Below are 71,762 nucleotides of genomic sequence, written 5' to 3' on the forward strand. Positions count from 1 at the left end.
TTCTAGTTAGCCCCCTTACACCCTATGAGGACAGCCAGAAGGTGCCACCTATGAACCAGAGCAGACCCTCACAAGACATCACATCTGTTGGTATTTTGCTCTTGGACTTTCCAGCCTCCAGATCTGTAAGAAATACATATCTGTTGTTTATAAGCCCTTTAGTTTGCAGTATTTTGCTGTAGCAGCCTGAGAGGATTAAGACAGCACCAAGAACCAAAACCACACAATATTATAAAATGCTAACAATGCAATGGCTGCACATAAGATCTATTCAAAGTTTTTATACTGTGTTATACTCCACAAATTAAAACTGATTTTTTGCCCATTTTCTAATTAGATTGTTTGTTTGTTTTTTGACTGTTAAGTTTTGAGGGTTCATTATACATACTAGATACAAGTCCTTCATTGGATATGTGATCTGTAAATATTTTCTTTCAGTCTGTAGCTTGTCTCTTCATACTCTTAACAGGGTCTTTCACTGAGCAAAATTTTCCATTTTGGTGAAGTCCAGTTTATCAATCTTCTTTTAATATATTGTGTTTTGGTATCAAGTATATGGACTTTTTGCCTAGTCCAAGATTGCAAACATTTCTTCTGTTTTTTCTAAAATTTTATAGTTTTACATTTTAATTCAAGTCTATCATCCATTTTGAGTTAATTTTTGTATAAGATGTGAACCTTGGATTGACGTCCCCCTCTCTCCTTGTCTTCCTCCCTCTGTTTCTCCCTCTATCCCTCCTTCACCTCTTTCTTTCTCTCTTTCTTTCCTTTCTTCCCTCCCTCCTTCCTTCCTTCCTTCCTTCCTTCCTTCCTTCCTTCCTTCCTTCCTTCCTTCCTTCCTTCCTTCCTTCCTTCCTTCCTTCCTTCCTCTCTCTCTCTCTCTCTCTCTCTCTCTCTCTTTCTTTCTTTCTTTCTTTCTTTCTTTCTTTTTCTTTCTTTCTTTCTTTCTTTCTTTCTTTCTTTCTTTCTTTTCCTTTTTTTTTGGCAGAGTCTCACTCTGTTGCCCACACCCAGGTTGGAGTGCAGTGATGCAGTCTTAGCTCATTGCAACCTCTGCCTCCTGGGTTGAAGTCATTCTCATGCCTCAGCCTCCCAAGTAGCTGGGATTACAGGCACGCACCACCATGCCCGGCTAATTTTTGTATTTTGTAGTGTAGACAGGGTTTTCTTGGCCAGGCTAGCCTCAAACTTCTGGCCTCAAGTGATTTACCCACCTCGGCTTCCCAAAGTGCTAACATTACAGGCACTAGCCACCACACCGGGCCTCCTTCCTTCCTCCCTTCCTCCTTCCCTCCCTCCCTCCCTCCCTCCCTTCCTTCCCTCCCTCCCTCCCTCCCTCCCTTCCTTCCTTTCTTTTTATTCCTATGGATGTCCAATCACTTTAGTACCATTTGTTGAAAAGGTTGTCTTCCCTCCATTGTGTTGCTTTTGCTGTTTTGTTAAAAATGTTGGACATATTTTTGTGGGTCTGTTTCTGGGTTCTCCATTCTGTCATAGTGATATAAGTGTCCATCTTGCAGCCAATATCACACAGTCTTTTTTTTCCCATCTCTCTAATAAAAGATTACTGGAACCGTCTCTCAGTAAGGTGGAGAACTTGATTTCAGGGAAACTGGTGTTCTATTCAGAGTACAAGGAAATATGTTACAGTTCTTAGCACCCTTCCTTTGTTTAATCTATACTCCTCAATCTTTGTCCAGCGTACCTTCACACAGGGGATATGGAGGTTGAGGAGAGTTTGTTTTTTTCACTGAACATGGGACAGTTTTTGGTCTTTTTGTATTCTTTTGTATAATTTTGATACATTTTTGTGGTTGTATGATATCTGTAATGTATTTTTATTTGGTTTTTAACATTATTTTAATTGACAAAAATTGTATGTATTTATCTTGTACGACATGTTGTTTTGAAATATATCTACATTGTGGAATGGCTAAACAGAGTTAACTGCTACAGGTATTACCCACATACCCATCAGTCTTTTCTGGTGAGCATACTTACAATCTAGTCTCTTAGCAATTTTCAGGAATACAATACATTCTTATTCTTGTAGTCACCATGTTGTACAATACAACACACTCTGGATTGCTGTAGCTCTATAATAAATCTTAAAATTGGGTGGATTAATTCTCCTTACTTTATTAATCATTTTGAAGATTGCTTTAGTTATTGTAGTTCTCTTGCCTTTCCATATACTTTTTAGAATAATCTTGTCAATACCTACAATCATGTTTGGATTTTGATAGCAATTGTATTGAACTTGTATAACAACTTGAGGAAATTAACATATTTACTGTGTTTGTTTACAATCCATGAATACATTATGTCTCTCCATTTATTTCAATCTTTGATTTCCTGCATCAGCACTTTCTAGTTTTCAGCATACATGCCCCTGTTTTGTTGTTATGCCTAGATACTTCATTTTTTTTAAAATTATTTTTTATTATTATACTTTAAGTTCTAGGGTACATGTGCATAACGTGCAGGTTTGTTACATATGTATACTTGTGCCATGTTGGTGTGCTGCACCCATCAACTCGTCAGCACCCATCAACTCGTCATTTATATCAGGTATAACTCCCAATGCAATCCCTCCCCCCTACCCCCTCCCCATGATAGGCCCCGGTGTGTGATGTTCCCCTTCCCGACTCCAAGTGATCTCATTGTTCAGTTCCCACCTATGAGTGAGAACATGCGGTGTTTGGTTTTCTGTTCTTGTGATAGTTTGCTAAGAATGATGGTTTCCAGCTGCATCCATGTCCCTACAAAGGAAACAAACTCATCCTTTTTTATGGCTGCATAGTATTCCATGGTGTATATGTGCCACATTTTCTTAATCCAGTCTGTCACTGATGGACATTTGGGTTGATTCCAAGTCTTTGCTATTGTGAATAGTGCTGCAATAAACATACATGTGCATGTGTCTTTATAGCAGCATGATTTATAATCCTTTGGGTATATACCCAGTAATGGGATGGCTGGGTCATATGGTACATCTAGTTCTAGATCCTTGAGGAATCGCCATACTGTTTTCCATAATGGTTGAACTAGTTTACAATCCCACCAACAGTGTAAAAGTGTTCCTATTTCTCCACATCCTCTCCAGCACCTGTTGTTTCCTGACTTTTTAATGATCGCCATTCTAACCGGTGTGAGATGGTATCTCATTGTGGTTTTGATTTGCATTTCTCTGATGGCCAGTGATGACGAGCATTTTTTCATGTGTCTGTTGGCTGTATGAATGTCTTCTTTTGAGAAATGTCTGTTCATATCCTTTGCCCACTTTTTGATGGGGTTGTTTGTTTTTTTTCTTGTAAATTTGTTTGAGTTCTTTGTAGGTTCTGGATATTAGCCCTTTGTCAGATGAGTAGATTGCAAAAATTTTCTCCCATTCTGTAGGTTGCCTGTTCACTCTGATGGTAGTTTCTTTTGCTGTGCAGAAGCTCTTTAGTTTAATGAGATCCCATTTGTCAATTTTGGCTTTTGCTGCCATTGCTTTTGGTGTTTAGATACTTCATTTTTAAAGTGATTGTAAATGGTATCTTATTTTTATTTTGTTGTTCATATGTTCATTACTATTAAATAGAAATACAAGTCATATTATTTTATTTGTTATTTATTTATTTATTTATTTTTAAAAGACTTTACTTTTTAAAACAAGTACAGGTTCATGACAAAATTAAGTGAGAAGTGCAGAGATTTCCCATATATCCTCTGCCCTACATGTGCATAACCTCCCTCATTATGAACATCCCCCACCAGATTAGTACATTTGGTACAACTGATGAACTTGCATGAACACATCATTATCACTCAGCTTCCATAGTTTACATTAGTGTTCACTCTTGGTGTTGTACATTTCTATGTGTTTGACCATCGTATAATGACCAGTGTCCACCATTAGAGTATCACATGGAAGAGTTTCACTGCACTAAAAATCTTCTGTGCTCTGCCTCTTCCCCGCTCACTCTCCTGTAATGCCTGGCAATCACAGATCTTTTTTATTATCTTCACAGTTTTGCCTTTTCCTGACTGTCACAGTTGGAATCATACAGTGTGTAGTCTGTTCAGATTGGCTTCCTTCACTTGATAATAGGCATTTAAGTTTTCCTCCATTTATTTTTATGGCTGGATAGCTGATATCTCCTTAGCACTGAATAACCTCCCCTTGTCTGGATGTACTATGGTTTATTTATCCATTACCTACTGAAGGACATCTTGGTTGCTTCCAAGTTTTGGGAAGTATGAATAAAGCTGCTATAAAAATTTGTGTGCAGGTTTTTAGGTGGGCATAAGCTTTCAGCTCCTTTGGATAAATACCAAGGTGTGTGATTGCTGGATCATATGTCAGGAATGTGTTTAGTTTTATGAGAAACTACCAAATCATGTTCCAAAGTGGCTGTGCCACATTACATTCCCATGATCAATGAATGAGTTTCTGTTGCTCTACATCCTTGGCAGCATTTGGTATTGTCAATGTTCCAAATTTTGGCAATTCTAATAAGTATGTAGGGGTATCTCATTATTTCAGTTTGCGTTTTCTTGATGACATATGATATGGAGCATCTTTTCATATGCTTATATACCATCTGTATATCGTCTTTGGTAAGTTGTCTGTCAAGGACTTTGGTCCATATTTTAATCAAGTCATGTTCTTATTGTTGAGTTGTAAGAGTTATTTGTATACAACATTTCTTTGTCAGATATGTATTTTGCAAATATATTTTCTCCAAGTTTCGGTTTTGTTTTCTCATTCTCTTGAAATATATTTTGCAAAGCAGACATGTTTTCATTGTAATAAAGTCCAGCTTATCTATTCTTTCTTTCACAGATCATGCCTCAGGGTTGTTTCTTAAAAGTGACTGCCAAATCCAAGGTCATTTAGATCTTCTCTGTTATCTTCTAGGAGTTTTCCAGTTTTGTGTTTTACATTTAGGTCTATGATTCATTTTGAGTTCATTTTTGTGAAAGGTGTAAGTTCTGTGTCTAGACTGACTCTTTCTTTTTGGCATGTAGATGTGCAGTTGTTGTAGCAATATTTGTTGAAAAGACTATTGTTCTTTCTTCTGTTGCCTTTGCTTCTTTCTCAAAGGTCAGTTTACTATATTAATGCAGTTCTATTTCTAGGCTCTTTATCCTATTCTATTGATCTTTTTGTCACCAATACGCTATCTCGATTACTGTACCTGTGTAGCAAGTGTTGAAGTCAGGTAGTGTCAGTCCTCCAACTTTACTCTTCTTCAATATTGTGTTGGCTATTCTGTGTCTTTTGCCTCTCCACATACACTTTAGAATCAGCTTATCGACACCTAAAAAATAATTTTCTGTAATTTAACTTGAAATTTTATTAAATCTATAAGTCAATCTGGAAATAATCGGCATCTTAACAATATTAAGTCTTTCTATCTTTGAACACGGAATAGCTCTCCATTTATTGAGTTCTTTGATTCCTTTTATCAGAGTTTTGTGGTTTTCCTTATGTAGGTCTTATACATATTTTGTTAGATGTATGCCTTAGTATTTTATTTTGGGGGTAGTAATGTAAATGGTGTTGTGTTTTTATTTATTTATTTATTATTTATTTATTTATTTATTTATTTATTTATTTATTTATTTATTTTTTGAGATGGAGTCTCGCTCTGTCACCCAGGCTGGAGTGCTGTGGCCGGATCTCAGCTCACTGCAAGCTCCGCCTCCCGGGTTCCCACCATTCTCCTGCCTCAGCCTCCCGAGTAGCCGGGACTACAGGCGCCCGCCACCTCGCCCGGCTAGTTTTTTTTGGTATTTTTTAGTAGAGACGGGGTTTCACCGTGTTAGCCAGGATGGTCTCGATCTCCTGACCTCGTGATCCGCCCGTCTCGGCCTCCCAAAGTGCTGGGATTACAGGCTTGAGCCACCACGCCCGGCCTGGTATTGTGTTTTTAATTTCAAATTTTACTTGTTCATTGCTGGCATATAGAAAAGTGATTGATTTTTTTGCATTAAATTTGTATCCTGTAACCCTGCCATAACTGTTCAGTAATTCTAGTTTTTTCTTGGTTGTCTTAGATTTTTTTACACAACTCGTTATGTTATGTGTGAACAAAGACATTGTTTTTTCTTCCATCCCAATGTATATACCTCTTATTTCCATTTTTTTGTCTTATTGCATTAGCTAAGACTTTCAGTAACATGTTGAAAGCTACTTGTAAGTAGGGACAAACTTGCCTTTTTCATAATCTTAGTGGTAAAACTTTGGGTTTCTCACTATTAACTATTAGCTGAAGGTTTTTTAATAGACTTTTATATTAGTAGTAAACCCTATTCATAGTTTACTGAGATATTTGGGTTTTGTCAAATACTTGCTCTGTATCTACTGATATGATCATGTGATTTTCCTTCTTTCACATGTTGATGTGATGGGTTGCATTAATTGATTTTCCAATTTTGAAACAGCCTTACAGGCCTGAGACCAATATTAATGGAAGGCGGCTATATCAGTGGGAAACACTGAGCCTTCTGACCTCAAGCCTTTCTTGTTGCTTTCATCCTGTCTGGCCCCTGGAGGCTGTGTGCTACTGGATAAACAAGTATGCCACTCTGATGCTCTTTCCCTTATATAGAATTCTTAAGATTTACTCACTGTCTTTTGTTTTCAGCAAAAGTAAAAGATTTGAACAAAAGTTTGATTATGATATATCTAGGTGTGGATTTCTTTGAGTTTATCCTACTTGAAATTTGTTGAGTTTCTTGGATGTATAGATTAATGACTGATTACAGTTTAAAATATGGACAAGGGTTGGTGAGAGTATACAGCAACTGGAAATGTCAAATACTGCTGATAGAAGTAGAAATTGTTGGAGTTTGAAAAATGGTTTGACAGAATATACTTTATTTTATTTTATTTTTTCTTTTTTTTAAATTATACTTTAAGTTCTAGAGTACACGTGCACAACATGCAGGTTTGTTACATATGTATACATGTGCCGTGTTGGTTTGCTGCACCGATTAACTCATCATTTACATTAGGTATTTCTCCTAATGCTATCCCTCCCCCATCAACCCACCCCACGACAGGCCCTAGTGTGTGATGTTCCCCGCCCTGTGTCCATGTGTTCTCATTGTTCAGTTCCCACCTATGAGTGAGAACATGCGGTGTTCGGTTTTCTGTCCTTGCAATAGTTTGCTCAGAATGATGGTTTCCAGCTTCATCCATGTCACTACAAAGGACATGAACTCATCCTTATTTATGGCTGCATAGTATTCCATGGTGTATATGTGCCACATTTTCTTAATGTAGTCTATCATTGGTGGACATTTGGGTTGGTTCCAAGTCTTCGCTATTGTGAATAGCGCCGCAATAAACATACGTGTGCACAAGTCTTTATAGTAGCATGATTTATAATCTTTTGGGTATACACCCAGTAATGGGATTGCTGGGTCAAATGGTATTTCTAGTTCTAGATCCCTGAGGAATCACCGCACTGTCTTCCACAATGGTTGAACTAGTTTACACTCCCACCAACAGTGTAAAAGCATTCCTATTTCTCCACATCCTCTCCAGTACCTATTGTTTCCTGACTTTTTAATGATTGCCATTCAAACTGGTGTGAGATGGTATCTCATTGTGGTTTGACTTGCATTTCTCTGATGACCAGTGATAATGAGCATTTTTTCATATGTCTGTTGGCTGCATAAATGTCTTCTTTTGAAAAGTGTCTGTTCGTATCCTTTGCCCACTTTTTGATGGGGTTGTTTCATTTTTTTTTTCTTGTAAACTTGTTTAAGTTCTTTGTTGATTCTGGATACTAGCCCTTTGTCAGATGGGTAGATTGCAAAAGTTTTCTCCCATTCTGTAGGTTGCCTGTTCGCTCTGATGATAGTTTCTTTTGCCATGCAGAAGCTTTTTAGTTTAATTAGATTCCATTTGTCTATTTTGGTTTTTGTTGCCATTGCTTTTGGTGTTTTAGTCATGAAGTCTTTGTCCATGCCTATGTCCTGAATGGTATTGCCTAGGATTTCTTCTAGGGTTGTTATAGTGTTAAATCTTACATTAAGTCTTTAATCCATCTTGAGTTAATTTTTGTATATGGTGTAAGGAAGGGATCCAGTTTCAGCTTTCTACATATGGCTAGCCAGTTTTCCCAGCACCATGTATTAAATAGGGAATCCTTTCTCCATTGCTTGTTTTTGTCAGGTTTGTCAAAGATCAGATGGTTGTAGATGTGTGGTGTTTTTTCTGAGGTCGTTGTTCTGCTCCACTGGTCTATATCCCTTTTTTGGTACCAGTACCATGCTGTTTTGGTTACTGTAGCCTTCTTGTGTAGTTTGAAGTCAGGTAGCCTGATGCCTCCAGCTTTGTTCTTTTTGCTTAGGATTGTCTTGGCAATGTGGGCTCTTTTTTGATTCCATATGAACTTAAAGTAGTTTTCTCCAATTCTGTGAAGAAGGTCATTGGTAACTTGATGGGGATGGCATTGAATCTATAAATTACCTTGGGTAGTATGGACATTTTCACAATATAAATTCTTCCTATCCATGAGCATGGAATATTCTTCCATTTGTTTGTGTCCTCTTTTATTTCATTGAGTAGTGGTTTGTAGTTCTCCTTGAAGAGGTCCTTCACATCCCTTGTTAGTTGGATTCCTAGGTATTTTATTCTCTTTGTAGTAATTGTGAATGGGAATTCACTCATGATTTGGCTCTCTGTTTGTCTGTTATTGATGTCTAAGAATGGTTATGATTTTTGCACATCGATTTTGTATCCCGAGACTTTGCTGAAGTTGCTTAGCAGCTTAAGGAGATTTTGGGCTGAGACGATGGGGTTTTCTAAATATACAATCATGTCATGTGCAAACAGGGACGATTTGACTTCCTCTTTTCCTAATTGAATACCCTTTATTTCTTTCTCTTGCCTGAACTTCCAACACTATGTTGAATAGGAGTGGTGAGAGAGGGCATCCCTGTCTTGTGCCAGTTTTCAAAGGGAATGCTTCCAGTTTTTGCCCATTCAGTATGATATTGGCTGTGGGTTTGTCATAAACAGCTCTTATTATTTTGAGACACATTCCATCAATACCTAGTTTATTGAGAGTTTTTAACTTGAAGGCTGTTGAATTTTGTCAATGGCCTTTTCTGCATCTATTGAGACAATCATGTGGTTTTTGTCGTTAGTTCTGTTTATGTGATGGATTATGTTTATTGATTTGTGTATGTTAAGCCAGTCTTGCATCCCAGGTATGAAGTCGATTTGATCATGATGGATAAGCTTTTTTATGTGCTGCTGGATTTGGTTTGCCAGTATTTTATTGAGGATTTTCACATTGATGCTCATCACGGATATTGGTCTAAAATTCTCTTTTTTTGTTGTGTCTCTGCCAGGCTTTGGTATCAGGATGATGCTGGCCTCATAAAATGAGTTAGGGAGGATTCCCTCTTTTTCTATTGATTGGATAGTTTCAGAAGGAACGGTACCAGCTCCTCTTTGTACCTCTGGTAGAATTCGGCTGTGAATCTGTCTGGTCTTGGACTTTTTTTGGTTGGTAGGCTATTAATTATTGCCTCAATTTCAGAACTTGTTACTGGTCTATTCAGGGATTCAACTTCTTCCTGGTTTAGTCTTGGAAAGGGTGTGTGTGTCCAGGAATTTATCCATTTCTTCTAGATTTTCTAGCTTATTTGCGTAGAGGTGTTTATAGTATTTTCTGATGGTAGTTTGTATTTCTGTGGGATCGGTGGTGATATCTCCTTTATCATTTTTTTATTGCATCTATTTGATTCTTCTCTCTTTTCTTCTTTATTAGTCTTGCTAGCAGTCTATCTATTTTGTTGATCTTTTCAAAAAACAGCTCCTGGATTCATTGATTTTTTGAAGGGTTTTTGTGTCTCTATCTCCTTCAGTTCTGCTCTGATCTTAGCTATCTCTTGCCTTCTGCTAGCTTTTGAATTTGTTTGCTTTTGCTTCTCTGGTTCTTTTAATTGTGATGTTAGGGTGTCAATTTTAGATCTTTCCTGCTTTCTCTTGTGGGCATTTAGTGCTATAAATTTCCCTCCACACACTGCTTTAAATGTGTCCCAGAGATTCTGGTTCATTGTGTCTTTGTTCTCATTGGTTTCAAAGAATATCTTTATTTCTGCCCTCATTTCATTATTTACCCAGTAGTCATTCAGGAGCAGGTTGTTCAGTTTCCATGTAGTTGTGTGGTTTTGAGTGAGTTTATTAATCCTGAGTTCTAATTTGATTGCATTGTGGTCTGAGAGACAGTTTGTTGTGATTTCTGTTCTTTTACATTTGCTGAGGAGTGCTTTACTTCCAACTATGTGATCAATTTTGGAATAAGTGTGATGTGGTGCTGAGAACAATGTATACGCTGTTGATTTGGGGTGGAGAGTTCTGTAGATGTCTATTAGGTCTACTTGGTGTAGAGCTGAGTTCAAGTCCTGGATATCCTTGTGAACCTTCTGTCTCATTGATCTGTCTAACATTGACAGTGGAGTGTTAAAGGCTCCCATTATCATTTTTGGAAGTCTAAGTCTCTTTTTAGGTCTTTCAGCGCTTCCTTTATGAATCTGGGTGCTCCTTTATTGGGTGCATATATATTTAGGATAGTTAGCTCTTCTTGTTGAATTGATCCCTTTACCATTATGTAATGGCCTTCTTTGTCTCTTTTGATCTTTGTTGGTTTAAAGTCTGTTTTATCAGAGACTAGGTTTGCAACCCTTGCTTTTTTTTTTTTGCTTTCCATTGGCTTGGTAGATCTTCCTCCATCCCTTTGTTTTGAGTCTATGTGCATCTCTGCACATGAGATGGGTCTCCTGAATACAGCACACAGATGGGTCTTGACTCTTTATCCAAATTGACAGTCTGTGTCTTTTAATTGGGGCAGTTAGCCTATTTACATTTAAGATTAATATTGTTATTTGTGAATTTGATCCTGTCATTATGATATTAGCTGGCTATTTTGCCTGTTAGTTGATGCAGTTTCTTCCTAGCATCGATGGTCTTTACAATTTGGCATGTTTTTGCAGTGGCTGGTACTGGTTGTTCCTTTCCATTTTTAGTGCTTCCTTCAGGAGCTCTTGTAAGGCAGCCTGGTGGTGACAAAATCTCTCAGCATTTACTTGTCTGTAAAGGATTTTATTTCTCCTTCACTTATTAAGTTTGGCTGGATATGAAATTCTGGGTTGGAAATTCTTTTCTTTAAGAATGTTGAATATTGGCCCCCACTCTCTTCTGGCTTGTAGGGTTTCTGCTGAGCAATCCACTGTTAGTCTGATGGGTTTCCCTTTATGGTAAACCGACCTTTCTCTCTGGCTGCCCTTAACATTTTTTCCTTCATTTCAACCTTGGTGAATCCGACAATTATGTGTCTTGGGGTTGCTCTTCTCAAGGAGTATCTTTGTGGTGTTCTCTGTATTTCCTGAATTTGACTGTTGGCCTGCCTTGTTAGGTTAGGGAAGTTCTCACGGATAATATCCTGAAGAGTGTTTTCTAACTTGGTTCCATTCTCCTTGTCACTTTCTGGTATACTAATCAAATGTATATTTGGTCTTTTCACATAGTCCCATATTTCTTGGAGGCTTTGTTCGTTTCTTTTCACTCTTTTTTCTCTAATCTTGTCTTCTCACTTCATTTCATTAATTTGATCTTCAATCACTGATACCCGTTCTTCCACTTGATCAAATCGACTACTGAAGCTTGTGCATGAGTCATATAGTTCTCGTGCCATGGTTTTCAGCTCCATCAGGTCATTTAAGGTCTTCTCTATACTGTTTATTCTAGTTAGCCATTCGTCTACTCTTTTTTCAAGATTTTAGCTTCCTTGTGATGGGTTCGAACATCCTCCTTTAGCTCAGAGAAGTTTGCTATTACCGACTTTCTGAAGCCTACTTCTGTCAACTCATTAAAGTCATTCTTTGTCATGCTTTGTTCCATTGCTGGCGAGGAGCTGAGATCCTTTGGAGGAGAAGGGGTGCTCTGATTTTTAGAATTTTCAGCTTTTCTGCTCTGGTTTCTCCCCATCTTTGTGGTTTTATCTACCTTTGGTCTTTGATGATGGTGACCTACAGATGGCGTTTTGGTGTGGATGTCCTTTTTGTTGATGTTGATGCTGTTCCTTTCTGTTTGTTAGTTTTCCTTCTAACAGTCAGGTCCCTCAGCTGCAGGTCTGTTGGAATTTGCTGGAGGTCCACTCCAGACCCTGTTTGCCTGGGTTTCACCAGTGGAGGCTGCAGAACAGGAAATATTGCAGAACAGCAAATATTGCTGCCTGATCTTTCCTCTGGAAGCTTCATCTCAAAGGGGCACCCAGCTGTATGAGGTGTTGGTTGGCCCCTACTTGGAGGTGTCTCCAAGTTAGGCTACATGGTGGTCATGGACCCACTTGAGGAAGTGGTCTGTCCATTCTCAGAGCTCAAATACCATGCTGGGAGAACCACTGCTCTCTTCAGAGCTGTCAGGCAGGGACGTTTAAGTTTGCAGAAGTTTCTGCCGCCTGTTGTTCAGCTGTGTCCTGCACCCAGACAGAGGCAGGTGGTCCTCCTTGAACTGCGGTGGGCTCCACCCAGTTCAAGCTTCCTGGCTGCTTTCTTTACCTACTCAAGCCTCGGCAATGGCAGACACCCTCCTGCAGCCAGGCCTGCCTCCTCGCAGTTCAATCTGGGACTAGCAGTGAGCAAGGCTCCATGGGCGTGGGACCCGCTGAGCCAGGCATGGGATATAATCTCCTGGTGTGTCATTTGCTAAGACCATTGGAAAAGCACAGTGTTTAGGAGGCAGTTTCTCCATTTTCCCAGTACAGTCTGTCACAGCTTCCCTTGGCTAAGAAAGGGAAATCCCCCAACCCCTTGCACTTCCCGGGTGAGGCAACGCCCCGCTCTGCTTTGGCTCGCCCTCCATGGACTGCACTCACTTTCCAACCAGTCCCAATGAGATGAACCAGGTACTCAGTTGGAAATGCAGAAATCACCCATCTTCTGTGTCAGTTACGCTGGGAGCTGCAGACTGGAGCTGTTCCTATTCAGCCATTTTGGAACCCCATCCAGAATATACTTTAATACTTTAATATTTTAACATATGAAAACCTCATAACCTGACAGATTTATGTACAAGAATGTTCACACCAGCATTACACATACTAAGTTGAAACTGGAAATAATCACTGTCTGTCAACACGACAGTAAGGAATCAGTTGTCATATATTCAATCAGTAGAAGATTGGTCAGCAATGAACACACTATTGCTATGTGCAACAACATAGATCAATCTCACACATACAATGGCAATCCAAAGTAGCCAGACCCCAAAATTCCCTAGTGTATGAGTATGTCCTTTATATAAATTTCAAGAACTGGGAAACTAATCAATGGCAACAGTGGTTAGAATAATGAGTTCCTATAGGGAGGAGAGAGGGCATAGAAACTGACCACACAAGACCACACTACTCTGTGGTGCTGGCAAAGTTTTCTTTTTGACTGGTTGGTAGTTTTATCGGTTTTAATTTGTGACAACTCACTGTGATGTAAACTTCTCTCTTATCCTTTTTGTTTATTATGGTGCACAAGTTTTTCCAAAAAGTTAAAAAGATAGTGAAGAATACATTACCAAAATTAAAAACAAGTAACCCCCAAGAGAAGAGTATAGTTATAATTAGGTCTATATGTGTTCATCTGAAAAGATGCCTGAGGGATGTAAGGGAAATTACCAATTGCAGAATTTGAATAGATGTCTGGATGTCTGAGGTATGTAACACTAGTTGTAGAAAAGTATCTGCAGTATGATCTTATTTGTGCAAAGTAAGAGAGAGAGAGAATTTCTGAGCCTATTTCTTTGGAGCCAAACCCAAAATTAGTCGAAAGAAACTTTAAAAATCGGGCAGAAATAAACAAAAAACAGACTAGAGACCAATAAAATAAAAAGTTGGTGAGGTTTTGGTTTGTTTGTTTGTTTGTTTTTGTATTTTTCTAGGGAAAGCATCTTGCTCTGTCACCCAGGATGGAGTGCAGTGCCTCTGTCATGGCTCACTGCAGCCTCCAGCTCGTGAGCTCCAGAGATCCTCATTCTTCTGAGCATGCTGGGAATACAGGCATGCGCCACCACACCCAGTTAAGGTATTTTTTTCTTTCCTTTTTAAAAGATGTAGTATATTTTTGTTGCCCAGGATGGTCTCAAACTCCTGGCCTCAAGTGATCCTCCTGCCTTGGCCTCAGTGCTAGGATTACAGGCATGAGCCATTATACCTGGCTGAAACATTGGTATTGTGAACAAAACAAAATTGACAAACCATTAGCTAGACTAACTAAAAAAATAAGAGAGAAGACTGAGATAAGTAAAAATGAGAAACAAAAAAAGGAGACTTACAATTGATGCCACAAAAATACAAACAATCATTAAACATTATTATTAACAACTTATGTCAACAAATGGGAAAATCTAGGGGAAATGGATGAATTCCTGGACACATGCAACCTACCAAGACTGAACCAGGAAGAAATAGAAAGCCTGAACATACCGATCACTAGTAACAATATTGAATCAATAATAAAAAGTCCACCATCAAAGAAAAGTCCATGATTGGATGCCTTCACTGCTAAATTCTGCCAAAGTTTTAAAGAACGAAAAAGACCAATTCTTTTCAAGCTATTCCAAAAAATTGAAGAGGGGGAAATTCTTCCAATCGCATTTTATGGGGCCAGCATTATCCTGATATCCTGACAGCAAAACCAGACATAAACACAACAACAACAAGAACAGTACAGGCTAACATCTTTGATGAACAGAGAAACAAAAATCCTCAACAAAATACTAGCAAACAGAATCCAGCAGCACATCCAAAATATAATCACCATGATCAAATGGGATTCATCTCAGGGATGCGAGGATGGTTCAACATATATAAATCAATAAGTGTGATACATTACATCAATGGAACGAAGAAGAAAACATATGATCATCTCAATAGATGCAAAAAAAAATTTGACAAAATTTAACATCCCTTCATCATAAAAATGCTCAACAAATTAGGTGTACAAATCAAGTACCTCAACACAGTAAAGGTCATATACAAAAAATCCACAGCCACCATCATATTGAATGGAGAAAATTAGAAAGCTTTTCCACTAATAATTTGAGCATGACAAGGATGCCCAGTTTCACCAGTCTTTTTTTTTTTTTTTTTTTGAGATGGAGTCTCTCTCTGTATCCCAGGCATGATGTGTTTCTCTGGGGTTTGGAAGACTCAAAATGCTCAGGGTAGAGAGGTGAGAGAGCTGTGTTGATGAAAATTAAAATATGTCATTTCTAGGTAATAGAAAGATTTACTGTGTTATTCTTTTAAAGAATGCAGTGACAGATGTGCCAATGTAATATAGATATGTGTGTAAATATACAGCACACAATATATGTGTGTGTATATATATATATATAAAATACATACACACATATTTGCTTAGTTTGCTGGCTGCATCAAGGAAGAGAAGTGTCAACTTCCATTCCCTTAATGTGGCCGAGCTGCCCCTTAGATTCTGACAGTAGAAGTGATTTTGAAATATATCCATAATTAGTAAATCAATTTATGCATCTCTTTGTCTCCAGGTACAGGTAGAATAAGCACATCCCTCCGACTCTGGGAAGATTCTGGCACAGGACTGAGCTGGAAAGAGGATTTCTGGGTAATTTTGGCAATCCACACAATGCCTGTCAGCCTCAGTTGACTGAGGCATGGAATGGGGATTTACTCTCTGTATGCCTTATAGAGTGCTGCGATGACTCAAAATGACGGGAAAGCTCCAGCAGCCACAGGCAGCTTCTTCCCAATGCTAGCACGCAGTGCAGCTGGAGAAAGGGGAAGGAAAGGGTCCCTTGAGCAGAGGCCTCGAATCTGCAGAGACGCCTGTGGGCTGTCCTTAGGGCGGCGCATGGCTCCCACTCTGCGCCCCTCAGTCTTACTTTGCCCACTTGGGAAAGCGTCATCTTCCTTGTTTCAGTCACACTGGGTGAGGAGGGAGTCCTGCCACAGGGAGTGGGACTCAGAGTGCAGTGAGACTGTGGACTCTAAGGTGGCTTTGCGTGGGCACCCAGGGCCTGGCAGTGTGAAGAGGATGTCCCCGCAGAGGGAGGTGGCCCAGCATGGGGGATGAAGCCCGAGGAGAGTGAGAAGCGCACTGAAGGAGAGCGGACCGGCGGGGGCTGTGGGGCCTGAGCAGGAGCAGGAGGCTGTGGACGCGGCTGAGTGGCCTGGCATGGGCACTCGGAACTCAGCAGGGACTGGAGCAATTCTTAGGGCTAAGAGTGACAAGCTTGTGCTTCTTAACGACATTCTTTAGGGTTGCTGGTGCCATGTGCTGGTAAACTGTAGCTGTTTCTACATCAAACACGCATAGGGCCCCGCTGCAGCCCGCAGGCGAGTGCTCCGCACCCCCTGGCGGCCGGTGGTAGCCCTTACGTGCGAATCCATATTGCTACAAAGTAATCAATGGGCGACAAAGACAGCGTGATGAGGAATGGGATCTTTACAATAGTCCCAAAGTGTGTCCTCACAACATAGTCACTGATTAAAACCAGAAAAATAATGTAGTCATGGTAGCGAAGCGTGACACCCACCACTTTATTCAATGATCAACGTGAACATCATTATTCTCGGGGCAAACTAAAGTCCCATGCCCCTGGCAGAGTGGGAGAGGAGCGCAGCGGGTGTTTGTGGTATTTCTGCCGAAGTTACAGAACCTGAATCTAATCGTGAGACAATACTTCAGGAAAAAACGAAGTGAAGGGCATTCTACACAGTCAGTCTCCTGTGATCTTCACACTGTGTTCAGGTCATGAAGGTGAAGGGAAGACAGAGGGACTTCGTGGGTTTCAGGACACTGGAGAAGCGTGACAACCGAATAAGGCACATGACTCAGAAACGGATCCATTGCTATAGAGGACACTACTGGGGCGTTGGGTACATTTTGCATAGGGCCTGAAGGCTATGTGGAGTTATTGTATCAGTGTTAATTTCTTGATTATGGTTATAAGGTGAAAACGCCTTTGCATGAAAAACACACTAAAGTATTGGGGTGTTGGCGTTTCATGTTGACAACCTACTCTCAAAGGTTCAGGAAAAAAAGTCGTACTATGCTGGCAATTTTTCTGTAATTTTGATGTTGTTTCAGAATAATAAAATGAAAAATGAAACTGACCAAGTCCACCTGGTTAATAAATGACAGCTGTGGTTCAAAACTCAGGTGTGCCTTTCCCCTAAAGCCATGCCCTGCCCTGCCAACCACAAGGCCCTGCACATCCGAGTTGGCCTCTGTCCCTGCTCATCACCTACAAAACAGCCCTGCCCCCCCACAGCCGAGTTGCTGGAGCTGCGCCCCACCTGCCCCTGCCCTGCACAGGCCTGACTCCCCAATCCCACACCTGGCCCAGCACTTACCACATAGTGTGGCAGGCAACACTGGGGCAGCTGAAAGACCCTGTGCTACAAATTGCACTGGCCAGCTTCCTGCTCCTGGGAGCGGGGTCCATGGCTGAGCTTCTGCTCCCCGGAAGAGCTCCAGACTCCTCAAGGGTCTGAGATTTTTCAAACCAATTCCAAATAAGCCAGGGGAGGTTTTCCTGTCTTGGTTTCCATCATCACCACTTCCACAGTTGGAGATTCCCTCCTAATCCAGATGCTTGAACCAGGACTAGGACTTCATATATCACTGGGACACTTAGCATAATCACCATTGCAGATTGCCAGACATCACCCAAAGTGATGTTCTACCAAAGACAGAAACAGCAGCTCTCCCGTGACCTTCCAGGTGCTGCCCTGACTCCTCCAGCTGAACCTGCTAGGGCAGACGAAAGTGGAACATGCAGCATATTTCCCTGCCACTCTGTCCATGTGCCCACCAACTTGGCTGCAGGCTCCAGGGACACCAGCTGGGGGGGCCTGAGGCTCAGAGCTGAGCAAGGTTACAGGGCAGATAGGTTGGCCTGGATCAACCTGACCACCCTCAACTGGAGCGGTGACTTCTTCACCGTCTGACACTAAACCAGGAGCCAAGTGGATCTCCCTGAGTGCAGGGTGGGTGACCTTAACCAGTGGAGGCATTTCTCTTCTTACAGACCTCGTATTTTTCTTTACCAGGTTCTGTGCTCCTCTCAAGGGTCCTAAGTGTTCCTCCAACCTGAGTGTTCTGCAGGGAAACATGCTGTGTAAACACCATGCCTATTTCCTGCTTGGAGCACAGGTTTTGTAGTAGAGCTCTCAGGGGTGTGGAAGAAGCCTGGCAGCCCACACCCTATAAACGCTGTTGTCCACCTGTATGCTCTGACTTGGAGGCAGAGACCCAAGCAGCTGGAGGCTCTGTGTGTGGGTGAGTTTAGCCCCATCTTCTGGGTGTTCTCCAGCATGAGGATCGCAGACAGAGAGGACCAGCCCAGCAGCCATAGGCCTGACCAAGGCCCAGGCTGGGAAGGAGGGTGACTCCCTATTTTCCACTGAGATGTGTTTCACAGCACAGTCAACATGGATGACCTGCAAAGGCCCTCATGCTTTGATATCTTCCTTGGCCAGGTCCATCTCTACCAGGGGCTCAGCAGAACCTAAGCCGGGGAGTGGGAGAACAGACCCCAAGGAGAAGGAAGACCTAATTACTGACTGTGAGAGGGTCATCACCCCCCTGATCATCACCTTGAGGGGCCTAGGCTATGTTCATCTTTTTTTCATTCTCAGGTCGTTGATTTCTTAGAGCCTGAAAAGAAGGTAACTGCACATATGAGGGACAGATGGAGTGAGTCAGTGAGTGAGTGACCTCATCCTTGCTCCTAATAGACTGGGAGGGACAGGGCAGCTTTTCTGCAGAGCACGGAAGTCAGAGAGGTGAAGCCAGTTTCCCAGGGTAACAGTGAGGCACTGACAGAAAGGAGACTACAGTGGAGTCCAGGTCCCCGGGCTCCCCAGAGCTCCTTACTCTTCCTCCTCCTCAGCAGCCTGGAGACCCCACAACCTCCAGCCGGAGGCCTGAAGTGGGAGACCACGCCAGGTTCCAGATGATACTGGGAATTTTCCTGGGTGCTTCGGGTCTTCCCAGCACTCTGGTCTCGCCTGCCCTGCCTCTCGGGCTCTGCCCAGCTTCCTGAGTCCTGACAGAGCACAGTGGGGGAGATGTTGGCAGAGGCGGCAGATGGGCTCACGGCCATCCCTCCTGCAGGAGCAGCAGCTGGAGCCGGAGCCATGTGGCTGTGCCCTCTGGCCCTCACTCTCACCTTGATGGCAGCCTCTGGCGCTGCGTGCGAAGTGAAGGACGTTTGTGTTGGAAGCCCTGGTATCCCCGGCACTCCTGGATCCCATGGCCTGCCAGGCAGGGATGGGAGAGATGGTGTCAAAGGAGACCCTGGCCCTCCAGGTACTGTGCTGGAGACCCCACCCTCTGCGGAGGGACACAGACCCCTTTTCAGAAGGCCCGTCTGTCTAGGTCCCTAGGCTGTGGGCCATAGTGAGCTGGGTGGGACCTGGTGGGCTCCTGGGGCCCTTAGGATGGCGCATCTGGAGAGTCTGTCCTCATAGTGCCCATGGAGTGATAACTGGGACAGCCCCAGTGATAATGAGGGTCGAGTCTCACTAGCTCCAACCAGTTGTGGGTGATGGATCCCACACATCCATGTCCTGTTTCTCTGCAGGCCCCATGGGTCCGCCTGGAGATATGCCATGTCCTCCTGGGAATGATGGGCTGCCTGGAGCCCCTGGTATCCCTGGACAGCGTGGAGAAAAGGGGAAGCCTGGCGAGAGGGGCCCTCCAGGTGAGCAGGGTGGGGCAGGTGGGCAGTGGGAACACAGGCACAGCAACCCTGAAGTCCGTTACACAGGGCTGATGGGGATCAGACAAACCCTGCAGGTTCCCCAAGAGCATTTGGCTCAACCTAAGTAAGAGAATGTGAACTTGAGGGAAAAAGCCAAAGTGTCTGGGGAGTGTGGTCACAATTCAGGGAAGGGCAGGTGTGGGAGGTCCTCCATGCCTCGTGACCGCCGATGGGGAAACACGGAGTCAGGTGTGGGACACGGGACAGCGCTGGGAGGCGGGGGAGGCGCGTCCCGGGATGCAGCGCTGGGGGCGGTCTGAAGGGTGAATGTGGACCAGACATCCAGGCAGATGGTGTGATCAGGAGCCCACAGGCAGATGGGAATTTGAAGCTCAGAGCGGTAAGCAAGGCCATCAGGGCAGCGCAGAGAGCATCATGCTTGCCCTTGGTGGAGGGTGCGGGAGAGGGACTTGCCCCACAGAGGCGGGCAGACAGAGCCACTCGAGGGACAGAGCAGGAAAGAGGACAAGGGGTGGGGGTCTCAGCAGGGGCAAGGCTTCGCTAAAGAATAGGGGACCGGGGGTGTGGAGACACACTGGAGTCTTGTGGACCCTCTGAGCCTGGGGCCCGGGCGATGCCTAGCAGCAATGAAAGGGCAGAGTTCCAGGATTGCAGATGGCAAAATGCCTGCGTGGCAGCAAGTGGGGGTCTTCACTGGCCTGCCCCTCCTTCTGTGTGGGGCGCTCTCCGCAGGGCTTCCAGCTCATCTAGATGAGGAGCTCCAAGCCACACTCCACGACTTCAGACATCAAATCCTGCAGACAAGGGGAGGTAAGGGGACCCCCTGGGCCTCACAGGGTAGGAGTTTCCCACAAATTCTCCTCATTCTCGGCAGCAGCTTCTAGAACATAGAGATGACAAACAGGCACGCACATGTCAGGTCTTGGGGAAAGGAATGATGCTTGCTTTTCTGATGTCTTTGAATGGCCCAGAGGAGACAGAACCCGACACACTTCACTCCGCATTTCACAGGAAAGCAAGTTCTCCACCCATCTTACTTTCCACTGAATCCCTGGAAATGGCACCATTTCTGGCAATAAGTAATTGTTACTTAGGTGAATGAATAAATGGAGGAGAGTCTAAAAATGAATTTAGAAAACTGCAATTGGAAGAGGAAGAGAAGACACAGAGAGAGGCAGATGGAGAGGCTGGGGAAAGTCCGGTGGCCGAGAGCCCAGGTGAGGGAGGTGGCTTAGAGACAAAGCAGTCAATGGCCTGACCCAGTCTCCTCTGCTCCCAGCCCTCAGTCTACAGGAGTCCATACTGGCAGTAGGAGAGAAGATCTTCTCCACCAATGGGCAGTCTGCCACTTTTGATGCCATTCAGGAGGCATGCGCCAGAGCAGGAGGCCACATTGCTGTCCCGAGGAATCCAGAGGAAAACGAAGCCATTGCAAGCTTCGTGAAGAAGTACAACACGTATGCCTATGTGGGCCTGACTGAAGGACCAAGCCCTGGAGATTTCCGCTACTCAGATGAGACCCCTGTAAACTACACCAACTGGTACCCAGGGGAGCCCGCGGGTCGGGGAACCGAGCAGTGTGTGGAGATGTACACAGACGGGCGGTGGAATGACAGGAACTGCCTGTACAACCGACTGACCATCTGTGAGTTCTGAGAGGCATTTATGCCACGGGACAGGGAGGATCCTGTCTGGCCTTCAGCCTCCATCCCGAGGCTCCACTTGGTCTGTGAGATGCTGGAACTCGCTTTCAATAGAATTCACTTGTGGCTATTAAAGCTGAAGGCATCCTTAGCCACTTCATTCCCCTAATGGGCCCTGACTCTTCCCTGGCCAGCCTTGACACTTCCCTTGCAAACCCTCCCAGCACTGCACCCCAGGCAGCCACTCCTAGCCCTGGCCTTCAGCATGAGATGGAGCCCTCCTTATTCCCTATCTGGTCCAGTTCCTTCACTTACAGATGGCAGCAGTGAGGTTTTGGGGTAGAAGGACCCTCTGACGTCACAGAGTGCCTGCCTCCTGGTCCCTTTTGCTCTCCCTCTGCAGCCCACTGCCTGCCCAGTGCCATCAGGATGTGCAGTCCTGGCCAAGCATAATGGCAGAAAGAGGTGGACTTCAGGGAAACCCTATGTGGAGCTAAGGCCACAGTGGAGATTCTCTGGCACTCTGAGGTCTCCAGGGCAGGCCTGGTCAGGTTCTCCAGGTGGTCAGAGGGCCCAGTGGTGCCCCAGCACAGTGGTGTCCAAGCCAACCCCGTGACTGACATGTACGATTTACTCCTTTGAGTCTTTGGATGCCAACTCAGCCCCCTGACCTGAAGACAGCCGGCCTAGGCCTCTAGGGAAGAGCCCCCCAGTGCAGACGTGATCCAAGTAACTTTCTGCTGATGAACGACTCTGTACCCCACTTCAGACCTCGGTGGGCATTCACACCACCCCCTCCCCCCACACCACCGGCTCCACTTTCCCCTTCCATTAATCCATTCACCCAGATAATCATTAAAATTAACGTGTGCCAGGTCTTAGGATGTGTCTTGGGGTGGGCAGGGTACCCAGTGACTCTTGGGGATATTTATTCTCCCTGAGTCTATGTCTTCATCTGTGAAATGGGGATAAAATACTTGTTGCTGTCACAATTATTACCATCTCTCCAGCTAGCAAAATTACTACCAGAGCTGTTACTAGACACAGAGGCTATTGACCGAGCACATACCACGTGCCACACACCTTGATAAGCAATTCTAATACAGCTTATTATGTACTATTCAATCTTCACGCAATGTCACGGGACCAGTATTGTTTACTCCATTTTCTATAAGGACACTGAAGCTTGGAGGAGTTAAATGTTTTGAATATTATTCCAGAGAGCAAGTGGCAGAGGCTGGATCCAAACCCACCTTCCTGCACCTGAAGCTTATGCTTCCAGCCACCCCACTCCTGAGCTGAATAAAGATGATTTAAGCATAATAAATCGTGAATGTGTTCACATGAGTTTCCATAGCTTTGGTTCCAAGAAACATCACATTTCTGTATTTTTGTAAATCAAATGAACTCTGGTTCTGAGCCCCCACTTTCCTCAAGATTGGAAAATTCAATCTCAGGATGTGCTTTCTTTGTTTGATGGGAGGGGCGACCTGCTCTCCTCCCTGAGATGGTGCAGGGGGATGGGGAGCTACAGACACCATTTTGAAGAACACATGGGCATCATGAATCCACATGGTCCATTTGTGGGTGGGGATACCATGCCTTCCATCCTCCATGCAGCCACCTGAATAATTTCTGCAGCCCAGCAGTGATGGTGGCACTCAGGGCTCAGTCCCAGGCCTCAGTGAGCCATCCTAGTCTCATGTTGGCTTGGAATGGGACCACTCTCCCATGACCCAGGGCTGTGCAGGAATGAGACAACATCCCCAATTGCTTGAGGAGGCAGCCACATATGTGTCCCACCTCCAGAAAGGCTCCCACTCCTCCCACCCTCACACTGGAGAACGCTCTCTTTCATGGATTTACTGCTTTTCTTGGGCAGAGAGAAGCTCTGGGTCAAAACCCACAAAATCAAATGAGAAATAGGGGAACAATTTGTGATTGTTTTCTGAATGATAATTTTTAATCTGGTCACCATTCCACATGTGCTTGGGACCCAGCACAGAAATTATTGAGCCTTCCCCTAAATTAAGAGAAAACCAAGGAGAAGCATGTACAAATGTTCCTCGACTTATGAGGTGGTTAGGTCCTGATAAACACTTTGCAAAATGATATCTTAAATGGAAAATGCGTTTAATACATCTAACCTACCAAACATCATAGCTGAGCCTAGACTACTTTAACCATGTCCAGAACCCTATGTTAGCCGGCAGTTGGGCGAAATTATCTAACACAAGCTCTATTTTATAATAGGGTGCTGACTATCTCATGGAATTTATTGACTACTATACAGGAAGTGAATGAATGGTTGTATGTGTACTTGAAGTGTGGCTTCTCCTGAATTCACATCGCTTTTGGACCAAAGTAAAGTCCGTAAATTATAAGTCAAACCACCATAAATCCAGGACCATGTGTATTCCCAAGTTTATAAGTAAATACGCCAAGTCAATGAAAATTGATGTCTTCTTATTTCTTGTTAGGATTATTTTTACTTTCTTTATGCTTTTATTTGCTATTGTTACTATTTTATCATATTTTAAATTAATTATTGCTGGTTTATGAGAAAAACTCTTCGTTTACTTTTTATTCATCTTATACCCAACCATCTTTTTGGATTCTCATTTTTTTTCCTAATATTAATACTTCTAAGATAATTGATTCTTTTTTTTTTGTTTGTTTTTATTTTTGAGACAGAGTCTCTCTTTGTTGCCCAGGCTGGAGTGCAGTGGCACAATCTTGGCTCACTGCAACATCTGCTTCTCGGGTTCAAGTGATTCTCCTGCCTCAGCCTCCCAAGTAGCTGGGATTACAGGCATGTACCACCACGCCTGGCTAATTTTTGTATTTTTAGTGGTGACAGGGTTTCACCATGTTGGCCTGGCTTGTCTTAAACTCCTGACCTTAAATGATCTTCCTGCCTCGGCCTCCCCAAGTGTGGGGATTACAGGCATAAGTCACCTTGCCCAGCCAATGATTCTTTTATATTTTATAGATAAATAGTTACATTTACGAAGGATGGAAATTTGATCTGTCCTTTTATGACATTTATATTTTTTCCATCTCATTTCTTAGCTCCACCACAGGAGCTCAGCTAAAGGGGGAGTAGAAGGGACTGAGCAGTGCACCCTTCCCTCCTCCCATCTTGGACCTGGGATGCGAACGCACACTGACCACCTCTGGTTCACTCTCTCTCTTCTGCCATGAAGCCTACAATGAACCATGGTGAGGCAGGAGGGTTATGGAGGGCTCCAGCGACAAAGCCTTTGTGAACACAGTAAGGTTTTCTTTTTGTTTTTCATGAGAGACACAGGAAACTGTAAAGGAATACTTGAATTTGGGCCTGACCTTGTCATATTTTTCTCCTAGAAAGATCATTCTGGCTGATACACCAAAGATGTGCCTGAGATCTGCAGGAGTAGATGCTGGGGGACTTCCCTGAACAGCTGTAATTATGTAATAGTCCAGGTAAGATTTTTTTTTTCTTAGTTAGAAGCCTACAGAACCAAAGAATGAGTCATGGACAATAGCTATTAGTTATTCCTCAATTATCTGCCCCGGTGATGGCTCAGTAATGGTAGGGTTGCTGGGTTCAGAAAATAAAAATATAGGCCAGGCATCGTGGCTCACGCCTGTAACCCCAGCACTTTGGGAGGCCGAGGCAGGTGGATCACGAGGTCAGGAGTTTGAGACCAGCCTGGCCAACAGAGTGAAACTTGTCTCTACTAAAAATACAAAAAAATTAGCGGTGCATGGTAGCAGATGCCTGTAATCCCAGCTACTTGGGAGGCGGAGGCAAGGAGAATCGCTTGAACCTGGGAGACGGCGGTTGCAATAAGCCGTGATGGCACCACTGCACTCCAGCCCGGGCGACAGAGCGAGATTCTGTCTCCAAAAAAAAAAAAGAAAAGAAAAATATAGGACATCCAGTTAATTTGAATATCAGATACATAGGTAATTTATTCAGTGTGTCGTATGCAATATTTGGGACACACTTATTCCAAAAATTTATTCAATGTTTATATGAAGTTCACATTCCACAGATTCCAAAATGCTTTGCATTTTACCTGGCAACCCTACCTGTAGGGGCCTGGACAAGCAGAGACTTTGGGTGAGGCAGGAGACACTTCCTGTGGTTAGTGGCATGTTACGATGTGACTTGGGACCATACCATCAGACTTGTACCCCAATGCCTTTTGGCTCAGGAATGAATGTGAAGTCTTTCCCGAGCTCTTTACATGGTGAGCAGGGCCACTGAAGCATGGTGTGTATGAGCACAGATAAGGCTGGTATTTCCAGCACACTCTGGCTCTCCCCTCGGCAGGACATCCAGGAGCCTGGGGTAGGAATCCTCTGGGTTTGCCTCATTTCCACCTGCTGCAGCTGCCCAGCATCCACCTAGCCTAGCGTGAGTCTTCTCCTGGAGGCTTCCAGAGGTGTTTCCATGAATAAATAGGGAGGACGGCAAGGCATGACAAAGGGACCGGAGCAAAGGAAAGGACCAAATGTGGCTGGCATGCCTCCGACAAGCCTTCTGGAGTGTGAGTATCTGTCAAAGCAGAAATGAAGACTTGGGAAGAGGAGCTTCTTATGGTGTCTAACTGTCTCTTTCTCTGGGGCAGTGGGCTCCAGACACTTTTAGAACCACACGTACAAAGCCCCCCGGGGCTTAGGCTCTCCAGGGAAAGCTATGCTCAGGCAGGGGCATAGGACAGGCAGGCAGCAGGGGCAGGAAAGGCTAGCAGCTCTTCCCTGGCTAACAGGTGGGGTTCTGCCTCCAGCTGCCTCCCCAGAACAGAAGCCAGATGAGCTGCCCCGAAGTCACCTTGGGGAGTTAGGGGACGCATCTGCCACATACACTGTGTTGGGAGAGAACTTTCAGCTGACTGCAAGCTTCCCAGGCTGCTCCCAGTGGAAAGTCTGACTCCTGGGCTAGGAGGTTCCTTCTCTGCCAACACCCTGCTCTGAGCCTACAGACAGGCAGTGAACAGTGCGGTTGGCGTCTCCCTGCAGCTCCAGCTGAGCCTTTGGGGTCATATCTCAAGGGGCTATTAAGGGAAATCATCACCTCAGGAACGGTCATCTCTTTTTTTTGCTATAGTCACAATTTAAGGAATTGTGTGAAACAGTCAAGTGGGGGCAGACATTAGATTTCAAGAGATCTCAACCACTCCAAAATATGGCCTGAGCCTGTGCCACCCAACCTCCTCGACCCCATAGACTTCATTCCTTCATTCATTCACTTGTTCCAACTTTCGCCAGTATTTCCCAAGTACCTACCTTGTGCCAGCCTGAAGGCAGGAAGCACACAGTGAGGAAGGGACAGAACCCCCCTGCTAGCCAGGGAAGAGCTGCTAGCCCTTCCTGCCCCTGCTGCCTGCCTATTCTGTGCCCCTGCCTGACCATCATGGTCTCATATGGTCTTTCATTGACTGAAAAGTCCTCATGCACCACTTGACTGTAGTTAAGATGGCTGACTCTTTCCACTCTGATTTCCCCTCCATCTCATTGCTCCTCACACCCCTCATGTTGGAGTGCTCATAGACATTTTTAGGCTCTGGCTAGGGATGAGACAGCTTTATGTAGTTTACGGTCACTTCTACGTGTGGTTGCATTACTGCTAGTCTTCCAGCACAGGAATGGCTTCCAGGAATATTGTTCTGATTCAGCCAGCAGGGTCAGAGATGATATCTAAATAATAAACATTTCCCCAGCACCTGTTTTCAGAAATAAATCAGCAGTGGAGGAGAAACAAGTATGGATCCAGAAACTAGTCTATGGAAAACTCTCTCCCCTATCATATGTATAGAGTTGTAAGCTTGTAAGGCTGTTCACATCCATGCCTATTTAAAATGGAAGTTCTCTCCTGCAGAGAATATACTCAATAGTGCAATATATACACTTATAACACAGACATATAAATACGTCTCTTTTGAACAATTTCGGTAAATGTATTTTGCTAGAGCTCCTGTGTAGTAAGGCAGAACCAGAGGAGTACTGCAAATAGAAGCAAGCTTTTGTGTGAAATGAGATGTCTTATGCATCTCACTGTATCTGATTACATCTTAGCTTGTCTGATATATTTTATCCCAGTGAAGTCCACAAGTTCTAGATGTGCACACTAAGAAAGATTACATTTTATAACTCGATATGAAATATTAACATCTACAAAGACAACATAAAACTCAATCTACTGTTACAACAAGACCGTCCATGACAGGTTGGGAAAGAGTTAAGTAGCAGCCACACCCCAAAGACCAGCTGTGAGAGCACAGAGGCACCTGATGGTGCCTCTGCCTGTTCTGCACTCTCCTTGAAAGCAACATGGAGCACAAGCTCATCCAGTGATTTCCAGCCCTCCCTCACAGCAAGTTAAGCCAGCAGATTTCTTGCAGAAAATCTCATGAGCAAAGATGAGTTCACTGTCAAAAAATATAATTTGAGAAGCACCACCACGAAAGGGAGACTTCCACCTGAGGAAACATAATAACCATAGCTACTATTTACTGAGCATTTATATGTCAGGCACTATTGCAAACATAAAGTGGAACTATTTTATGTTTGCAATAGACACATGAATACCTTATAAGAGTCCTACCTTATAAGAGTTTAAGGTAGGACTATTTTTATTGTCATTTTACAAATGAAGAAACTAAAGTATCAAGTGATTAAGTAACTTCGTCCAAAGTCACATAGCTTAACATGAGAAGCCACAGACTAACCTCAGCTGTCTGGCTCCAGATCTGAAGATTAAGCAGAACGAACAGACAACCAGTAATGTGCTTTGAAGTAAGTATAATGAGAATAATTTCTTATTCTCAAATAATAAAGGATGGAAAAGAATCAATTGAGGATGTTAGAGATGAACAATGTGTTCATTTTGTATTACTGATCACGGGAATAAAAACCAAAAAATATATTCGTAGTTTAAACAAAACCACCTAAGTGGAAGAGCTATGTAGTGCAATGTATGCAGCTGAAGAGCTAATTAGTGAACTAAAAGATTGGAATCCTCCCTGAAAACAGCAGACTGGGATAAATAAATAGAAAGTAGAAAAGAAAAGATAATAGACATGGAAGATAGTTCCAGAAGTGCCAATATCCACCCACTGGTGTTACCAAAAGAGAGACTGCCAGAGAAATGGATGTCCAATGAAACACGGTTGGTTTGCAACACAAGTTTATTTCCTCTCCCTCCCCAAATCCTAATAAAATGGCAGTAGAGGAAGAGCACAGGTAAAATCCTTCAAGGACAATAGGAACAAGAGAGGAGAAAACAGCAACCAAGAATTTCGACATGAATTTTGGAGATAGTATACAAAGGAGTGGTAATTTGGCAGAATGGTGCATGTTCTGACTTGGGTGCCCCAGAGGGAGAAAATAAGAAAAATCCAAAAGATTCTCCCTACTCCATCCCCAGACTCTCAGAAAGGATCCACACTTGAAGAGGTGAGGTACAGTGTGAGCCTGTAAATAGGAAAACAGGGGCATAAGTGGAAACCCTAGGCCACTTTCTCTACTCTCTTCAGCCAGGGGTCCCCTCCACCCAGGGGAGAAAGGAGAGTTATTTGTCATATAAATTGAACTGAAGAAACTGTAGAATAGGTCTGAGCCACACAGATTTGAGAGGAGGAGGTAAGGTATCGGAGGAACCTACCCCCAATATTTCAACATAGGTTCTTTCTATTTTCCATAAGTGTCAGCCAGCTGAGAAATAAAGAGAAAGAGTACAAAGATTGGAATTTTACAGCTGGGCTGCGGGGGGTGACATCACATATTGGTAGGACCGTGATGCCCACCTGAGCTGCAAAACCAGCAGGTTTTTATTAAGGATTTCAAAAGGGAAGGGTGTGTAAGAACAGGGAGTAGGTCACAAAGATCACATGCATCAAAGGGCAAAAAGGAGAACACAGATCATGTGCTTCTGAGGAAACAGGACCAGGGCAAAATCAGAAACTCTTGATAAGGGTCTATATTCAGCAGTGCATGTATTGTCTTGATAAACATCTTAACAGAAAATGGGGTTTGAGAGCAGAGAACCAGTCTGACCAAGAATTTACCAGGCTGGAGTTTCCCAATCCTGGTAAGCCTGAGGGTACTGCAGGAGACCAGGGCATATCTCAGTCCTTATCTCAACTGCATAGGACAGACATTTCCAGAGCAGCTGTTTATAGACCTCCCCCCAGGAATGCAATTATTTTCCCAGACTATTAATATCAATATTCCTTGCTAGGAAAATAATTTAGCGATATCTTCCCTACTTGCACGTCTGTTTATAGGCTCTCTGCAAGAAGAAAAATATGGCTCTTTTTGCCCAACCCTGCAGGCAATCAGACCTTATGGTTGTCTTCCCTTGTTCCCTAAAATTGCTGTTATTCTGTTCCTTTTCAAGGTTTCATATTGTTCAAACACACGTTTTACAATCAATTTGTACTGTTAACACAATAGTGGTCCTGAGGTGATGTACATCCTCAGCTTACGAAGATAATAGGATTAAGAGATTAAAGTAAGACAGGCCTAAGAAATTATAAGAGTATTATTTGGGAACTGATAAATGTCCATGAAATCTTCACAATTTATGTTCCTCTGTCGCGGTTCCAGCCAGTCCCTCTGTTCAGGATCCCTGACTTCCCACAACAGTAAGGTCAAGTTTAAACACAAGGATTAAGCCACCATCTACATATTGAATGATGGGACCCCAGTCCCCAAAGAGTGAGCAACCTAATTTACAATCTACAGGCCAGGGTCCGGAGGATTCATTTGTGGAGAAAAGGAACGTCCCAGACAAAGGGGCTCCAGTGGCTGATGTGTGCTGGTTTCCTCAATGAAGAGCTGACCTGATGCTCAGACACTCTGTGGCGAGCTCCATCAGTCAACAAGCCCTGCTCCCCCGCAGAGATTGCAGTCAGTGTTTTGTGCTTCACCCCCAAATGTGAATACACAGCTAGGGGTCACCACCTGGGAGGAAGGCCACCAGCAAGGGTGATCAACCTTCCTGGCTTGCCAGGGACTGAGGCATTTCACAGGACATGGGACAGTCAGTACTACTATGGTTTGAGTTTGTTCCCACCAAAACTCATGTTGAACTTTGATCCCCAATGTGGCAGTGTCGGGAGGTGTGCCTGGTGGGAGGTGTTTGGGTCATGGGGGCAGATCCCTCATGAATGACTTGTTGAGCTCCAGCTCTCTCATGAGACTGGATTTTGTTCTCATGGGAATGTTTCTGCAGGAGTGGGTTGTTGTAAAGCCAGGATGCCCCTCGGGTTTTGTCTCTTCCCACATGTCCACTCACCATTGAGCTTTTCCACCATGTTATGACATAGAACAAAAAGCCCCCACCAGAATCTGAGCAGATGTTGACACCATACTTTTTGAACTTCCCAGCCTGCAGAACTGTGAGCCAAATAAACCTCTTTTCTTTATAAATTCTCCAGCCTCAGGTATTCTTCTATAGCAACACTTAATGGATTAAGACAAGTACTAAAATAAGAGAAATCTCTGCCAAACCAGAATGAGTTAGTCGTCCTATTCTAGCATGTGCAAGCAATGTCCATTTGCATGGCTTTGCTTAATAATTTGCAAGCCTGACCTATATGCATAGCTCACAGGCTGGGAACACAGTCATCTGCTATAATTTATATGATCTTGTGACAACACCTGCCAAAAATCATATTAAATGGTTTGTGACTTTTGTTGATCCTCTTCCAGCCTTTGACACAATATATAAGCAAAAATATGAACTCTCCTGCTTGTAATTTCCAGTTGGGTAAAACAAAGATGTGTCCTGTATTCTTTTATTTTTAACTTGAAACCACACTGAGATAGCCCATTAGTTTGCTTTCCTACTGACCCACACAACTGTTAGGCACAGTGCAGGCCACTGACCAGCATCAGCTCCAAAGGATCAGTGTCTGTGCCCTGCAGGTTGTTGCATATGGTAGGGCCCTGCCACCCTGCTCTGGAATGAAGCACAGAAGGCCAAGCATTCTCTTGGATGCAAATAACCTCATGTGGGCATCATGGACTAGGATTAGTTTTAGTAGACAATGAATACTGCTATCTAATGACCTCTAGAAACAAGGGCTACCACATCTGGATCTGAAATAATCATTTTAATGGAAATCCTCCAACTTTAGGGAGATTAATAGGAAATAATAATAAACAATAAATCATCTTATTTAGTTACTTTGGGTGTACAATTCACAACCAGTTTTAACAGGGCTTATTGCTCAAAATTAGATGTGCTGCAGGTGTGTGTGTGTGTGTACACGCATATGTATATGTGTAGCCAAACAGGATATATGGTTATGTGCCTGCTTTACATTTTTTCCAGGCTAATTTTTATTGCCATTGCATTTTATGATGTGGAATTGTGGGGAATCAGTTACCCATTCATTGCCTTGTTAGGGAACTCTCACATTTCCCCCTGAAGAGAATCTTGGCTCTGCCTGCAGGGACTCCCTTGATGCACTTTGGAGGGGATGTGGGTTGTCCTCTTCAGAAACATTTTCTTTCTTTCTTTCCTTCTTTCTTTCTTTCTTTCTTTCTTTCTTTCTTTCTTTCTTTCTTTCTTTCTTTCTTTCTTTCTTTCTTTCTTTCCTTCCTTCCTTCCTTTCTTTCTTTCTTTCTTTCTTTCTTTCTTTCTTTCTTTCTTTCTTTCTTTCTTTCTTTCTTTCTTTCTTTCTTTCTTTCTTTCTTTCTTTCTTTTCTTTCCATGTGTGAGTCAAAGATTTATTTCCTCATTTCTTGCATTTGAAGTACTCTTTGATGACATCCTCAGCCTGAGACTCCTTCCATAGTCCTTAACTACTACACAACTGCAGCCAACCACTTTACAGGCTTTCCCCTCTCTGTCAATTGTACAGGGGCCTTCCCATTCCCCTAGTTTCTTGTTGTCGTCACCCTCGATTAGGTTGATTTGGTGTTCAGCACAAAGGGCCTCCACTGACTTGACATACATAGGCTTATCACAATTGGATACAAGCTCACAAATGTGGGCTTGGCGCTTGTCTAAGGCTTTGGCACTTTGCGAATTCCACATGCTAGGCCATCATGGATGAGGGCGGTCTTCAGCACCTCTTGTAAAGCAGTATTAACGTCCATGACACCTCCAGCAGCAATGTCCACCTGGGCCATGATAGTGGGTTATAGGTGAAGCCCAATCTCAAGCTTCCGCCTCCACACGACTTGGCAGTGGCAGGGAAAGAGAGGAATGTTCTGTCTGGTGCATGAGTTTTCATAACAGGATCTTTTCCAAGCCCCAGCTCAGTTTGTTATTAAGGTATATGGCTCATCTCTTAACTGGCAATGGAAAGTTCCAGCATTTCAAGTAGAATCTCAACCTCAGAGCCACACTATACTTTTCAAAAGCTTGGCTAAGAGAAATGCTACTTGTGGATAAGTGCCTGCAGAGTACATGTATTCAATCCTCTAGACAAATATTCTTAAATCTATTCCCAATTTAGCCAGAGTCATGGACTTGTGAGCTTGACTGCTTCCCACTGACTCCTTGAAGAATGACTTTTAGTGCTTTGTGCTTTGGTTGAGGGGCATGATACACATTATGCAAAGTATGGTTTTGAACACTGATTCCTATCTGTTGCAGGGATATTGTTGAGGATGTGGCTTCTCTATGAAGCCTCTCTATGAAGACCTAAAGGAGAATATGCTCTTTGGTCCTCAGTATGTGGAATAGTTGTGCTTTTTCTTAGCAACCTGCAAATATTCTGGATCTCATAATGTGTCGTATATCCCTCTCCCCATCAGCAGCTAGGGTCTTAGAGCCAAATGAGTGAACAACCATGAGCCCACACAAGGGGACTAATCACTCGGGTTGGCACAGTTGGTTTGGTGGAATCAGAGCCTGGGGTATAGGCAAGACGCTGTAGTGGCTCAATCTGCCATGGGCAGATCCAGATGTTGAGTGTCAAGGAACCCCCTCCCTAGGGGAGGGTTGGTGATGAACATGGATCCTCCAAACCAGCCTAATGCAGGTGCCTGTAGGCCATTACTGCCCCTGAGGGTTAGGGTTGGGGTTAGGGTTAGGTATGTTAGGATGACGACATGGCACACCTCGTCCTATACCTATACCCTTCTCCTCACCAGCTCTGTATCCTTTATTAACACACATGAATGGCATTGTTTGGAGCAGCAGCAACTGCATGTGAGTCAAATGCCATGTGCTTTCCATTGTTTCACCCATCACAGTCCCCAGGGGTGGGTACATTCACACCCCAAAGTTCACTTCTATTATGTGAGCCAGGGAAGCAGTATACTAGACATTAGCAGTGTGGGCTCTGGAGTCAGGGGCCAGTTTCAAATCCTGCCTCCACCTCTCACTAATTGAGAGGCCTTGGATGAGACATTTAGTCTGTTTATCTAGAAAACAGAAACAAAACACTGCTTACAAACACAGCTGTGACAGGAAACACATTACATAACCACTGTGAACCATTTAGCACAGAGCTTGACCCAGTAATAAATGCTACGAAGAAATATATTGTGGTAGTGAAGACTTTAGTTTTTGGAATTGGATATACCTGGGTTCAAATTCCAGCTCTTCCAGGGTCAACTGTGAAAACTTGGGCAAGTTTCCAACTTCATTAATCCTCACCTTTTTCCAACTGCGAAATGGGGCAAATAGTGCATACAAAACTCATGGCCCACTGCTTGAGATGAAGTGTGTGCTCCATAAGTGATAGCTTTAGCTACTTGTTATTTTACTGCTATACCAGAGAGAATGCAGCTCAAGCTAAACAGGCAAGATGGAACATCTAAGGCGATCCTGCAGAGCTGCCTACCCTATGCGGCAACCCTATGCGACCTCCATCTCCAACACATGGTAGCAACAGTTACTTAGATGGATTGTGTTCTATGTACTAGGCAATGAGCTGAGAGTTTTATATTTTTGTTTTACCTGGGACTAGGTATGGCGGATCTTAATATTTTGGGGGCCACAAGTACTGTATCAGCCTGGTTCCAATCAACAGAAACCACAGGTGGTTTATGCAATGGAAGTTTAATATAAAGAATTATTCAGCTATGATAAATGAGCAACTATATGATGTAAAGAGAACCTTATAGGGCTACTCTCCCTACAAGTGGGGAAGAGTATCCAAGAAGGACAATCTTGGAATGGGGCCCCCTCCCCAGGCTGGAGATCAGATATTGTTGGAGAAGGTATCATTGCATCCCCCTACATGGCAGAGAGATTTGCTGGGTTGCGTGGTCTAGAGCTGGTTGCAATTATTGGACAAGCAGGAAACAAACCTCCACAGCCCATGTCCATACTGCTGGGTTGAGTGTATGAGCATGTAGAATGATTGGGTCTCCAGTATGGACAGAAGGCATGGATTGCATGGTGCCTGTGTTGGGAGGATACTAAGTGGGTGATCACCATACCAGGCCAAGACTAGTTGCCTGGGACCTTCTGGGCACATGGCTGGAGCAGAGCACCACTGGATCTCCTCACAGCAGCCAGACCCAGGAAGAGAAGCTCCTTTCACCTGCACTGTTCTCTCAGCACCCTCCACTGAGAAAGCATCACGTTAAGCTCACCGTAGAGGAGAAATGCTCATGGAAATCCTGTCCATTGTCACAGAGCAGCTATTAGTGGGTAAATATGGAGTTGAGAAGTCATAAGTTGTAACTGGCATAGATATTATGGGGCATTTGAAGAACGCTGTGAACACATATGCATGGGTCCATATATTCATGCGTGTGCACGTATGTGTAATTATTCACACAATTCACGGTGGATACTACTTCTAGGGTGTTCACAGACCCCAGGTAGAGAGTGCCTGGAGGGAAAATTATCCAAGGCAGGCCCATTCATAGTTCCAGGGCAGCCACAAGAAAGCCTCCGTTAAGCAGCAGAAGTCTCCAGGGCAGGTGGGGCTAGGCAGCATGAAAGAATTGGCCGCAAGAGTTCCCAACCCTGTCCCAATTATGCAGGGTGACTTTTCTTTCTCTTCCTTCTCCATTCCCTTCCATATTGCTTATGCACCCAAAGGGAGACTTGAAGACTCTCTAGCAGGGCAAGGCCATTTTCTTTCGGCGTTTTTCTCTCCCCAAAATCCAGCCGATTATCAGCTTAGACACACAGTAGGCTATGTGCTATGAACAACAGGCATCCTGGATTATTTTACAAACTCATGGAGAGTCATTTTGAAACCGCCATCACCTTTGCAAAATTAGGACTGAGACAGTGAAAGAAAGCTAACTTAACCAACTCCATCTTGCTTCTAACCTCCAAGCTGTCTTTGTTCATTCCTGGGCATAGGCTGAACTAACTTTGGGAGAAACTTAGTTTGTAGTTATAGTTTAAACAAAGATAGTAACAGCCCTTTCCCAAAGCAAACCTCCTTCTTGTCTGGGGACCAGACTAACATTAGGCACAGGATTAGAAATTATGGTTCAGGAGTCACGCAGCTGGAGGCTGCAAGATTCTGACCCTCCCTCAACTGCTCCTGAGATCACTGTTTGAGACATTTTGCAGACCCTGCACTTGATGGATCAGCTGGCACCACCCAGATAGAGAAACTGGCTCGTCTGATCTTGCGGCCCCCATCCAGGAGCTGACTCAGCGCAAGAAGACAGCTTCGACTCCCTATGATTTCATCCCTGACCAATCAACACCCCTGGCTCACTAGCTTCCCTCCACCAAGTTATGCTTAAAAATTCGGCTCCCTGAATTCTCGAGGAGACTGATTTGAGTGATAATAAGACTCTAGTCTCCCCCATAGCCGGCTCTGCGTGAATTACTCTTTTTCTACTGCAATTCCCTGCCTTGATCAATCGGCTCTGTTGAGGCAGCGGGCAAGGTAAACCCCTTGGGCGGTTACAATCTTCCTCCTTCAGCAACTCCAAGTTCCTCGTTGATAGTGGCAAACACCAGTTGCCGTATTTTCTACTGTTCCTGGCACAGAAAGTCCCTGTTCATGGTCCTGCTGGACGTAAGGGCCCAGGTGCTAAAAAGTTACCTCCCACCTCACCCCAACCTCATCAGTGGGGCTGGATACTGGCAGTGGGCAGAGGAATAAAATTTATATATATATATATATATATATATATATATATATATATATATATATTTGTTTGTTTGTTTGTTTTTGAGACGGAGTTTTGCTCTTGTCGCCCAGGCTGACATACGATGGCACTATCTCAGCTCACTGCAACTTCCGCCTCCTGGGTTCAAGCAATTCTCCTGCCTCAGCCTCCTGAGTAGCTGGGATTACGGGCGCCTGCCACCACACCCAGCTAATTTTTATATTTTTAGTACAGATGAGGTTTCATCATGTAGGTCAGGCTGGTCTCGAACTCCTGACCTCAGGTGATCCACCTGCCTTGGCCTCCAAAAGTGCTGGGATTACAGGCGTGAGCCACCATGCCTGGTCCTTTTTTTTTTTTTTTTTAAATATGTCATGCATTTATTTTATTTTTATTTTATTTTATTTTATTTTGAGACAGACTCTCACTCTGTTGCCCAGGCTGGAGTGAAGTGGAGTGATCTTGGCTCACTGAAACCTCCGCCTCCCAGAGTCAAGCAATTCTCCTGCCTCAGGCTCCCGAGTAGCTACGATCACAGGCCACGCCCTGCTAATTTTTGTATTTTTAATAGAGATGGGGTTTCACCATGTTGGCCAGGCTGGTCTCAAACTCCCAACCTCAGGTGACCCACCTGCCTCAGCCTCCCAAAGTGCTGGGATTACAGGCTTGAGTCACTGCACCTGGGGAAATGTATTTCATTAGATGTTCAAAAAATGTACGACGCATGAGTGGGACTTTCTGCCTCCATCCCACATCTGCCAGAGCAAGGAGAGAGCCCAGGAGCTGGGGGTATTCTGGGTAAGACTCCCTCTCCCTCGGCCACATTGTCATTGTCACAGTGAAGAAGACCCCTGGAACTCCAACTGTTCCTGGCAATCCCTCCTTCCTCCCCCACCACAGACTCCCCCCACCATCATTATTTTCCCTGAGAGCATCAGGACCCATCTCCTTAGGGCCTTTATCTCCATATACATCAGTCACTCCAAGAAGCTCAGGCCCCTGAGTCATCCCTTCCCTTATCTCCTAGGCCTGAGTCCACATATAGCTCTATGTGACTCTCTCCACCACTCCCCAGCCTGCATTTTTCCCCTTAGCACATACATCACCTGACATATCACACATTTGACTGGCTTGTTAGTCTCCCCCGATTGAGGGTGCGGTGTTCTGTCTCTCTTGTTTGACCACTATCCCCCCAGGATCTACAAGGTGTCTGGCATGTAGCAGGGACTTAATAAACCTGTGTTGAGGAATGAATGAACAAACAAAAGCATCTTTAGTGTCCTCCATTCTCTGGACCTCAGGCTCCACTGCAGCCTAGTTAGTCTTGATCTTCAGGCCTAAACAAGGCCCAAACCACAGGTCTTCATCCATACTGGCTTATCCCACCTATCTAGCAGTTTCCCAGGCTGGGCTTTGGAGACAGGTGGGCTTGGATTTGAATCCTGGCACTGCCATTATGAGGCTTTTAATACCTCTGTGCCCCATTTTTCTTATGTGTAAAACCAGAAGGATGCCTAACTCCTGAGAATGTGGTAAGTGAATTAAATGGAAAGTATGTGTAAAGAGCTCAGCACAACTCCTGGCACACAGTAAATGCACAATAAATTGTGGCCACCAGGGAGGCAATAGGGCAGGGTGAGGAGGAGCAACAGGCTTCCTCTGGTGCCATCTCCTACGAGTTGGTAGAAGAAGCCTGGCGCACTGTGCACAGTGGATTCTGGTCAGGCCCTGAGCTCAAGGGGAAAGAATCCCATGATTGATTACTGATGTCTGTCATGGGCATGGAGGCCGGGCAACAGGGGAAGGTGAAAGAGAGTAGCAGCCCCAAGCCATACATTTGCCATCCTGATCTAGAATTTCCACCATTGCTCCTTTTCTTGTGCATATCTTGACTGTTTTTAAGGGTGAGAGGTCCCCTGTTTTCAACAGTTCTTTTCTGACTCCGTAATTTCTCACCCACCCCAGCCCTGAAAATGGTGTAGTCTGCTCCTCTGAGCCCCAACACTCTTTTCTCTGCTGTTCCTTTATTACTTACCATGTAGCAGTTTGGTTTTTAAAAAATTTTCTGACCTCCTTTCCACACATATAGTTGGAACATGCCTTCAGGGTAGATTTCACCTTAGAAAACTAACACAGGAAAGTGCACAGGGTTGCAAGTCAGAAAATCTGAACTTGTTGTGAATTTGAGCTCATCACCTTGCCTGTTTCCCCAGGCAAGGTGTTTCCCCAGCTAAAAAGCAGAGCCCTAAGATGCATTTGCAGCCCATGGTATCCCAGGGCTGTGGTGGGAATCAGCATTTCACTGGGCTCTATGGAGAGGAAAAGCTTTCATGCCGGGCACGGTCGCTCACGCCTGTAATCCCAGCACTTTGGGAGGCCAAGGTGGGCGGATCACCTGAGGTCGGGAGCTCGAGACCAGCCTGGCCAACATGGTGAAACCTCATCTCTACTAAAAATACAAAAAATTAGCCAGGCATGGTGGCTGGCGCTTGTAATCTCAGCTACGCAGGGAGCTGAGGCAGAAGAATCTCTTGAACTCACGAGGCAGAGGTTGCAGTGAGCTGAGATTGCGCCACTCTACTCCAGCCTAGGTGACAGATTGAGACTCCATCTCAAAAAAAAAAAAAGTGTTCATATTCCCATTGGGTGTCCATGTACCCGCTCCTGCCACCGGGTCTTAAACCCGAGCTTCTGCAGATGCTCAAGATGCTTTTTCAGCAAGGTGGGTGGTAGGATGAGGCTTCCAATGGGAGCAGCGGGCATTTAGCAGGCACTGACAACAAGCAGAGTTTGGAGAATGGAAAAGAAAAACCAACTTTTCTCGCCTTAAACTGGCAATTGCAAAGTTGAGAGCTGGGAAAGCTAAATTCTGCCATCTGCCGGTCATTTTCTATGTTAGCAGCATCAAAGTAGCCATAGTTTTATAAAGCTCTTGTTTAAACTCAGTAAAGACCCAGAGGGAGGGGGTGGCATTTACTGAGCACCTCCTGTTTATAAGTAACTGTCTTCAAGTGTGCTATGGCTACAGACATAAATTAGCCCTGGATGTTGCTGATAAAGAGAGCACAGATTCCAGAGAGCCAAGGCTGCCTCTCAGTGACTGCATGCCTTAAGCTCATCCTTCAAGCTCTCTGAACTTCAGTTTTCTCAGCAGATAGATGGACCAGGGTGATCTCTAAGGATCCAGAGGAAGGGCCTTAGAAGATGAAGAGGATGTTGACAGATGGATACTGAGAAGGAAAAGAGGAGGGCATCCTATGCAGACAAAGAGGAGGGTGTCAAGGGAAGCCCTGACACGTGTCTCCTTACCTCATCCCCTTGTTTGTGAAGCCGAGGGGTGAGTTCCTGATCTTTAAGCGCTTGTCCACCTCTGACTTCTGGTCAAGGGAAAGGATAGAGGAGTTGGAAAGACTTCTTGAAGGAAGAGTGAAACAAACACCTGTGTTATAGGATCTACCAAATTTAGGAAATAGAACCATGTAATTACTTTCAAAATATTCTTTTTTTTTTTTTTTTTTTTTTTTTTTTTTTTTTTTTTTTTTTGAGACGGAGTCTTGCTCTGTCACCCAGGCTGGAGTGTGGTGGCCGGATCTCAGCTCACTGCAAGCTCCTCCTCTCAGGTTCACGCCATTCTCCTGCCTCAGCCTCCTGAGTAGCTGGGACTACAGGCACCCGCCACTTCGCCCGGCTAGTTTTTTGTATTTTTTAGTAGAGACGGGGTTTCACCGTGTTAGCCAGGATGGTCTCAATCTCCTGACCTCATGATCCGCCTGTCTCGGCCTCCCAAAGTGCTGGGATTACAGGCTTGAGCCACTGCGCCCGGCCAAAATATTCTATAATTTACCTACACATTATTGTATATTTTATTTACAACATTCTACTGTTGATGGACATTTAAATTATTTCCCATTGTCTCCAAGTTTGTTTGTTTTTCTGGCTTGGACATCTATGTGCATGCATTTCTTCTTCTTTTTCTTGTTTTTGTTTTCGAGACAGGGTCTTACTGTGTCACCCAGGCAGGGGTGCAGTGGCACAGTCACAGCTCCTTGCAGCCTAGGACTTCTAGGTTCAATTGCTCCTCCCCGCTCAGCCTCTTGAGTAGCTGAGACTACAGGCACGCACCACTATGTCTGACTGATTTTTGTATCTTTTTGCAGAGGTGAGATTTTGCCATGTTGCCCAGGCTGGTTTCGAACTCCTGGGATCAAGCAATCCTCTCGCCTCAGACTCCTAAAGTTCTGAGATTACAGCCATGAGCCACTATAACCAGCCATGCATGCATTTCTGTCAATTACATACCCAGGGATGAAACTCTTGGATTGTAGAGGGTGTACATTTCCAACTTTATAGATCATCACAATTTGTTATCCAAAGATGTTGCACTAATTTAAACTCACGTCAAAAGTATGTGAGTTCCTATTGTCTAGTTAGGCATGAGCAGGACAGGAGAGGGCTCAACCCCCACCCTCCCACCAGTAATGTCACCAACCATCAGGTGATTGTTAAACTGTCTCTAATAATGGGTCACAGTCTGCACCAGGGAAAGGCAGTCTCCTAATAGAAAAAACTTGAAACTGGTGATCAGCAGCTTCCCGATAAGATCTCAGGAGTTGGGAGAGTGGGCTCAAGCATGCACATTAAGAGGCAAAACGGTGGAGTTTAACTTCTGGGGACATTCACCTGGTAGGGGAAGAATGCCTCAAGTGAGCATGCTCACAACTCCAGTAAACACACTGCATGCTCACCGCCCAACTGCTAGCAGACCACTGCACATGTGGACAGCCCACACCTAGGGAAGAATCAGGGGAGAAGGGATGTAAAACCCTGGAACTGTGTCAACAGATATAGATAAACAGATAAAACCCCAAGCCAAAGGTCAAACAGTGCACTTGATCTCTCAAGTCGCCCCTGGCCCTCTTCCAAGTGTACTTTACTTCCTCTTGTTCCCGGTCTGAAGTTTGTTGCTGTTGTTGTTGTTTTGAGAGAAAGTCTTGCGCTGTCACCCAGGCTGGAGTGCAGCGGCGCGATCTCAGCTCACTGAAAACTCTGCCTCCCGTGTTCAAGTGATTCTCCTGCTTCAGCCTCAAGAGTAGCTGGTATTACAGGCACCCGTCACCACACCCAGCTAATTTTTTAAAATTTATTTTTATTTTTATTTTTTATTTTTAGTTGAGACGGGGTTTCACCATGTTGGCCAGACTGGTCTCAAACTCCTGACCTCATGTGATCTGCTCTCCTCAGCCTCCCAAAGTGCTAGGATTATAGGTATATGCCACCGAGCCTGGCCTAGGTTTTTAAAAAACTTTCACTTCTGCTCTAAAACTTGCCTCGGTCTCTCATTCTGCCTTATTATGCCCTTGGTCAAATTATTTCTGCTGAGGAGGCAAGAATTGAGGTTGCTGCAGTCCCCTAGGGATTGTCCACCAGTAACACTATGATTCACTGGAAAGGCTTGAAATTGTCAGATTTTTAAAGGTTTGCTAATACAGTGGGGTAAAATGTGTCTTACTGAGTTTTCACTTATTTTTAATAGAAGAAAAGGCATACAGATGTATTAATGTCTGGGGCAGGGGAGAGTCAGTGATTTCCCAACCTCCCAATGGGCTACAGAAGCTGACATACCCTTTTTCATAGGGTAAGGAGGAGATAGGGAATGTAGACAATTCCTTTGAGGGGCAGCAAGTGATGGTTAGGAACAATGATCAACCCGGGAGACAGAAATTCACTTGTAAATAATTCTCTTTGGAATTGAAGTCTGAGAGGCAGGCACTGTGTTATGGAAAAGACCATCCATCCATGTGTGGTTGCATTCTTCACTCTTCTTTTGATTTCCCAGCTTCTAGGATGTCCCAGTGTCTTCCCTGTGGATCTCCCAGTACCTGCAGGTCACAGAGTAACACAGGCTGTGGCAGAGTCACCTGGGCCTCTCAGAGCAGGGAAGACCAAGCACTGGACACCCAATTTTTCCACAGTTAAAAATACACATGGCCGGGTGCAGTGGCTCACGCCTGTAATCCCAACACTTTGGGAGGCCAAGGTGGGTGGATCATCTGAGGTCAGGAGTTCAAGACCAGCCTGGCCAACATAGTGAAAACCTGTCTCTACTAAAAGTACAAGAATTAGCTGGGTGTGGTGGCACACACCTGTAATCTCAGCTACTCGGGAGGCTGAGGCAAGAGAATCGCTTGAACCCAGGAGGTGGAGGTTGCAGTGAGTCGAGATCACGCCACTGCACTCTCCAGCCTGGGCCACAGAGCAAGACTCCGTCTCAGAAAAATAAAAAAAATAAAGAAAAAAAATACACATGTGTTCATACATTTGTTGATATTTTGAGGTTTTTTTCTGAGAAAATATGTATTTCATTTGTCTCTCTTTCTATTGTTATCTTTTTCTTATTAATGTGTAAGATTTAAAATATATATTCTTTGCCAGACGCAGTGGCTCATACCTGTAATCCCAGCACTTTGGGAGGCTGAGGCGAGAGGATTATTTGAATCCAGGAGTCCGAGACCAGCCTGGGAAACATAGTGGGATCCAAGTCTCTACAAAAAACATAAAAATTAGCTGAGCATGGTGTCATGTGCCTGTAGTCCCAGCTACTTGGGAGGCTGAGGTTGGAGGATCACTTGAGCCTAGGAGGTGAAAGCCACAATGAGCTATGATTGCACGACTGCAGTCCAGCATGAGTGACAGAGGCAGACATCCTCTCTAAATAAGTAAATTAAATGTGTATTGTAGAAACAGCTCCCTTATCAATTATGTGTATTGTAAATATTACATCCCATTCTGTAGCTTGCCCTTTTACTTCCTTATAGTGTCATTTGAAGAATAGAAGTTTTTAATTATAATGTAACTGTGGTAGGCAGAATTCTCACGACCCCTCTTACAGTGAGGTTGACACTCACTGTAAGCCTCTGCCCTTGTTCTGCAGGTAGTGAAGGCGTTTATTGTCCTGACACCACAGTTTCTGTCCCGTGACAAGGACCAGCTGACCAAGGAGTTGCAGCAGCATGTAAAGTCAGTGACAGTCTCATGCAAGTCCCCAAGGAAGGTGAGTGAGGGCAGATGGAAGGGGTCTGGTGCCCCTGAACAGCTCCCAGTGCTCCTGCCCCATGTCTCATAGGGTGGCCGTGCAGGAGGAAGCTTAGGCAGTCACAGAACTGGCTTTTTCTTCTGCAGAAGAAGGAATTTGGTTTAGGGATGGGATGGCATAGTTGATTTATTTGGATGGAAATCGCTACCTTGTGTCAGAAACCCAAAAGGAATCATTGCCGGCATATTAACCTAAAGACAAAAATCAGTCAAGTGCCCAAGGATATTTTTAAAAAGGTTATTTATAATTCTGTAAAAATTAAAAAAGACATCCAAATCAGCAGCTTCCAAACTTTTTCTAACATGATTCATAGGAAGAAATACGTTTTGTTTTGCAACTCAAAATATATATACATACATATAACAAACAAAAATTAATAGAATGGTATTTATCTTTATAAATGCAATGCATTCTGATATGTTTATTTTAATTCAATGCCTTGTGCAACCTACAAAAAGTCAAACAATAGAGAAATAAACTTTTCATAAAATTGAATATAATCCTACAATTTAAAATAATGACTTAGTTCTTTTATATTTAACATATATCTCAACACATACTAAGAGAAAAAAACACTATGAAAAAGTATATATGGCATTATCCTGTCTGTTTGACAATAAAGTGCAAAGAGATACATACGCCAAAAAGTTAGCACTTCCTTCTTTGTAATACTTTGCTACATTGTCTGAGTACCGACAGTCAATACACATTATGAAGCTACATGGCTAACATTGATTGAGTACTCACTGTGTATGCCAGGCCCTGGGCTCAATGCTTTACATGCATTTTCATTTCATTAAATCCTCTCCTCAACCTGAGATAGCACAGCAAACCATTTTACAAAAACAAAACTGAGGCTCAGAGACTCAAAGTCAAATGCCCGAGGTTGCAGTCAATAAGAGGAAGAGCTGAAACTGAAACCTACGTGTGTCTGACAACCAGTCATGTTTGGAGGATAGGCTAGTCTGCTTTACAGAGCATGAAATAGATGGTTCATGCCTGCTGCGATGGGCTAGATATCACTGTAAGTAACAAACAGCCCCAGACAATGGAAATTTACAACACTGAAGGTTCTTATCCCGCTCATGCTGCACGTCCAAGATGGCTCTGCTGGGCCTTGTGCTTCACATCCCCTCATCCACCAACAGGATAAAGGAGCAGCCTCCATGCGGAACCTGTCAACTGCTCTAAGAGATGGAGGAGAGGGTGGCCAGTCTCAATGGTTCCCAACTCTTCTGTTTTGAGGTGACACGCTTCACTTCCACTCACAGCTCCTGAGTCACATCACATGGCTACATCCACCTTCAAGGGGCCAAGGGGAGAACCTGACACACTCGGTGGCTTCCATTAAGGCCACCATATGGTGTCAGCCTGTGTGGGAGACTGTAGAGGGGCAGAGGAGGAGGGTGGGGAATTGGTAGGATATGACAACAGGACTAAGTCACTGTGGATTTCCCTTATACTTAACCAGGTGGAGTTTATCCTGGAGCTGCTGAAAACCGTCACTGGAAAGATTAAACAAGGTGAACTTCGGAAAAGGAGCTTGGTCAGATGTAATCAGCAGTGAACTTGGAACCCACTGTGCACCTTGGGCAAATCCCTGGCCACTTCAGTCTCCCCACTAGGGTGGGGTGATGATGGGACATTGAGAGGGTTGATTTGGAAAAGTATCAGGAGTGCCACATTTCCAATGTTTTTCTTTTTCTTTTTCTTTTCTTTTTTTTTTTTTTTTTTTTTTTTTTGAGACAGAGTTTCATTCTTGTTACCCAGCCTAGAGTGCAGTGGCACAATCTTGGCTCACTGCAACCTCCGCCTCCCGGGTTCAAGCCCTTCTCCCATCTCAGCCTCCTGAGTAGCTGGGACTACAGGTGCCCATCACCAAGCCCAGCTAATTGTTGTATTTTTAGTAGAAATAGAGTTTCACCATGTTGGCCCGACTGGTCTTGAACTCCTGGCCTCAGGTGATCCACCCGCCTCGGCCTTCCAAAATGCTGGGATTTCAGGAGTGAGCCACCGCACTCGGCCTGTTTTTGTTCTTTTAAATTGCATTCAGTTACTCTGCTTCCTCCAAGTCCTCTCTGTGTCTTTAGAATTTCCCAGGTGAGTACTCAGATTGGAGTTGCAGGTAATAAAATACTAATTTCGACAATACCCTGTGTGGAGCATTTATTCTGGGAATGAACCTGTGTTAAATGCCCTCCCCCTGTAATTCTCCCTAATCCACAACCTGAAATATCTTGGGACCAGATTCTCCCTCCTGGCACCAGCTTCTCAGGGTAGCCCTAAGCACCCTTCAATGGCCGGGACACAGGGGTCCAGGAGGTGCGCCCCATGTGGCTCTAGGCACCTGCCTGTGCCCTGGAGCGAGGTCCCCGGAAGGCCGGGGCAGCCAGATGTCCAGGGTGGTCAGCCTTGGCTTGGGGACTATACTTGCCTGCCAGACCACCTCTGCCTCCCCCACCCAATGGTCCTTCGTGTCCCCCAATAATGCCCATGTGCACATGTGCCCCAACCTAAACCTGGCATGTGTGAGTGAGGGCCCCAGCCTCTGGGCACCCAGCACTCTTCTAGCCCTGCCCGGGGCCTAGGAGCCCTGCCCCTAGCTATCCCCTGTAGGCACCTACACATCAGAACTTCCCAGTGACCCAGGAGCTCTGTCCCTGAGCCCTTCCTAGAGGACCCCACTCATTCACCCTCCCAAGGCCCAGGTTCCCTCCAACCCAGAATCCACCCACCACAGACAATCTTCCTTCTTTCAACATAACCCTTTCCGGGCACCCAGAGTCCTTCTCACACCCCTGGTCACAGTCCTGTGACCTGACTCTTTCATGCCATCCCTCCTTGGGACCTAAGGGGGACCACCAGGGGGCCACCAGAGGCTCAGAAAAGCAGGGGGCAGAAAAGGCCCAGCCTGGGGATGAGAGAAGCACATACTGTCCACTTCTCACCCACCTCTGGAGGTCAGCATTGCAGAGGCCTCTCTGTGACTGCCAACTTCCGAGGTGCACAAACCCAGGAACTCACAGGGAAATAAACAGATACCACAAGCACAGAGGCACAGAGGCACAGAACCGCCCCAGCTTCACCTGGGCACTCAGGTGTATGGCTCACGGACAGGTACACACACCCACACCAGGAGGACACAGATACACACACAGAACCATGAGACACAGCCCCACAGGGCTGACTCTACACACAATGGACACTCACGTGCACACCCACACATGCAGACACACACGAACTGGCACAGACCTACAGGCAGAGAATCAGACATAGAACACAGACACTACAGAAACATAAACACACAAATACACAATCAGGGACACCCAAAGGAGAAGCAAATTCACATGCACACACCTCAACACATATACAAAGATACAGAAGCCAGACATACACCGGCACTCCCACAGGGGGCACACATGCCAGAGACACACACATTACACAATCAGAAACACAAACACAGATTTGCACAACCAACACACACTCGTTCAGGAAGAAAGGACACCCAAATGCACACAAAGATAGAGAAAAACACAGAGCCATCCAGAGACAGCGACACAGAGACATAATCACAGACACAGGCACTCAGATGCACAGACGCTTACATGCAGATTTACACACCCAAACATGCACACACTCCCAGACCCCAGACCACAGTACAACCAGAGGTGGCACTCCGGAGGGCACTCCTGGGGCCAGTGGAGAGAACAGACCCAGGCATGACCTGGCCCTTCTGAGCTCTCTTGGAAGAAGGTATTTTCCAGGTTTCAAACCCAGGGCTGGGTATGTGCCCCTTCCAGGGCCTACAGAAGGGCTGTGCCTGGGCCCTGAGATGCCAGAGAGAGGCCAGGGTTGGGTGACTCTGGGAACAGGGGCACAAGGTTGGGCCGGGGACCCTGTCTGGGTATGCTTAGAGTGGGGTGTTGCATGGTGCTTAGTAGATCTAGAGGTCAAGAGAGAAAGACAGATGTGTCCCCAGGACCATGTCCTGTACCTGAGTGGGCTGGTGCTCTCTGCCTCACAGTAATGCTATGAGGAACATTCTATATCGCCATCATCACCGCAATGACTGACGCTCACTCACAGGTGGAGGCACTGGGCTGGGAACACAGCCACCTGGTTGGGCCTCATCTGAGCAGGGCTGACCAGGGCAACGCTGGGTCCTGGGCAAAGCATCTCTGTGGCTCCATTTTCCTGGGGAGTCTCCAGCCCCAGTTTCCCCTTCTCTTAATGTTCCCTCCAAGAATCAAGTTCCCCCAGATCTGTTTCTCTGCCTGGATACACGCCCTCCCCCAACCACTCTGAACCTAGATCCCCATCTGTGCAAGGGGACAGTGATGGTACTTCAGGATCTCAGGAGATGACACCTGCGAAGTGCTGTGCTTAGCACAGTGGTGACAAGAGGGGCTGTGGTTTTCATCATCACTGCCTTTAGTGGCCAAGGACCTGCCAGGGTGCCAGTTCTGGGAAGAAAGATGCCCCTGGGAGGTTACAATGCTCAGGTACACAGCTGCTCAACCACTTCCTGCTGTCTTCTGACAGTCTTTGCACACAGCCATTAGCTCTCCAGTTGTACAGAAGGAATCCAGCCCAGGGTTGCACAGCTGGTCACCAGCAAAGCTGGTCTCACAACCAAGGTGCCTCGTCCTGCCAAGGGCTCCTGGTCAAGCCTCCAAGGGACCAAAACGGGCCCACCTACAAGGGAGTTTGACTCTGGCTTTGAGGAGGTGTTTCCTGGGCTACATGAGTGACTTCTTGTCGGAGGGCCCAAACCGTTCGCTTCTCCTTCCCTTCCCTTCCCTCTCTCTGCTTGGGCTATAATCAAGGTGACCCCGCAACACTTCATGGGCATTACAGGTCTCCCCTTCACTTTTGGGTTAATCTGACTTCAACTTCCCTTACTTGGTCTTTCCTTTTACAACCGAGACAACTCAAATCCGGGGCTCTTTATGCAGATGACAGCACACAAATAGAATTTAATTCCATTGTTTTGTTGTCCCTGTTTTTGTTTTGTTTTGCTTGTTTCTTAGGGTTTCTTTTTGTTTATGGTAAAGGCATTGGCTTTCCATTTACAACAGTGTTAGAATATTTCCTGTTTACAATAACTTCATGTCATCATAAATGGTGAAGGGAATTTAGAGCAGTGGTTTTAGGCTGCCAGAGGACTGAGTGAGTTTGGTCGCACTCTGTGTGATCAGGCAGAAGAAGGCCTTTGGGACATTTGAGGACAAGGCCAGGAAAGCTGATGGCCAGTTGGGGTGTCTCTCCTGGTCACCAGGCCCCTGGGTCCTGCCCACCTGCTTGACACTCCCCACCCATCACTCCTGGTGTTGCCAAGCCCTCTGGGTATTATGGCCAAATCCCCCAGGAGAGAAGCTGATGACAGAAGCTGATGAAGCTGATTGACATCCCCGGGAGGTCAATCATGAGAGTCAGCTTGGTTTTCTTCCCCTCATTAGGGCTCAAAATTTAAAGTCCACGCTCACAGGCAGTAAGATGGCATAGATAAGTGACATCATTACCCCATTTCAGATGTTAAAATGTCTAGGTGGATTAGGGATGATTTAAGACCACACAACCTTGTGCCACAAAGTAGAATTCCCAGGCCAGATGGAGACATTTTATTGCCATATTATCATCTTATCATTGAGGGCAAAGGCAGTCTTGTTTCATTTTGGATTATTTCTTATATTCGTATCTTACTTATAAGGGCACTTTGAATTTCCAAGCATGTGAGAATTTGTGGTTAGCTTTTTATCATTGACTTCTAGCCCGGTTGTACGATCAGAAACATGCTATGTGATTTGATTTCTCTGAAATAGGTTGAGATTTGCTTGATCAACAAAATAAGTAGGGTTAAATTTTGTAAATGTACCGTGTGTGCTTAAAGTGAATGTATCTCCAACACTTATTCCCAACATACAAGGATGATGGATGGATGGCTACCTGGATGTGATGGAAATGGCTTACTATTGGGACCTTCTACATCCTACTGGTTTTTCTTGCTTAGTACATGCATTGCTGAGAGGGGGCTGTGGAGCCTCCCACGCTGCTTGTCTATGAGGTTCTTCCTGCCTTCCTGCCATCATTCATTTATCATCTTTTGCAGCCAGGATTGACCATGAGGAACTCTGAGAGCTCAAGAAGGAAGGAGCGGCCCAGAAGCAGGGACAGGAAGCTGGGTTGGGGAAGACCAGAAATCAGAAGGTCTGCAGAGGTTCCAGAGAGGACCTGTCCTTGGGATGCCGGTTGTGGGGCTCAGGTGGGGAAGGGGGCGTTGGAAGAACACGCCGACACCTGAAATGTCCACTGTGAGGCACCACGTACCAAGGCAGGGGATTGGTGGAGAGGGAATATAAAGCCCCACAGGAGAAGGGATGGCGGAAACCAGAGCCCTGGTCTCCCTCCAGCTGCTCCTGAGCCTCCTGCTCTTCTGCCCCGCGCCTCCTGCTGCTCTGCTGATCGACTTTCCCCCTGACCTGTAGCTGAGCCTCCCACCAACGCTTGAGGATTTAGTTTGAACCGGATTCTTTCCCAGACACCTTTCTCCTCCTCCTCCTTCCCTTCCCTCCCCTCCCCTCCCCTCCACTCCCCAACTTCGATCCCGCCCCATCCCTTTCCCCTTCCCTCCCGCAACCCTAAGCCGCCCCACCTCTGTCCTGGCCGCCTCAGGGCGCCCTGAGAGTGAGGTGACTGCTCTTTTGGCTTCTCCTGCTGGGGTTTCCCAACCACCAATCCAGCCATGTGAGTAGACGCTGGTCCCGCGGGATTTCTTCCTTTTCATTGGACTGTGTCACAAGACGTGAAATTACACAGCTCACCCATGTAATCCCAACATTTTGAGGGGGGCCGAGAGGGGCAGATCACTTGAGTCTGGGAGTCTGGAACCAACCTGGGCATCATAGAGAAACTCCGTCTCTACCAGAAATTAAAAAAAAAAAAAAAAATTCGGCGGACCTGGTGGCGCTGCCTGTAGTCCCAGCTAGTGGAGAGGCTGAGATGGGAGGATCGCTTGGGCCCAGGAGGTGGAGATTGCAGTGGGCCAAGACCGCCCTACTGCACTTCAGCCTGGGTGACAGTGAGACCTTTGTCTCAAACAAAACAAAACAAAAGTGAAATGTAATCTGAGTTTTATGTCATCTGGTTTGATGACTTTTTAGGAACTTCTGAGTCATCCGTGTCTTCTGCTCTTGGGAGCTGCCTCCAGGGAGTCTGTGTCCAATCAGAGTATGGGAGCCCAAGAAGCCCCCCAGATGAGAGAATAAAGGGCTGCACCCTGCTGGGATGTTTGCAATGCAGGAGTCACTAGGAGTGACAAGACCAGGATGTGAATGAGGACTGTATTGTCCTTTGTTTTGTAAAATGTGTCTTGTGCAGACCTTTGATTTACCCAAACCAGAAAGGGTCTTAAAGTGCTTATGATTGTCCAAATATAAAGAAATGACAGGTTTCTACTTTGAAAGTTTTCACCCTGGCATTATAAAACCTCTCCACTACACTCAGGAGAGGGCGCTTTACGGAGACGAGAATACTTGTTCTGACTGGCATGCACCAGATTCTTAGCGAGGGATTTGGAAGTCTAGTGATGGGTAGCAACCACTACATCGAGGCAGAATCACCCCACATGAATGCCTCCAATCAAAGAATCTATTGTTTCTTTTGAGGCTATGAAGGAGAAAATGTGTTGAGAATCTTGGTTGGATTTTTTCCCATTTACCTGGCTGCATTTTCTTAGATCAGTTAAACTCTCTTCGCTACCTCACCTTTGAAGGCCTGGATACATTTTCCTCATTGCATTTTCTACTTTCACCCTTGCTCATGGCCATGGACTGTCAGAACCTAAGCTCTTACTGGCCCCATTGGACCTAATCTAGGTAGGAGCCCACTACTGATAACCTGCAACCAGATAGTTGTCAGGTGTGACAAGAGTGCCCAAGAGGGGATGAATTCCTGGTCAATGACAAGATGGCCTTTATCCTTCTTGTGCATTTGATCCACATCTTTAACCACTGTGTGCAGAGCTCCTACTCCAATTCGGACGGGGGCTCCTCAGGGACAGTGCATCCCTCCCAGGAGCCCAGGCTGTACTCACCTCCACTGTGAGGCTGGAGACAAAAGTGCTACAGAAGTCAAAGGCTGCTTTCCAGAGAGGTTTTATTTGCACAAAACTGAGTCTTGGTGTGTGGATTGGTCTGAATTACATTTTGAATTTATTTTCTCCCCCACTCTCTAGTGCTTGTGAAATAGTATGTGTGCCTTTTGTGGTGGTAGCCATACATTCCAGAACGTTTATATTGCTTTCCATGTAGATTTCCAAGGTTGCTACTGATTGCTTTAGGTGCAATGCTCTAAAATATGAAGGTGAACTTTTGTGATTGGTTATTTGGTGTTTCTTTTTTCTTTTTTTAGACGGAGTTTTGCTCTGTCGCCGCCAGGCTGGAGTGTAGTGGTGTGATCTCCGCTCACTACAACTTCCGCCTCCCAGGTTCAAGTGATTCTCCTGCCTCAGCCTCCCTAGTAGCTGGGAATACAGGCACACACCATCATGCCCAGCTAATTTTTGTATTTTTAGTAGAGACGGGATTTCACCATGTTGGCCAGGATGGTCTCGATCACTTGACCTGGTGATCTGCCCGCCTCAGCCTCCCAAAGTGCTAGGATTACAGGCATGAGCCACCGCGCCCGGCCTGTGTTGTGTTTTTAACTAAATTCAATTCTCACGGTTTTAATCATAATTCCAAAAAGACTTTGTTATGCAAATTCTTTTTAGCTTTGAAAATCTGACATGACGTGCACTGTGTCAGCAGCGAAGTGAACACTGATTTTCAAAAGTTAATGTTTTTAGAAACTTGGGCTAAACAACCATCTGTGATTATTTTTGTTGGAATATAACTTAGGTATAATTATTATAGCAGCTGTCCACTCTCAGTTTTGTGTAGATATAAGCATGTCTTCATGTCGTATTTTCATCTATAACTTTAAGACTTTTTTCTTATATTTTTCTCATTCTTCCATCATACAGTGTGAACACATTTTTTGATATATTACAAATAATGTAACACAAATTTCAAAATATTTATTTATTTATTTATTGTTTTGAGATGGAGTTTCCCCTTGTTGCCCAGGCTGGAGTGCAGTGGTATGGTCTTGGCTCACTGCAACCTGTGCTTCCTGGGTTCAGGCGATTCTTCTGCCTTAGCTTCCCAATTAGCTGAGATTACAGGCACCTGCCACCATACCCAGATAATTTTTGAATGTTTTAATAGAGATGGGTTTTCTCCATGTTGGCCAGGCTGGTCACAAACTGTTGATCTCAGGTGATCCACCCACCTCAGCCTCCCCAAGTGCTTAGATTACAGGCATGAGCCACCGTACCCACCCTCCACCTTGGTTATTTTTAAGCACTAAAATTTGCAACTTATTTCTGAATGAAGTCATCTCTTAATTGTATTTTTTTTTTACTTATGTTCTTTAAATTGCAAAGATTCATGTAATTCAAAAGAGAAGTGGGATCCAGAGAGATTCTTTTATCATGTGATACATGATAAATACATTCAACGTTATATTTCAGTTTTAAAAATAAGTAAATGACTTTAAAGAAAAGGTACTTTATACCTAGCTTGTCCAACCCATGGGTGACAGAGTGCATTCAATCCATTCATGAGCTTTCAATGCAGCCCAACACAAATTAGTAAGCTTTCTTAAAACATTCTGAGATTTTTTTTGTGATTTTTGTTTTTAGCTCATCAGCAATTGCTAAATGTATTTTATGTGTGGCACAAGACAATCCTCCTTCTTTTAATATAGCCCAGGGAAGCCAAAAGATTGGACATCCCTGCTTCAGACCAAGAAAAAAGGCACTCGCACTCCACATTTGCATGCCTAAATACCTACCAGCCATGCAAGGAATATGAGACTGGAAACTTCCAATCTTTCCTGAAGCAGTGGAATTGCCTGGGGGTATCTGAGGGGTGTGGTTAACTCTTGGAGGAGGTTGAGGGTTTCTAAGGATGATTCTTTGTAACTGAAATATTATAAATGTCATTGAGCCTTCTCATGCTATCAACTATTATTATTCCATGCCATCAATTTTCTGCCTGGGCATTTTCTTCCCGGGCCTGACTTTTTTGGAATTCCTTGGATGCTTATTATTATTGTTGTGTCCCTGGGAATTTCTACATTTGCCATTTTCTTCTGGAAAACTAGCCTCGGTGTGAGTACACTAACTTCCCCTAGAGGTGGGCTTGTAATCATAAATAAGAAATTATTTAAAACAATTTGTGGTTCTGGACTTCATTACGAATATTGGGTTTTATCCAAAAAATCAGGAAAATGATTTATCAGCATAAGAATTATGAAAAATCTGCCATTTAAATTATGGCAGATTTAAAAAAATTTTAATTAAACCTATTTAATTAAAAAATTAAATAGGTTTGTGCTTGTTTAATAGAATGTCAAACAGAGCTTTTGGTCAAAAATACTTTTTTTAACCCCTCTGCTCTTTATCAAAAGCTGGAGTATAAAGTTTCAGAACTTAAATAGGAAATTCTTTCTAAACTTTTCTGCTTTATAGTTCTACTGTGCGGGTGGAAGGAAAGCTTCCACTCTCCTCTCTAACGGTTCACTGCAGCAGAATACTAACAACTGACAGCTTAACAGGAGAAGGAAAACATGGAACCTCATTAACAGGCATAAACATGGAGCCAGCCAAAAAATGAGACGGCAAGAAGGGCCAGATGATTGATGCTTAAAGAGCACCCTCTTCTCGGAGAAAAGGGAGATGGAGATGTAGGCAGGGCTGCAAATGATTTTTAGGGGAAATGAAAGAGCCCAAGGAACAAACAGTTGGCCTGAGACAAAGTTCCTCTGAGATCATGAGGAAGAGGCGACAAACTGCAGGAAGGTGAAGGGCAGAACTGCACTGCCTCTCATGATGCAGAGAAAGCCCCAGAGAATCTCTTGGAACTGCCCTCTGAAGAATCAATGAAAAGTGTGTCTGGGCAGGGTAATGAGTGGTCATTTCGAATGGCATCATTCAAAGTCCATGTTCCCGGTTGCCACTGGAGAGGGATCAGTATGTCAAAAGTCTGTACTGGGTAAGAATGTGGCTGCTAAATTGTGCCATAATTTGGCTTTTGAGCATTTTTGTCCATTGAGTAAATCGAGCTCTACGTTTTCTCTTGCTGTTCATGACAGTAAAAGCGTGGGTGTCTAGGAGCTTAAGCATCTTCTGAACAATGATCCAAGAAAAAAGTGCTAATACCACAATGCTTTTTTATCCTCAAGGCAAGAGGAAGTATGTTTTATTTTTACAATCCAGATAATTACACATCATTTGGCACTGCCCTTCAAGATATGTAGAAACAGAAAATATATGAGTTATGAAGATAACTAGGCACATTGAACAGTCTCTACCCAACTTAGTCCTGAAGAGAGAATTTTTGATATGAACTGGGGGAAGTTTTATAATGTCCCACTTTTTAAATATTCCATTAAGAAAAGTTCAGTTGAGCTGTTTGACTTGAACCACTTTGCACCTTCTCATCTTTCTCCTGGTTATCTACTCCTCTGTCTCATTATCTCACAAGCAGGGACATCGTGGGTGCCATGAAACGTTCATGCCTCACGGTGTTTCTTTGCTTCTCATTTCTTCATGTGTTTGACATTTCTCCTAGCTCCAAACTGGGCCAGCTGCTTTCCCCATAAAATCTAGCAGTAGCTGTGGGGCACACGCGGTCGCTGCTCTTTCATCTTTGTAGATCACTCTTTGCTTCTATCGAACTCCTAGTACATGTTCTTTTTTTTCTATCCTATATGAAGAAATCAGAAAAAACATTCTATAAAGAACTTTAAAGATGTTATTTCATTGAATACATCAGGAATTTCAGAGGTATATGATGCACATCTGCAACAGGATTTGCATTGCATATTAGCCAAGAAGAGAACAAATATTTCATGTCTTAGAAGATTCAACTCATACGCCGTCTATATGGAATTCTTTGTGGGAATTGAGGCATTACTGAGAATGTTTTGCGTTAGGTTCCAACCCACCTCAGTGAAGCTGGTGTCAGGGACGGGAAAGTGGACTCTGAGTAGAGCAGGGACAGAAAAAAGATGCTCCGCAGAAGATCAGGAAGGAGCAGGGGGTGAAAAGTTACAAATTCTAGAACTAAGAGAACTGATCTTTTCAAACTGTGATTTAACCTGTGGTAAAATATGTATTACATGATAATTGTCATCTTAACCTTGTTGAAATGTACAGTTCAGTTGTGTGAAGTATATTCACACATCCGTGTTCAATTATTGTTTCCTGGATGTCTTTTCTCAAGTCTGTCTTAAAGTCATGAAATATAAATAACAGATCCACGGATTGACAGGGGAAAGCCTGGAGGTCCAACAGCCGCAGCCAGAAAGGTATGCTATCTGTCAGAGTCCCCATAGTGTGGAAATGAGTTTGCCCTGTTAAGGGAAAGAACAGCTTCCGGCCCTCAGGTTTCTCCCCTTCTCCTCTCTACACGCTAACCAAGAGCTCAGGTCCACTTGTATGCACACAATAAAAGGATTTTATCATTTCCAGGAATTAAAATGGGCCTAAAAGGTTTCTCTATGTCATGGAGATCTACGGAAGCTAAAGTGGTAGCTGATATCCAAAAGATGATGAAGAAGGTCAACAGTCATTGTGAAATCTCTGGGCAAAGAAAGGCCGAGGAAGAGTAAGATGTTCACCGACACAAATACTGTTGTATGAACCATGTGCCAACCAAAGTAGACAACTACAATGGCCTTGAGAATATTTTCCACAATATTTGTGGCAAATTCATTGGGTGCAAAATTGAGTTTGTCCTTCCTGCTTGATTAATCTGCATATTTCCTTTCCCTTCCTACAATCTTGATTATAATGTTTTAGGGGGAGGAGGAGGTCCAGGTACTGGCATTGTTAAATTCAATGCTTGCGTCAACTCTGGATTCATTTTCACAGCCTTTTGGCTTTTGGTCATATGACATTGCATTTTTCCTGCCACATGACTAGTCTTTTTTGCTGAATGTCAGTCACTGGTTAAAAAATATTTAGCAATGAATTGAGGCCTACTAGCATGTTATCTTGCTGCAGAAAAGATGGCCGTCTATTTCTGGGGGTGGTCAGGGGTCCTAGCACACCGACACAGCCTCTATACCGGCAGCAATTGAGGTTATCAGTGCAGGTTCAGTCCCTGCAAAGGTCAGGGTATTTCCTGTCCACCTCTATTCCTGGCATGTGACTCTTCCGGGTCCCAACCAGAACCAGTGGACTTCAGTAGGGATCCCCTTCACTGACAGAGCCTCAATCTGCTTGTTTTCCATCCAATCCTCCACATGGTGCAAAAGCTGCTCTGCTTCTTTGCATCTCAGTTAGTCCCTTCTGGAATTCAGTGATGAAACTCAGGGAAATGAGCCCCAAATGTGAGGTTGACCTTCGTCCTAGGTTTCCTTCTTCTCCATCTTGGCCTCATGTCTCTTTACTGCCATGTTAGCAATTTGATGCTTTCAGTCATGGGTTTTAGATTCTGCTCCACGTCCCCGTTGTTCTCATGGGAGATCAGAAGCTTCACATGCACTCATGTCTACTCCGGAATAGAATGCTTCCTTAGCTTCCCTCCAGACTCAGGTATTGTGTTTCCAGTTCCCAAGTGCACAGCAGGAGTAGTGATGTCCTCACTGGCTTCTCATTTGCATTAAACTGTGAGCCCCTTTAGGGTGGGTACAGGATCCTGCTCCCATTGCATCCTCTGCACCTTACAACACATCCTTGCTTCAGGCCTCTCCAGATAGCATGTGCTGAAGGGTGCCCTGGGTGCTCAGAAACAGGTGCATGAACTTTCTCTTTGAAATGTTTTTGCCCCCGTTTCCTAGAGTTCTTGGCATTTTACACTCCTTTATATGAAATCAAGTATCAAGTGAGATTTTTAGAATCAGACCATGAATCAAGTAGTGTGAGGGCAACACAGCAAATCTACCTTTTCAGCCATTTCCTTTTTCTGCCCTCACTCTCTGTGAACCAAACCTTGTTAAAGTCACTCGACACCAGAGGATGGTTTGCAGTTGTCACCTATTTTCAGGACACCCTGACTAAAGAGCCATTCGATCATTTCCAATTCAGTAGATGCACCCAGCACTCAGATTGGCCTTTTCTCTCAACCAGGATCTTTAAAGTCCATGAGAAGAGTTCCAGTCCTGAATCATGGACATGTGCAGCAGTGAACTGCAGGGCTAATGACAGCATGTCCTGGAAGGATCTCTCTGAGGCTGATTGTCTGGGTTCTGGCATCAGCTTCTGATGGAGAATCAGGTCTCCCTATGGGAGGAGTCAGACGAGGAGCGATCCCCTGCTCCGTCCAGTTGTGATGAGTTGGTGAGGTCTGGTTTTCCACACTGAACTAAAATGAGCTTTCGCTACGCCAGGCACAAGACTGACCCTAGAAGCACACATAGCGCATCTCATAGAAGCTTTTAATAGTTCATATTTACTAAAGAGTAGGAATACAGAGCGATGAAGATGAGCTGGAAACAATAGGTGACTTACCAGCAGGCCAGAGTGTGCTTTTTCTTTGTCCCTCCATGGAAGGTGTTAATTCCCCCTCCAGTTGTGACAATCACTTGGTTCATTTATGGGAAGGTTGTCAGGGGACCTTTGAATCACGGCCTTCAGATGCCGGAAGGGAAGAAGGAATCCCACACAGGCCAGTGGATCATGTGCGTGCATCTCTCTCCCTTCTCAACTGAGGAAACTGAGAATGAAAGAACGTGAGTGAGCAGAAAGGGAGAGGCGGCTGTCAGAGGTGGAAGAAACCAGGAAATTAGCTCTAGAAAAAATACCCACCTGCGAGTGAGTTCAGAAACCCACACCAGCCTCTTGGGAAAGCCCCGCTGGGGTGTTTTGTTTTAAATCTTTGTACAATGTTTAGACCCAGTTAACACAGAAATGGAAACAAATGGTCAGAAGAGATCCAGAGAGAGAGAATTCACACAAGAGAACACAAAGTACCTTAAGATTTATCAGTGATCAAAACATGTGAAGTAGCTAAATATCTCCTGACTGCAATGCCGGCCAGACTGTGTGGAAACTCGGTTCATACCAGCCGTTCTAGGGGTGGTGTGAGTTGTCATCATCCTTAGGAAAGCGTGTTGTTGTAGGATCAACGCATCCTTCAAAAGGACTGTGCCTGTTTATAAGTTCAGCTGTGTCTGCCCTGTGAAATATGGCAAGGATATTAATTCCAGGAGAATGGAGCTTCATGACAAAAGATGCCCAATGAAGGATGAATTAGGGACATACTGAAAATGGGTAAGGAAATTGTCAACTCACAACCCAGCAGGCATTAAGTAAAAGAGGAGGAAGCATTACAGCAACAGTTTTGATCACACTGTACTTTTATAACCATGTGAAATACATTTTCTAGGTACAGATAGATTGTGTAAGGGGTCAGTTGTGAGGACATCAGGAACATGGCAGATTATTTAAAATCATACTGAAGATGATGCTTTGTCTGATGAAAGTGATTCTAAACCATAGGAAAACGATTCAAGACAGACAAGAGCTGCGGCGGTGGGTAGAGAACTCCTACAGATGCGAGGTAAGGAACCTTCCTCCCCGCAGTTGCAGGATCCTTAAGCGCTCACGAAGATGATGCCACAGCCCCTAGACTCTCTCAACACACACTTTCTCAGGTGTTGGCTTTTCCAGATCACCCCTTCTGCTGCAAGAAAGGTCCTCAACAACTGGGTAAGTTTTGTTTTTTTTTCCCCTCCTTGCTTTTGGGCCAAGTCAGGACATGCATGTATTTTTCTCCCCACAGCTCTGTGCCCAAGCCTTGCAGAGGGAGACGGCAGAGAGGAAGGCTGCCTGCAAGCAGCACAGGTAGGTAACTGTGATGGACAAATTTTAAGGATGTTTTTGTTTTAAGATGAAGCTTTGACTGTCTAGTAAAGAAAATGGTGTTTTCATTCTTCTACAAGTCACCTCTTTCTCCATCTTCAAGACAGGAAATGATGGAAAAGCAGGGAGTGCCAGAGAGACACATGAGTCAGGAGGCAGCCCAGGGACGGCTGGGGCTAGAGAACCCTTGCTGGAGAGGGAGGAGCTGACTGTGAAGGCAGCCGCTTAACTTCTGCTGCACAATCCACACACCCTGCTTCTCCTTTCGGGGGTGAGGGCTTGGGCTGGGTAATTGTTATGTTTCCTGGAAACAGTTCCAAGCACTTACTAAAGAGAACAGTAATCCCGCTGGGTGGCAGGACCCTGTTTTTCTCAGGTGCCACAGCTGAATGACTCGTGGCTGGTCCCCTGTGGATGGTGGAGCTCAGGCCCCTCCACTGACTGTGGACATCGTTCCACCCTGACGTCTTGGTTACTTTTAACTGAGGGGATGAGCCTAGAAGGCAAATGGACCAGGTCCTCTTCCAACCTTGAGTCAGTGGGACGGCCTTATTTTTTTTTTATTTGAGAAAAGTAACACCAATAACATTTTAGAATGGGAGTTATAAGTGTTGATGGGAGCAGAAATTTTCTGGCTATGTCTTCATGGATCAATATTTCTTCTTTTCTTAAAGAAGCATTTATTTACACTTATTTACACTTTTTGGAGCTTCCTTCATTCTTTTTGTTTGTTTAAATAGTTTATTGTGAACTATAAAACTTCATTAGTAAATTAAATTTCTATGTCATCTTACTTCTCTAGCATTTGAAGTGTAATCCTAAAACTTTCCAGTTAATTTCTATAGCTTTTACCTTTCCTCATGACTGTTAGTCTCTTTATGTCCATTTCTGTTCATAAATATTGATAATACCTGGTCAGATACGGAGGTTAGATTAATTTTGAACACCCTTATGGCTTGAAGAAAAGGAGAGAGTGCTGTTTCTGTCCAGGGTTCATTGATATTCTTCCCATCCACGGCTGTTCCTATTTTAATTTTGAGTCTGTGCTCACATGATGAGTGACTTCCTCTGACATGCGCAGTGAACTTTTGATGTAGCGCTCACTTCCAGCTGCTTAGAGCCCGGCCTGGCCACAGTCAGTGGAGAATTAAGAAAACCCCTGGATGAGGGCTCTGTGGTGTCTTCCTCAAGGATGAGGCCCAGAGGGCGGCAAAGAGAGTGAGGTGGCAGCAGAGGGTGTGGAGGGTTTCTCATCCGGCACAGAGCATGGAAGCCCGATTAAGTCCCGTTCCCTTCTCTGGCCCTTAGCAGATTCAGGACCTCATTCGGTTCCATGAGGAACAGCCGCTCTGTCCCACCTGAAAACACAAAGACAAAGGTAAATGCTGGGGTCGTTTTCCCTCTAGTTCAGGACACTTTTGTCTTTTCCTACAGCGCCCTCTCCTGGCCTGTCCTCTGCTCTGTGGATTTTTTGAAAGCAAAATCTTCCCCATGAGCTTTCAGGCTTCTCTATTTCCAGTTGGTCATCTTTGGTGGCACCTCCAGAAGCCATAAAGGCTTAAGGGCGGAGAGCTGCAGGGCTGTCACTGTTCTGTTTCCAGAAATAACGACAGGATGCCGTCGAGCTCCACTGGGGTCGGTCTTATGGCCCAGTAGACCCTGCCGATCCCTTTTACTCACGATGGTGTGGAGTCCCCTTCCCAAAATATGCAGGGTTTCTTTTTGTTGCTGTGATTTTCTTTTCTGCTATAAGGTAGGTAATTAACGTTCAGAATATCCGCCGTAATCCCAGAAGTGAAAACTCATCGATCCAGCATTAATATGTGCTTTGTGCAATTTTGAATGTTCTTTGGCAAAGTCAATTCCATAGTTCATCACAGTCCCGTCTGTTCTTAACTGTGTTGGGCAAAAACGGCCCCACCTTCACCCAGTGTTGCCCTTGATCTAATATTCTAAGTGTCAGAGGTTCCATATTTTAATAGAAAATGTGCCCCGGCTGTGAGGTGGTGGAGAGTGAACATCACTCATTGCCTACAGGCACAATTCCCAATGAAGACCTTAATTGATGCTCAGCCGAGCTGGTTCTCATGTGGCTTCTGTGTCTCCGACAGCTGCTGAATCCTCTGATCACACATCATGGGACTTACACACTTGAAATCAGACACATTTTTAAACTGCTTCTGTTGTTGAGAATTCCCACCTCATTTTTCCATAGACAAAATTATCCTTTATGTCATAGTGCACTTAAAATTTGGTATTACCTAGAAGTTAAAGAAATATGATAGCCGTGCCAAACTGGCATCTGTATGTAGGATTATTCTATCAGAAAACCCTCTCCCAGTTCCCCTGCAGCTCTTCAGGAATCCCCATCTCCCCAGAGCTTTTTGTGCCCATGGATGGCACCTCCAAAGTGCGGAAGACCCTTTGTCAAGAAGGGAAGCAGAAGGGGGACGAGAGGGTCTTGCAGGCAGAGCTGGAATGGACTTCCACTCTGCTTCTTGCCAGCTGTGTGATGCTGGGTGAAATTTCTCCTTCCTCTGGGAGCCTCTATTTTCTTAGATTTGCAGCAGGGTGGTCACACTGACCTTGCAGATTTCTGAGACTCAGAGACAGCACATGAAAAGCCTGGAGGCCATTCTCTTAAGAGTAGCCGCGACTCATGTGTGGACAATGGGCTTTTCATACTTCCCTTTCTGTCTGTTTATCTGATGCAAGGAACATGCTCTGGTGATGGTGGTGAGGGAGGAATGAGGGTAGACATAGACACCCCTGTGTCAGAAACATGCTTCTTTGTTACTGGGTTATGACTTTGTCTTCCCAGGGACAGGCCCCCAGCCTGCCTACATTTGCAGACAGAGTGACATGTAGGGATAACAGTTTGTCCCCATGACTTTTCTTCACTCCCCTGCTGTCAGCAGGACTCAGTTGAAGGAGTTTTTTTTTTGGGGGGGGGCGGGCATTGATGCTGCCATTTTGAAACCTGGAGGAGGGAAAGGTACAAGGGACTATCACCTGCAACTTGTGTTGGTTTTGGTGTTTTTGTCCATCATATTCATATATTTCAAAACATTTTCTCCTCCTGACTTGCAGGTAAATGAGGCTGCAGGGAAGCCTCATCCTTTCTCAGAATGGCCCTACTTGCCTGATCTCATGGCTGGCCCTTCAGGATCACTGATGGGCTGCCAGCCGCCTCCTCCACCTGGGTGTCATCTGGGAAGTCAACCACTCCCTCCATCTGGAGGTTTTCTGGGACCTCAACAAACTCCTCCACTGGAGTGTCCTCTGGGAACTCAACCACCTCCTACACTAGACAGTCCCCTGAAAACTCAACCACCTCCTCCACTCAATTGTTCTTCGGGGCCTCTTCCAGCTCCTGCAGCTGTCAGTCTTCCAGGACCTCATCCACCTGCAGCTGTCAGTGCTCCAGGACCTCATCCACCTGCAGCTGTCAGTCCTCTGGGACCTCATCCACCTCCTGCAGCTGTCAGTCCTCTAGGACCTCATCCACCTCCTGCAGCTGTCAGTCCTCTGGGACCTCATCCACCTGCAGCTGTCAGTCCTCCGGGACCTCATCCACCTCCTGCAGCTGTCAGTCCTCCTGGACATCATCTACCTGCAGCTGTCAGTCCTTTGGAACCTCATCCACCTCCTGCAGCTGTCCGTCCTCCCGGACATCATCCACCTCCTGCAGCTGTCAGTCCTCCCAGACATCATCCACCTGCGGTTGTCAGTCCTCCGGGACCTCATTCACCTCCTGCAGCTGTCAGTCCTCCCGGACATCACCCACCTGCACCTGTCAGTCCTCCTGGACATCGTCCACCTGCAGCTGTCAGTCCTCCAGGACCTCATCCACCTCCTGCAGCTGTCAGTCCTCCCAGACCTCATCTACCTGCAGCTGTCAGTCCTCTGGGACCTCATCCACCTCCTGCAGCTGTCAGTCCTCCGGGACATCATCCACCTGTAGCTGTCAGTCCTCCAGGACCTCATCCACCTCCTGCAGCTGTCAGTCCTCCTGGACATCATCTACCTGCAGCTGTCAGTCCTTTGGAACCTCATCCACCTCCTGCAGCTGTCCGTCCTCCCGGATATCATCCGCCTCCTGCAGCTGTCAGTCCTCCCAGACATCATCCGCCTCCTGCAGCTGTCAGTCCTCCCAGACATCATCCACCTGCGGTTGTCAGTCCTCCGGGACCTCATTCACCTCCTGCAGCTGTCAGTCCTCCTGGACATCATCCACCTGCACCTGTCAGTCCTCCTGGACATCATCCACCTGCAGCTGTCAGTCCTCCAGGACCTTATCCACCTCCTGCAGCTGTCAGTCCTCCCAGACCTCATCTACCTGCAGCTGTCAGTCCTCTGGGACCTCATCCACCTCCTGCAGCTGTTGGTCCTCTGGGACCTCATCCACCTCCTGCAGCTGTCAGTCCTCCTGGACATCATCTACCTGCAGCTGTCAGTCCTTTGGAACCTCATCCACCTGCAGCTGTCCGTCCTCCCGGACATCATCCACCTCCTGCAGCTGTCAGTCCTCCCAGACATCATCCACCTGCGGTTGTCAGTCCTCCGGGACCTCATTCACCTCCTGCAGCTGTCAGTCCTCCCGGACATCACCCACCTGCACCTGTCAGTCCTCCTGGACATCGTCCACCTGCAGCTGTCAGTCCTCCAGGACCTCATCCACCTCCTGCAGCTGTCAGTCCTCCAGGACCTCATCCACCTGCAGCTGTCAGTCCTCCGGGACATCATCCACCTGTAGCTGTCAGTCCTCCAGGACCTCATCCACCTCCTGCAGCTGTCAGTCCTCCTGGACATCATCTACCTGCAGCTGTCAGTCCTTTGGAACCTCATCCACCTCCTGCAGCTGTCCGTCCTCCCGGACATCATCCGCCTCCTGCAGCTGTCAGTCCTCCCAGACATCATCCACCTGCGGTTGTCAGTCCTCCGGGACCTCATTCACCTCCTGCAGCTGTCAGTCCTCCTGGACATCATCCACCTGCACCTGTCAGTCCTCCTGGACATCATCCACCTGCAACTGTCAGTCCTCCAGGACCTTATCCACCTCCTGCAGCTGTCAGTCCTCCCAGACCTCATCTACCTGCAGCTGTCAGTCCTCTGGGACCTCATCCACCTCCTGCAGCTGTTGGTCCTCTGGGACCTCATCCACCTCCTGTGGCTGTAGGTCTTCTGGGACCTCATCCACCTCCTGCAGCTGGTGGTCCTCTTGGACCTCGTCCACCTCCTGCAGCTGGTGGTCCTCTTGGACCTCATCCACCTCCTGCAGCTGTTGCTCCTCTGGGATCTCATTCACCTCCTGTGGCTGTAGGTCTTCTGGGACCTCATCCACCTCCTGCAGCTGGTGGTCCTCTGGGACCTTATCCACCTTCTGCACCTGCAGGTCCCCTGGGACCTCATCCACCTCCTGCAGCCGTAGGTCCTCCAGGATCTCATCCACATCCTGCAGCTGTTGGTCCTCTGGGACCTCATCCACCTCCTGCAGCCATAGGTCTTCTGGGACCTAATTCACCTGCAAATTGTCTGTCCTCCAGGACCTCATCCACCTCCTGCAGCTCTTGGTCCTCGTGGACCTTATCCATCTTCTGCATGTTTCTGTCCTCCAGGACCTCATCCATCTTTTATAGCTGCCTTTCCTCTGGAACATCATTCACCTTTTTGTTCTGTGAGACCTCTGGGATCTCCGCCTACATCTTCACTTAGTAACCTCTGGATCCTCAGCCACGCCTTCTACCTGGGTGACATCTGGTCCCTCAACAACCACCTTCACATGAATCTCCTCGGCTACTTCGATGATCTCCACTCGTGGCCCCTGGGACTTCAGCCACCTCCTCCACCAGGGTCTCCTCTAGTACATCTGCCACCTTCTCCTCTTGGCTGGCCTCTGCTGTCTGAACTGACTCTTCCAGGACCTCAACCAGCTCCTCTACCCCTTGTGGCCTGTAAGACCTTGACCACCACCTCCACATGTACCATTTGGTATGTTTATCTGAACAGTATGAACTGAGTTGCAAAATGGATTCATCTTTCCTTTCTTGAATGACTAGAAATGTCACAGATTGTACTGCAGGGCTTTGCAATACGAGGGTAGCACTGGCTGAGGATGTGGTCACTTTGCTCAAGTTTCTGAGACTACAAGTCAGTTGCATTATTTCCTCATTATGACCTTGGCAGCAGGTATCTTCTGTAGATGAGGAAAGAGTTTTTGTTTTTGTTTTTGTTTTTGTTTATTTCTCGGGGGGACAGAGTCTCACTCTGTCACCCAGGCTGGAGTGCAGGGGTACACTCCTGGCTCACTGCAACCTCCACCTCCAGGGCTCAGGTGATCCTTCCACCTTAGCCTCCAGAGTAGCTGGGACTACCTGTGTGCAACACCATGCTTGGCTAATGTTTTTTTGTTTTACTTTTTGTAGAGACCATGTTTCACCACGTTGCTCAGGCTGGTCTCAAGCTCCTGGAGCCATGCCATCTGCCTACTTTGGCCTCCCAAAGTGCCGAGATTACAAGTATGAGCCACTGTGCCCAGCCAGAGATTGTTTATAGAAGCTAGAAATACCAGTTTTACAGGCGTGTATGGAACCTGGGCCATATGGCCAGCTCTGTGAGGGATGAGACCCGTCCCTGACTGGCAGGGCATCCTGTGTCCTGCAGCAGAGAGACCCACACTGAAGGGCACAGAGCTTCTGACCACCCAGTGGAAGCACAGGTGAAGGGACGCAGGGTGCAGAAGGAGGAGAAGAATCTCCTGGGAGTAAACAGGGGGCTGTGGAAGAGAAAGATGAAGCAGGGAGGTGTCACATGGGGGTCTGTTGAACTCAGATGGAGCTGGAAGGCTGCTCCTAGCCAGGCAAGCAGTGTGAGCAGGAGCGTGGAGGCTGCGTGAGGGCCACACAGAGCCACCGTGGGAGCTCAGATAGCACAGTGTGTACAGGGAATTACCCCCACAGCACTTCCTTGTTGCCCTACAGCCTTTAGTCCATTATCGGCAGAAAGCTGATTCTTCCCCTGGGTGTGTGAAGGCTCTGGATCAGGGTGAATGAATGCCTAGAGGTCTGAAAAATTTAGCTTGGTTCTGTCAGGGGAACCTGTGTCCCTGAGTTTTTATGGCCCAAGGAGACTAGCAATGAGGATGGGTCTGGTTCAGTGCAGCTGCGACCTTGGCCTTCAGAATGAGGCCAACTCTGGCCAGAAACTCAAGGCCAATCCTGAGCTGCTCTGGCCTCCTCTGATCTCCAGCACCCTCTCCTTCCCACCCATGACTCTCAGCTTTGCATCTCCCAACCTTGGCCTGCAAAGTGTTTCCCCTTCCCTGTGTCTTTGCTGCCTAAGCCCAGACACCAACTCTCAGTAGGGCTCAGAGCCCCAGCTTTCTCAGAAATGAGCTGGGAATGATGTGATTGTGAGGTCATGGTGAGAGCAGGGAGACCAAGCTCATAAGGAAAGCATCTTGCAAAACAGCTGGTAGGTGGTAGAGCCTCACCCCTCCCGCTGGTTAAATGAAAATATTCCCAGTCAGAAGATCAGCAAAAGATGTTCATTGTAGTTCATTTAATAAACCTTAGGGTGGAACAGCTCAGGTTCTGGGATTTCCAGTTTCTCTTTCAAAAGATAAGGGAAAGCCCCTGTCTCCAAGATTAGAATTCAGATCCTTATGAGATGAAGACATTCTAAAAATGCATACACAGTTAAACTCTGAGATTTACATCTGCGATCTGTGGATAATTATTCTCCATGACATACAGACACAGATGAGACCACACACAGATGTATTCAGCAGGCGCACAGATATTTCAGAGAAAACAAAATGTATATTGGGCAAAAGAAGGTCACCTGGAAATAAACCGAAATCTTTTTACCTTACAGGACAATTTTGAAATTTGAAGAGTCTCCTGGGCCATGATACCTTGGAAAAGTCTCCACCATATTTGATGCCGCATGCCCCGTGCTCCCTCCTCTCTCTCTCATTTCCATAGTGTTTCCCTTAATAAACATTTGCAGTCCTATCTTTCTGGGTGTCCGCTTCCTGGAGGACCCGTTCACACCCCAAGGTATACCAGGTGTGACTCCTCATACACTGTTCAAACTCAGGCAGATACTGCCTTGCTGGCCACAGAAGCAGGGTTACCCTTTGGGTTAGTGTTGACTGGGAAGGGCCCGAGGGGGCCTTCTGGGATGGGGGAATATCCTGTATCCAGTCATGGGTGGAGGTTGTGCTCATTCATTCTAGAAATAGTCACTGTGTTCCTAGTGACTGCCCGTGGTGCCTTGTGAGCAGATGGACAGGAATCCATCCCCATGAGGTGGCCAACTTCTCCTGACAGGGAATAGAAGGGGGCCCAGCAGCAGCTGTGGAGCCCGTGAGGAGCCTCGCCGAGACTCAGGGTTTGTCAGAGCCCATTCCCCACTGAGCCAGCTGCCCCCAGGGGGCACCAACTCCAGGCGGCTCTAAGGGAAGTTAAGTTGGGTGTAGACATTTCTCCATAAGTCCTGTGCCCCCCACCATCTTCCTGTAATTTTTAAATTGTGTGATAGGCAGAGGTTGGTGGTGAGAGGCTCACTGAGCAGGACTGGAGAGGAGTAGAGAATGCAGGGGTGAGGTCAGTCAGAGGCGGGACAGGCAGAGAGAAGACGAGAGAAGGGATGAGAGAGGGAGGGGAAGAGCAGAGAGAAGGAGAAAGACAAGGAGGATAGAAAGAGGGGTTGAAACAGTGAGAGAGAGAGAAGGGAGAGAGAAGGTGGGGGGTGAAGGGAGAGAGAGAGGAATGGAGATGGGAGGATGGAGTCATGGAGAGAAGTTGATTTGGGCCCAGGGGGAGAAGAGGAATGGAAGAGACAAAGACAGAAGGACCCACAGTGAGAACCAAGGGAGCTGGAGGGAGGGAGATGTCCAGAGAGCTGGCCAGTCATCCACACACCGAGGGAAAGGCAGAGAAAAAAAGAGAAGAGAGGAATGGAGACAGGAAGCAAGAGAGATGGAGAGGACGGAGACAGGGAGAGGGGGCTGGAGAGAATCACAGAGAAACAGCACAATAGAGGAAGGGAAAGAGTTGTTGAGGACAGGGTCACAGAAAGAGAAAGGAAGGACAAAGAGGCAGGCAGAGAGAAGCAGAGAAAGAGAAAGCAGGGAACAAAGGGGTGAGCCTGCAGGAGGTGGAGGGGGACAGATGGCCCAGGTGAGGGGACAGAAGAGGCAGGTAGTCCTGGGACTCAGGAGCCGGGAGGAATTCTTGCACTCCAAGGCCGTGACCTCCTTGGGGCCCAGTGCAATGAAAGCCCATCACATGGGGACACGCAGGCCTCCCTTGTGGCTGGGTTGCTCTGTGGAGCCTCTGGGTCTGTCCCTGAAGGAGGGACTTCCAGGGGAAAGGGCTGCCCTGTCTCAGGTTTGCCTCCTCTGTGGGGTGGGGAACCCGGAGCAGCCTCCCTCGCTGCCCTGGTCCCTGCTGCATTTCCCATCCTGGCCAGCTAGGTGGCCGTCAAGTCCCATACCTGGGAACCAGGCTGAGACCCCTTGTCCAGCCTCATGTGGTCTCACTTGGCTCCAGATTCCAGCCACAGATCTGGCAAACAGTCCACACATGCTGGCCGTCACCAGATCCACGCATCCCTGGTGGATTCCTGCCTGTTCCCACAGGACAGCCCTCAACCAATGGAGACAGGAACAGGAGTTAAATGCTTCCCCCTTTTTCACTGAGAGAGAGGCATGCACAATCTGATGCACTTTCCTTTTTTTTTTGTTTTTCTTAAGACGGTGTCTTGCCCTGTTGCCCAGGCTAGAGTGCAGTGGTGTGATCTCAGCTCATTGCCACCTCCGCCTCCTGGTCAAGCAATTCTCCTACCTCAGCTCCCCAGGTAGCTGGGATTACAGGCACTCGTTACCATGCCTGGCTAATTTTTGTATTTTTAGTAGAGACAGGGTTTCACCATATTGGTCAAGCTGGTCTCAAACTCCTGACCTCAGGTGATCTGCCTGCCTCAGCCTCCCAAGGTGCTGGAATTACAGGCATGAGCCACTGTGCCTGGGCGTGATATACTTTCTAGCTGCTATCCTAGAGATCACACTGGATTAAGCCTTAGTTGCCTTCAATGTGGTCATCTCTACAGTATACCCTTAGCTTTTATCTCCTCCTTTACTTTCCCAGACCCTCACTCTCCCTGGATTCACTTTTCCAAATAACCCTCCTGCTGCAAAGTCCTGAGCACAGGTCCTACTTTCAGCACTGGAAGGGGTGGCCCAGGCTAAGACCATGAGGCCCCACTGTGGGCACCCACAGCCCCGTTCCTCCGTCTATTCCACCACAGTCACATCCTCCTGTCCCTTGGTGCTTCCTCGCCTTTCCCTGCAGTCCACCGTGAGATCCCAGGGGACGGAGCAGCCTCTTCTCTGCCCCAGTGCAGGGCTTGGCCTGAGCACATGGTCTGTCCGTGCTGAGGTGAAGTGGTGAATGAGCGAGTGGTTGAGTGATAATGCATCATCAGATCTGTTTTCTCTACATGTCTCTATCTCCACCTGGAACAAGTTTTCTCATTCACAAATGGGCACATGAGGCTGGGTGCTCCTAAACCCTGCAAAATTCAGCGCTGGCACAGTTGGGGACTGATCTTCCTTGACCCCACCTCACTTTCTATATCTATAAAATGGGGTACCTTTCTCTAAGAGTAAAGAGGAGGCCTGGCACAGGGAAACAAACTCAGCTCGAGCACCCAGAGCATCCATCTTGTTCTCAAATACCTAATACAGGGGACATGTCTTCTGCTGCAATTGGTATTGGAGCTGGTACCATTTATTAAAGGCAATTCAGTTATGAAGCTTCATTTACTAAAACAGTGTAGTAAATGTGTATGTATGGACAGACAGATAAATGTAATAGAAGAGCAAGTCCAGATGTAGACAGAAATCCATACAGAAATAGAGAATGGGACAAAGGAAGCATCTCAATGCAGGGTGTTCAGACACCTGGCCAATCATCTGAAAACTGAAAGAATAAAATTTGCCGGGCGCGGTGACTTATGCCTGTATTCCCAGAACTTTGAGAGGCCGAGACAGGTGGATCACCTGAGGTCAGGAGTTTGAGACCAGCCTGACCAACAGGGTGAAACCCCATCTCTAATAAAAATACAAAAATTAAGCAGGGTGTGGTGATGGGTGCCTGTAATCCCAGCTACTTGGGAGGCTGAGTCAGAAGAATCACTTGAACCCGGGAGGCGTAAGTTGCAGTGAGCCAAGATTGCGTCATTGCACTACAGCCTGGGTGACAAGAGTGAAACTCCGTCTCAAATAAATAAATAAATAAATAAAATTTAGTCCTTTTCTCAAAGTAGACAGTGATATAAATTCAAATGCATTATGATTTAATACTTAAAGAAAAATCATATGATATCATGAGGATGTACATCTGTCAAGCATCATCAAATTGTATCCTTTAAATATATGCCTTTTGTTATATGTAAATTATATCTCGTGAAAGTTGGTTAGAAAACATAAAAGTATTGGAAGAATATGTGAGAGAATTCCATTCTCACCTTGAAGTGGGTGGGGTGATTGGAGTCCCTCTAACCATGACTCAATATCCAAAAACCAGAAAATAAATTGATTACTACATTTGACTACACAAATTCAAAAAAATCTACATGGCATGAAGCACCGTAAGAAAAATCAAAAGATAATTCAAAATGGACAAATATTTGTAACTCAGATCACAGGAAAAGGGCTGACCTTACAAATATCTGGAGTTCAAAAATGAGAAATACCTAACAGTCCATTAGGAAAACACGCATGGAACATAGTTTTTTGGTTTTTGGGTTTTTTTTTTTTTTTTTTTTTTTTTTTTTTTTGAGACAGAGTCTTGCTCTGTTGCACAGCCTGGAGCGCAGTGGTGTAATCTCAGCTCACTGCAACCTCCACCTCCCAGGTTTAAGCAATTCTCTTCCCTCAGCCTCCCAAGTAGCTGGGATTATGGACATCCACCACCACGCCCAGCTAATTTTTTGTATTTTTAGTAGAGACAGGCTTTCACCATATTGGCCAGGCTGGTCTCAAACTCCTGACCTCAGGTGATCCACTTGCCTCAGCTTCCCAAAGTGCTGGGATCACAGGCATGAGAGAATCCCAGGCCCGGGTCCCATCATAAGCCCTGGTTGGATGCCAAGCCTAGGCTCACTCCCAGGCCCAGTCCCAGTTCTAGGCCCTGCCCAGGATTACTCCCAGGCCCGGCCCCAGGGCCCTTGTGGCCTCAGAGCCCCTATGCCTCCGACTTCTTGACAGACACTCAGTTATTCCCT

The 71,762-nt window shown here is 45.6% G+C and overlaps 1 protein-coding gene and 2 pseudogenes across 10 annotated transcripts; 2 read left to right on the top strand and 1 right to left on the bottom strand.

Moving 5' to 3' along the window:
• Nucleotides 1–18,218: 18,218 nt before the first annotated feature.
• Nucleotides 18,219–22,740, top strand: SFTPA2 (surfactant protein A2). Of its 10 annotated transcripts, XM_050803534.1 has the most exons (7): nucleotides 18,219–18,327; nucleotides 18,528–18,686; nucleotides 18,944–18,996; nucleotides 19,165–19,359; nucleotides 19,634–19,753; nucleotides 20,507–20,584; nucleotides 21,054–22,740. In XM_050803534.1, the coding sequence occupies exons 4-7, from the start codon at nucleotides 19,188–19,190 to the stop codon at nucleotides 21,428–21,430; spliced, it is 747 nt and encodes a 248-aa protein (XP_050659491.1). In that variant the 5' UTR covers nucleotides 18,219–18,327; nucleotides 18,528–18,686; nucleotides 18,944–18,996; nucleotides 19,165–19,187; the 3' UTR covers nucleotides 21,431–22,740. The 10 variants fall into 10 exon arrangements, with proteins under 10 accessions (XP_050659491.1, XP_050659492.1, XP_050659493.1 ...); XM_050803535.1 differs by lacking the exon at nucleotides 18,528–18,686 and having other exon boundaries at nucleotides 18,941–18,996; XM_050803536.1 differs by lacking the exon at nucleotides 18,528–18,686.
• Nucleotides 22,741–32,153: 9,413 nt separating this feature from the next.
• On the bottom strand, nucleotides 32,154–32,618 carry LOC126962475 (40S ribosomal protein S12-like; annotated as a pseudogene).
• Nucleotides 32,619–34,178: 1,560 nt separating this feature from the next.
• Nucleotides 34,179–56,272, top strand: LOC126962250 (nuclear pore complex-interacting protein family member B12-like; annotated as a pseudogene).
• Nucleotides 56,273–71,762: the final 15,490 nt, after the last annotated feature.

Source organism: Macaca thibetana, chromosome 9, assembly GCF_024542745.1.
Source record: "Macaca thibetana thibetana isolate TM-01 chromosome 9, ASM2454274v1, whole genome shotgun sequence".
Classification (NCBI taxonomy): Eukaryota; Metazoa; Chordata; class Mammalia; order Primates; family Cercopithecidae; genus Macaca; species Macaca thibetana.

Coding starts and splice junctions, on each gene's coding strand:
- SFTPA2 (XM_050803528.1), top strand. CDS start 18,729: ATGAGGGACAGATGGAGTGAGTCAGTGA. Junction 19,360..19,633: donor AGGAGACCCTGGCCCTCCAG/GTACTGTGCTGG, acceptor GTTTCTCTGCAG/GCCCCATGGGTCCGCCTGGA. Junction 20,585..21,053: donor AATCCTGCAGACAAGGGGAG/GTAAGGGGACCC, acceptor CTCTGCTCCCAG/CCCTCAGTCTACAGGAGTCC.